Source organism: Gracilinanus agilis, chromosome 1, assembly GCF_016433145.1.
Source record: "Gracilinanus agilis isolate LMUSP501 chromosome 1, AgileGrace, whole genome shotgun sequence".
Taxonomy (NCBI): domain Eukaryota; kingdom Metazoa; phylum Chordata; class Mammalia; order Didelphimorphia; family Didelphidae; genus Gracilinanus; species Gracilinanus agilis.
This window is the reverse complement of record NC_058130.1, coordinates 91,413,316-91,485,404: the sequence shown is the minus strand read 5'-3', so window position 1 is coordinate 91,485,404 and position 72,089 is coordinate 91,413,316. Positions and strand designations below refer to the sequence as shown.

General features: G+C 37.9%; 1 protein-coding gene across 1 annotated transcript; it reads left to right on the top strand.

The window, feature by feature from the left end:
* The first annotated feature begins 26,791 nt into the window (after window positions 1-26,791).
* On the top strand, window positions 26,792-58,050 carry DAG1 (dystroglycan 1). The gene is made up of 2 exons (XM_044656950.1): window positions 26,792-27,079; window positions 55,135-58,050. The coding sequence occupies exons 1-2, from the start codon at window positions 26,792-26,794 to the stop codon at window positions 57,535-57,537; spliced, it is 2,691 nt and encodes an 896-aa protein (XP_044512885.1). The 3' UTR covers window positions 57,538-58,050.
* The last annotated feature ends 14,039 nt before the right edge of the window (window positions 58,051-72,089 follow it).

Here is a 72,089-nt window from a genome sequence, read left to right as displayed (position 1 = left end):
TTTTCTTTCTTTCCCCTCTGTTTCTTATTTACCTTTTCATGTTTCTCTTTATTTTTGTGATTGGATATCAAACTCTCCATTTAGTCCTGGTCTCTTTTGTGCAAAAACTTGGAAATCTTCAATTTTTTGAATGCCCATACTTTCCCCTGGAAGTATATAGTTAGTTTTGATGAGTAGTTGATCCGTGGCTGAAGGCCCAGCTCTCTTGCCTTTCTGAATATCATATTCCAAGCCTTGCGGACTTTTAGCGTGGAGGCTGCCAGATCCTGTGTGATCCTGATTGGTGCTCCTTGATATTTGAATTGTCTCTTTCTGGCTTCTTGTAAGATTTTTTTCTTTTACTTGAAAGCTCTTGAATTTGGCTATTATATTCCTGGGTGTTGACTTTTCTGGGTCCAGAGTAGAGGGTGATCTATGGATCCTTTCAATGTCTATATTGCCCTCTTGTTGTAGGACTTTCAGGGCAATTTTGCTGAATAATTTCTTTAAGTATGGAGTCCAAGTTTCTATTAATTTCTGCTTTTTCTGGAAGACCAATGATTCTCAAATTGTCTCTTCTAGATCGGTTTTCTTGGTCTGTCACTTTCTCATTGAGATATTTCATTTTTCCTTCTATTTTATCAGTGTTTTTTTGACTGTGTTTTATTTGTTCTTGTTGTCTTGAGAGATCATTGGCTTCTAATTGCTCAATTCTAGCCTTTAGGGACTGGTTTTCCTTTTCAATCTGGTCATTTCTGGTCTTCAGTTGGCTTGCCTCACTTTCCAATTGTGAAATTCTGCCTTTTAAACTGTTATTTTCTTGCCAGATTTCTTCCATCTTCCTCAACATCTCATTTTTGAACTCTTCAATAGCTTGTGACCAGTTTTCATTGTTTTGGAAAGGTTTGGATACTTGTTTGTCCTCCTCTGTTGTCTGGATTTTCTCTGTGTAAAAGTTGGCTAGTGTTCCAGAGTTTTTCTTGATAATCTTTTTCTTCTGGGGTTCTTGGCTTGCCATTGTTAGCCCTGCCCCTTTTCAGCTTTGTCTTCATACTCAGGGTCTGCCTGCACTTTCTAAGCTCCCGAGGGCTCCGATCTCCTTGTCCTCGGGGTCAAGCCTCCTGGTCATCCCCAGTCTGCCCCTCTGCCCGAGGCTCCTTCAGCAATCTCAGGGGCTGCTTCCACAGCCACGCTCCTGTCTGCACCGGTTCCCCACTCAAGGTCCAAGCCTGCACTGCTTTGTCTACTCCTAGGGCACTGCCTTCACCCGCGCAGAAGCTTGGGAAAGTCCATGTGCTGGAGATCTTTTTCCGCGCCTAGGGCAATGTCTTCACCCGTGCAGATGCTGGGGAAAGTCCATGCACGTTCTTTAGCCACTTGTGGTCCTACGTCCTGCAGCTCTCAGGTACAAGCCCTGAAGCTGCCAGTGACTCACTGGTTGCCCCAATCCCGCTTTCACTCTTGTGCATTGGCCTTGGCACTGTGCGTGGTGTGGGGGGTGGTGGAGGTGCTTCTTCCTCTCGCGTTTTAGTGAGAGCTGTTTCACTCCTTCACAGCATGGAAATGCCCCAGTTCCGCGTACCTTCAATGCTGCGCCCTGTTGTGGGGTCCCTTTGTTCGTCTGGATTCGTTTTTATGTCCCCTTGAGGAGTCCTGTATGCTTCGGTTAGGAGAAATTGAGCAGCTGTTCCTTACTCTGCTGCCATCTTAACCAGAAGAGCTTTACAACTCTTAATGGATAATTCCATTTTGTTTTCTCCTAGCCTATTTCTTGATTTTAAGTGGGCTCTGTTCACATTGGGATGAGGAGGCACTGTTGGGGATGGAGAAGCACTGTACCAAGTTTTGGGCTTTTTTCTGCTACTGTTTTTCTATCTTGTTCTGGGGATCTGCAAGTTTTTGGTACTTCCAAAGTGGTGTAATCCTGGGAGAGGTGCAGTCACTGTTGTCCTGGTCTGTACTCTGGTCTTTACTCAGGAATGGCCCCTGCTGTCTTATAGCTATAAGCACTAGTATTCCTTAGGGATCTGTGCTTCTGCTCTCTTGTGACTGATCATAAGCACCTCTCTCTAACCTGAAACTTTGTTCCAGAATTCTCTGAGTAGAGAGCTTCTGAGGCTGTTGCTGTTGCTGTTTCCACTGTTGTTTGCAGCTGCCTCTCAACACCCAACACTGGTGCTCTTTCCATGTGGGGTTAGGACCCACCTCAGTGTCATTGAACTCTCCTGTTCATTTCCTAAATTGTCTTTGACTGGAAAAATATCTCACCCTGACCTTTTGTTGGCTCTGCTGCTTCAAGATTTGATTTGAGGTGTTATTTTAAAGTTATTTAGAGAGAGGAATGTTGAGAGAATTCAGCTGGGTTCTGGCTTATGGTCCACCATCTTGGCTCTACCCCACATGCAATATATATTAAAACTAAAGTCACTATACTAGATATGGAAGATACAAAGACAAAGAACAAAACATCCTAACATAATTTGGATAAGTCCTTGTATTCTTTGTTTCTCATTCTTTTTTTTTTGCATTTTAAATTGAAATTGAAATTTTTAATATTTTTTCATGTTTACATGATTCATTTTCTTTCCCTTCCCTCATCCCTCCTCACTCCCAGAGCTGACAAGCAATTCCATTGCATTATACAAATGTTATCACTTGATACCTAGTTCTATATTATTCATTTTTGCAATAGAGCAGTCTTTTGTTTCTCATTCTTACTTGGTTTTTTTTTTTTTTTAACCCTTAACTTCTGTGTATTGACTTATAGGTGGAAGAGTGGTAAGGGTAGGCAATGGGGGTCAAGTGACTTGCCCAGGGTCACACAGCTGGGAAGTGTCTGAGGCCAGATTTGAACCTAGGACCTCCCGTCTCTAGGCCTGGCTCTCAATCCACTGAGCTACCCAGCTGCCCTTCTTACTTGGTTTTTAATCTTCTGTCATAAAAAAAGTCAATTAAAGTTTTCGTGTTGCTCATTAATGGTGTGGATACAATCTTTGATTCTTTAAAAAAAATTTTTTTTTTTAAACTTCTATCTTCTGTCTTAGAATCAATACTATGTATTGGTTTCAAGGCAGAAGAACTGTAAGGGTTAGACAATGGGGTTAAGTGACTTGCCCAGGGTCACACAGCTAGGAGAGTCTGAGGCCAGATTTGAACCTAGGACCTTCCGTCTGTAGGCCTGGTTCTTAATCCACTGAGCCACCCAGTCGCCCCCACAATCTTTGATTCTTGAAGCCTATATTAGTGTAGTCTGGGTTAAGTTCTGAGGAACTTGTCACCAGAAGATTGTCTTTTGGGAAGGACTTTTCTCTGCCATGGCAGCGCTTAAAGTCTTTCTGCTAAGACTTATCAGAACCCTGAATAATTGAAATATAAGAAAACTAAAAATTAGGAATTGACTTTCAAATGAATTAGTCTAGTTAGAGAAATCCACTTTCATTTTGAGCTGTAAAGACATGGTAACAGAAGGTGTGAAGTACTTCAGAAGGAGGCAAGGAGCAACATGTTTTAGATTTCTTTATTCTTTTTGGCAAAGTGGTCAAATGTTGAGAAACTTGAAAACTTTGCTAAAGCAGCACAATATTTTATCAGTCTTTCTTTTAGTTTTAAATGAAAATAGAGTTGCTTTATTTTGTAGAAACTGGACATGTTTTTAAAAAATCTCTACCAGTTCTTGATAAACAACTTCTACTATTAGAGAGAATGCTGTCGAAAAATTCTAAGAATGTTGATAACAGGTGGGGACTGGCAGATGTGGTTAGCAGCCATGAAAGGATGAATTTACTGTGTGGTTCATTTCTTTTAGTGCCTATTGTTTTAGGTAAGTTTTCATAGAACCAGGCAAACCCCCTTTTTGGGGAAAATGGATTTCCCTGGTTCTCTGATGCTAGCACCTGTTTTTTTGGGATTTTTCCCAGTAGAGCATTTCCCTCAGATTTTCATATTTACTTCAGAATTCAGTGTGGTCTTAAGAGACCTTTGTGGATTACCTCTTGTTTCTTTGGCTCAGCCTGTGGCAGCAGCCTTTTGAGATCTGCTGGAGAAGTGTTTGTAACTATTCATTCTTGGTAGGTCAGAGGAATGTGGGAAGGGCTAACTTTCCCAAGGTTCTGCGTGGGAAGCAAGAAATCTGCTGGGAAGCATATTACTGCAAAGTCACTTAGTCTATAACAGTGTCTTGTCTTTTTATAAATGGGTATGTTGATCTAGCAATTTCTGCCCCTCCCCCGGTTTTAAAATATAAATCAGTGGTATGTTTTAAAAAACAAACTGTGTTGAATATTATAAATATTGACTGCAGTAATTGTCTACTATCAGGGGTTTCTCTTTTGCATTAGATGAATTACTAGTTAATAGTGTAGTAAGAATTTTATTTTGATGGGGTGTTGGCTGCTGACTTTCATGACACTAGATAAGTCATTTTTACTCATATTCGCCATTTTAATAGGACTTTCTTACTGATCTGTTGAACAATTTTCTTCCTTTAAGACCTGCCTTTCCCTCCATGAATCCATCCTAGTTTTTTTAACTGTGATCTCTTCTTTTTCAAATATTTAATGCCATTCTATATTGATCTTCCCTTTGAATTTATCATTATCACTTGTATTAAAGCTATTTGTGCATTTGTTTTATTTCAATTCAAATTGACATTTATAAAAATCCTACTATTTGCAAGGCACTTAGTGCTGTTGCATTAGGCCTTGTAGATAGATATAAAGAATAAATGGAATTGCTTCTATTGTTAAGAAACTTACATTGTTCTTAGAGGAGTATGTGTGTGTCTATAGTATGTATACAAGGAAGTAAAATAAAAATAAGTTCAGGAGACCAAGAGTGCTAATAACTTAGGGTGAGGGAAGGAATCAATAAAGACCTTATACATGAGGTGGCTTGTGAGGAGGAATGCATTCCAGACATGGAGAGGAACCACTTGTGCCAAAGCATGTAGAAGGGATGTGTGAAGTATTTATTATAGAGAGGAGTTATCAATCCAGTTTGATTGGAAGGGAGAGTAAAACTTGATTGTGGAGGGCTTGAAATACTCAGCAGAAGAGTATATGTTTATGCTTTATTCTGGAGGCAATAGGACTCATTGAAGGTTTTTGAATGAGAGAGTTAACATGGTTAGATCTTTTAAGATTTTCAGTCTAGAAAATAGTTTAGGTGTGGGGAAAAATGGAGATAGGAAGGCAATTTAAAGTATATATTGTAGTAGTCCTGGTGAGAAATGGTAAAGGTTCCAAATTATGAAAGTGTCTGTAACTGGAGAGAAAGGACTAATAGAGCAAAATTAGGCATCTCTAGAGAAAGTTCTTAGCGTGGGGTTGCAAACTTAAAAAGAAATTAGAATTATATTTCAATATAATTTTCTGTGTAATTTTACATATTTTATGCATGTAAAAATATTCTGAGAAAGGCTCCATAGATTTCACCTATCTGCCAGAAGCATTGGTGAAACAAAAAAAGGTTAGGGACCCCTGGTCTAGCATGTAAGCTCCTTGAAAGTACTATCTTATTTCCTATTTATATCTATCAGAATATTGAGGAGGCCAAATGTTAGTTGAATTGAATTTTAAGATTGGTTGCTGCTTGTGCAAGAGAGGTAGTATAGTAATTCCTAGACTTAAAATGAGGAAATTTGGGTTCAAATCTTGGCTGACATTTAGTAGTTGATCTTAGGCAAACCTCTTTACTTTCTGAGGGTTTTTTTTTTCTGTAAAATGAGGTTATATATATTCTACCTACTTTAAAGGGGGTGAGGAAACCAGTTAGTAAGTCTTAAAGCACTATATAAAGCAAGTTATTTAGTCAGCCTGAAATGTCTGTGTTTAGGAGGTCATGGAGGGTGAAGTTTAAGAATGGAATTGGTATCTCCCTCTTCCACAAGTACATGCTAGGGCAGGGGTTGGTAACATATGGCTCTTTCTGCAGGAGCCATAAAGTCAATTTTTTTTCAGGCACTGTTACAGGAGCGTGCACTGTGAGCACTGTACGGCTCATGAAATTACATTTTAAAAAATGTGGCGTTTATGGCTCTCACGGCCAAAAAGGTTGCCGACCCCTGTGCTAGAGAGTGCCAGGGCTGCCTTGGGGAAGGCAGATAGTGGCTCAAGTTTTGGCTTCCTTTTAAGTGGTGGGCTGCTGCTACTACATATCTTCTTTAGTCCTGGACCACTGGATCCATACTTCTTTTGGGCTTGAGAACTGTGTCGGTGTGGATCTTTTAGCTTGGGAATGGAACCCAGAGAACATGGTGGCTGAATAATGAAAATCTTTTGGAAAGTTACTTAGACAACTGGAATAGAAATGGCTTGGATTCAAAGTTCAAGAAAAAATAATACCTACATTATATTATATAGCAAAGGTCTTTGGATACTAATTCTGGTTTTGTTGCTAACTTTATGTGACTTTGGGCAAGTCACATACCACACTGCCTCAGCTTCTTAAGTAAAATGAAAGGATTTAATTAAATGATCACTGAAGTCCCTTGCACCTCTAAAAGTAACTGGAAAAGTAAGGCTAAGAGGGAGTTTGTTTCAGAGTCTCTCTCTCTAGGATTCTCTCAGAAGAAACATGCCTATTGTTATAATTCACAGACATTGTTAGGATGTTCTAGGTTTTCAAGGTTTGTTCACATTGAAGGAATAGTAATCAAAGTAATTACAACTTCACAAATTAAAATTTTAAGTATTTGAGCTTGAGAAAAATACATGATTTCATAACTAATATAGTATATCTATGTACAAGTTGTGACAGTTTCAGAATGTAAAAAAGTGAAAATTGCTGTTTGAACAATACTTGTTTAAAGTTGTTAAAGTAGTATATAATCCATCTAGATTAGAAAAGGTACTCAAATAGCATAAAGATGCAGTCTTTCTGACAGTCAGTAAACATTTATTAAGCTTCTACACTGTGCCAGGCATTGTGCTAAGTGCTAGGATACAAAAAGAGGGAAAAGACAGTTTGTGCCTTCAAGAAGCTCACAACCAAATGGGGGAGACAACAGTCAAGCAAATATGTACAAACAAGCTATGAACAGAATAAATAGGAAATAATTGAGAGAAATCACTAGAATTAAGTGGGGTTGGGAAAGGTTTCTTGTAAAAGATGGGATTTTATTTGGGACTTTAAAGGAAACCAAAAGGCAAAGATGAGGAGGGAGTACATTTCAGGCATGGAGGAGAGCCAGAGAAAATACCTGGAGCCAAGAGATGGAGTATCTTGTCATGAAATAACTAGGCCAATGTTAATGGATTGAAGAGTACAGGGTGGGGTGGAAGTGTGGGGGCTAAGATATAAGAAGATGGGAATAGTTGGAAGGGACCAGGTTATGAAAGACTTAATGTTAAACAGAGGATTTTAGATTTGATCCTGGAGGTAATAGGGAACTCTGGAGTTTATTAAATAAGGGAGTGATATAATTGGACCTGTATTTTAAGAAAATCACTTTAGTGGCTAAGTGAAGGATAGATTAGAATGGGGAGATACGTGAAGTGGCCAGACCCACTAGCAGGCTATTACTGTAATTCAGGTATGTATGAAATAACAAGGACCTGCCCTAGAGTGGTGGCAGTGTCAGAGGAGATACAGGGGTATATTTGAGAGATGTTGCAGAGATGATATCTATAGATCTTGGCACTAGATTGGATGGGTGTGGTGGGGTGGTGTTGAGAAATAGTGAGGAGTAAAAGCTTATAGGGTGATATGTAGGTTGTGAGTGAGCCTGGGGGATTAGGAGGAAGGTAGAGAGGGAAAAGTTTTAGGGAGAAAGCTTGTAGTCAGGTTCATTGCTATTCAGGAACTATGGGAAGTAAAGAATAGAGATATCCACCCAAAAAAAGTCACTCTAGGACAGTGATGGTGAATCTTTTAGAGACCTGGGTGTTGCTCCACCCTTGTGCCCTGCCCCCCTCCCCCCATTTACCACCTCCACCTCCCACAGAGGAGGGAGAAAGCATTCCCACTGGGCTGCTGGATGGAAGGGTGGGTAAAGTGAGGAATGTCCTCAGCTAGCATAGAGAGGGGGAAGGGAGTGGCCTGAACACTCTGCTTCCCTCCAGTTCTCTGCCTATGAGCTGCCCATCTTATCCTCTGTGAGCTCCCATTGGACTACAGGGCAGAGGGGCAGTGATGTGAAAAAATGTCCTCATCCACAGTGGAGGGGGGGTGGGTAGCAGCTCTGTCTGAGTCCCCCTGCCTTTCTTGTGACAATCTGGGGGGAGAGGGCAGCATGTCCCCACAGAGTGCTCTGTGTGCCATCTTTGGCACCCGTGCCATAGATTCTCCATCACTGCTCTAGGGGAAGTGAAATGCTCTAGGGGAAGGCGAATAGCATTTGAGACTGGCTTGAGGTCATAGGAAATTATATGATTAACTAGTAGACTTGAATTTGGTAGGGTTGAAAGGAAAGAGAGGATAGGAAATGTTTTACTGTAATTAACTTTGCCAATTCTCATTCTTAAATCAGTGAAACCAGCTGGTTTTGAATTTTATCATGATATGTGGCATCTGTTACATAATCTCTTGAGCTGTAAAGGAAAAAATATAAAATTAAGGCACTTAAGTTTTTTCCCTCCCCTAGCAGCTTTTAGTTGGTTTATTAAACTGTTTCCTACCCTCACCCTTGTCCTCATTTTCTCCTCTCTTATCCCTGGTTAGCTCCCTGATAGACAAAACTGTTTGGCATATAATAAATGTTTAATAAATGTTTTTATCTCTCATCTGTGTATTATTTTTTTGGTCTCATTTTGGCTTTTGTTCATTTGTCTTTTAAAACCTGTATTCTACAACCACTTTCCTGGTCCTCTTAACTCCTGTAACATCCGTTTATAGTTGGGATATAAAAGACTATTGGATTGAGAGTCAGTAGACCTAGGTACAAATTTTGGCTCTGCCCCTTAACCTGTGTCACCCCTAGATTAGTTGCTTGATATCTTTGGGTTTGTTTCCTTGTTTCTCAAATGAGGAGACTGGATTATTATATGTGACTTGTTAATGTTTGCTCCAGCTCTGAATTCATGATCCTATTAAATAATTCCCCTTTGCTTCAGGAAAAGTGATTACGGTTTTCCAAGGAGTCAGACCTTTTTTTGCCTTTGAATCTCCATCAAATTTTGCACAGTTCTTGCCAAATAGTAATTTGTTGAATTGTTGAATTCTATGAGGGTAGCAATGGGAACCACTCTTGGCCACTTAATTATCTACTGTATCTCTAACTTGGGCTTAGCCTTTTTTATATAGGAGTAGAGGAGATGTTCTGGTCACAGGTGGGGCTCCTAGCACTCAGAGTTTCCATTAAACCTTTATACATGGATCAGAAAATACTGAATGAATGTACTTGGCTCCTTTGGGGCTATTCACCTGAATCTTCAAGATCATTCTGTGTACTTAGTGACTAACTGGGATCTCTTAAAGTCTGAGTTATTTTCTACAGTAGCATTATTTTTCCCCTTTTGCTTTTATTTCCCTGAAAGCTGAAAATCTGACTCCTAACGGTAAGAGGATTTGCTTTTTAGAGCCAAAGAAAATTTGTTGAACCCTGGGTTTATATGCAAATTTGGTTCATTACTTCAGGTTTTTGTGGCCCTTATCAGTGATCCTATAGAGTTTGTTTTGACACTTGTTCATTTGGTTTAGAAATGATATTTAGAAATGACAAGTTGTGCATAGTACCTGGAACAAGTTATACATAGTAGGTGCTTAATCAATATATGTTAAGTGAATAATTGTTGGAATAATTTGAGAATTTCAGTGAGATTTAATTCTTGTTTGTACCTAGAGTACCTTGATATAGTAATTTATTTCATCTTGGGTTCCTGTTGTGTGAGTATGCATAAAAAAAGTGTGAAATGGAAGTAAAAGTTTCTCAAGGTGGTTAATTTCTGACTGGTATTGTTTATTAAATACTGAGTATTTTAGGAAAGAACAAATGCAGAAAAAGGTTTCATCTGCCCTTTGAACTTTTTAAATCTTTACTTCTATGCTTTATATATCTTCTAGTATTAGTCAATCAATATCATGGGCCTTGGTATCATTTAAATAAAACTTTTAAAACCTCCAGAATTGCATTTGTAAAGCCAATTTGGTTTGTCTTTGGTCATATTTCAGTCCAAGTGGCCAAGGGTAATGTTTAAACCACATGGTATTAAATTCATTGAAGTGTTAAAAGGATTGTGCTTTTTTAGCAGGTCCCAAAACACAAGTTTAAAACTGACCCTGATTAAGATCCATGGTCTAGTGAACTGAGCACTAGACTGGAAACTAAGATACTTGGGTTCTAAGCAGAGCTTGAATAATTATAAACTTGAATAAGCATCAACAACAACAAAAAATAATAATTTGACTCACCAAACATTAAGCACCTACAAATGTACAAGGCATTATGCTAGGAGCTGAGAGTTCAAAACAAAACAAAAATAAGAAGCATACAAAGTAAGAAATAAAGTCACAAAAAAACTATATATTTTACTCAACATTTAATGTAGTAGAACCAAATAAATTAACCAACAAACTAGCTCTGTCTCACCTTGGCTTTGCATTGTTTTTTGTTTTTTTTTTTAAACCCTTGTACTTCGGTGTATTGTCTCATAGGTGGAAGATTGGTAAGGGTGGGCAATGGGGGTCAAGTGACTTGCCCAGGGTCACACAGCTGGGAATTTGCATTGTTTTTAATATTTTGTTTGTGTATATATTCTGGTTTATGACTGTGTATTTTTCTCTTCATATTTTACTTTTTATAGCACTATATTATTCCATTCCATTAATATGCTGTGATTTGATAATTTTTTAATCATTAGGCATATAGATTATTTTCAGTTTTTTCCTATTACAAATATAGCAAGTGTTCTTATACAGACAATTCCTTTTTCCTTTTCATGTTGTCTTTAGACTAAAATCTTAGTGATAAAATTGATAGGTAAAAAGGAATAATCAATTTTGTGACTTATTTTGAATGGTGCCTTATTGCTATTCAAAAAGTTGCACCAGTCTACAATCTCAGCAACAATATAATCGTTTCCCATAATAGATCTAGCCTTTTCAGTTATATGCTTTGGGGCCTTGCTTTTCTGCTTCATAGCCTGCTTATTAGGGGGATAATCACTGAGATGGCTCTATAAACATTCCAGGGCAACCCCATCCATCCCCTTCCTTTTCTTAACCTCATTAGTGAAAGGGGAGAGAAGTATTTTTTCATCTCCTTCCTAGCTTGGGCATGATTATACATTGCTAGTTTTGGCTTTTTTCTTCTCTCCATGGTTCTATTTGTTTCACTTTTATTTCACTTAAATCTCCTATGAATCTTTGTATTTTTCATATTCATCTCTCTTGTTTCTAGTTCTTTGCTTTGACAAGTGCTGCTACTATAACTATTTTGGTTATAATGGACTTTACTTTTCTGTTTGATCACTGGGATATTAATGTACCTCTTGTCCTACAGCCTCTTCTACCTTGACTTACCTTTTTGTTATCTTTGTCAGTACTCTGGATGGGAGGTACTAAGAGTTGTTTTAATTTTTATTCCTCATTCGCATTCCTCTTATAGTTCCAAATCAGAGTGTTTCGTCTATATCTTAGTTTCTTTTACATACATTAATCAATTTTTTTCCTCCTTTTTTTTGGTAAACATCTAATTTGTATTCTTTGCTAACTTTCATTAGGACCACCAGAACCTACCCGAACCATTCTGCTTCCCTGAGATTTTAGAATTTGGAGAGGCTAAATGAGAGCTTTCCCATAAATGTTCAGAGAAAATAAAAATAGTATTTCATTTGAATTTGTACTATTCATTTAAAATTATGTTGGTGAAGAAAAGGAATTAGCTGCCTCGTGATTTTCTTCTAATTTCTTTAGAAACTGGTGATTTGGAGGAACATGTGTGAAACTATTGGCTTTGGTGATTTAGCAGAACCTTTCTATACAAGTACTCCGTTTATGGTTAATAAAGAAAGTCATAGGTCTGTGTAAGTACAAACACCTGTATAGTATATGGAGCTAAATTGGTCTGGGCAGAAATTTTCCAAATAACAGTTACTTTCCTAGTGTGCATTTGGGATGACATTTGCAGTTGAGGAGTCCAAGTGACTTTGCCTAGTATTGCTGCTGGTATTCCAAATACTCTTAGTTTTGATGAAGAAATTTTTAGAGCCCCAATTTAGGTCTAAAGAAGATGGAGATGCAGTTTCTTAGCATTTGGAAACCATTATAGATATCAGCTGCCATTTTCCTATTTTACTGATTATACATTTCAAAATTTATTAATTTGTCTATTCTCCATTTAGCATGAATCATATTAAACATTTTAAAATCAGTATGTCAGGGGCAGCTGGGTGACTCAGTGGATGGAGAGCCAGGCCTGTGGATGGGAGATCCTAGATTCAAATCTGGCCTCAGACATTCCTAGCTGTGTGACCCTGGGCAAGTCACTTAACCCCTATTACCTAGCCCTTCTCTTTTGCCTTCGAATGAATATACTGTATTGATTGAGGTAAGGGTTAAAAAAAAAATAAAATTGGTATGTCTTAGTACAATCTTTAAAAGTTCAATTAATTAATTAATTAAGAATATTTTCCCATGGTTACACGAATCATGTTCTTTCCTTCCCCTCCTCTCAATCTCCTCCCCCCCCCCCCAACTATTCCACTGGGTTTTACGTGTGTCTTAGTACTATTTAACAATTAGGAAGAAGCCAAACTTTGAGTAACTGAAAAATCAGTAACAATCCTAGATAACAGACATCACTCTCCTCTTTGTTAGGGGACAGGCAGGGAGCTAATAGGGCAGAATGCTATATACTTTATCAGAGGAGTTCACTGTATCTGCAGTTTTTAGTTGAGCTGTTTTTTTTCTTTTTGAGGAAGAAGTTCATTTCTTGAGAGAGGAAGAGATACAGTCATTCCTCACTATAGCGGGGTACTTGTCCCAGCTTCACTGTATTGTGGGTTGGGAGTTTTTGCTATATTGCGGGATTTTGTGTCTGAATACCGTACTGTACACAATGGAATGCAGTACACCACTACCGCTTGTGCAAGTTTATGAACTTGAGATTGTGCCCGGCACACTATTGGCTTATGAAATGAAAGGCGACCAACCACAGTGCTGTGTTCTGTTTTCTGGGTGCTGATTGGCTCAGTGACTGTACTTCAGGGATTTTCACCTATCACAGAGGTCTCAGGAATGTAACTCCCCTGATAGGTGAGGGATCACTGAATTTCTAAAAGTGATATAAAAACAAATCTTTGAATAGTGAAGAAAATGCTACCTATGTAAACGTAAGCTATTGAATAATCAAAATTAGCCATAACTTTGAGATTATTTAAAATTTCTTTGTTGCTTTTTTACTTATTCAAAAAACTTCAAACAAAAGAAGTTTTTATTATTGTATGATTTTAAATAAAATTCTACTAACCTTTTAAGAGGCAGTAGTGAATATAAAGTTGGTCTCAATGGCTAAGAAGATCTGTGTTTAAGCCCCTTCCCTAATACAAATTGGTTATGTGAACCTGTACAAATTACTTAATCATTCAGTGCCTTAGGGTATTCTTAAATTCTTAGAGGAAATTGCCAAACTACCTTGGTAGAGGGCACTTCATTATATAAGAGTTGTCCATACCAATGAAATCACAGGTCCAGTTCCCTTTTCCTTTAATGTTAGCTAAATGCCAATATTACTTTTAAATATAGACTAGAGATGATCTGGACTATAGACTCCATCAGACTGGGCTGTTGTTTCTTCCTTGGTCCCATTTTACATGGTTGAAAATTTATTAAATCTCTGATTCATAGATATTTAGAGGCTGGAAAGAGATATTAGGGATCATTTAATACCCTCTACTGTATTTCATTTTCATCAAGAGTGAAGGAAGAGTAGTAAGTTGAAATGATTTTAGTATTTATTATTCAAACTGTTCTTATTTTAAATTGTAAAACCCAATTTTTTGGGTAAGGAGTCCTATTTTGTGGAATATTGAACAAAGGAATACCATATTACTTTCAAATTATGTGAGTGCTAGATTATTGGATTAGATTTCTGAGATTCATTGCAGTTTTGATCCCTGTTTGAGATCTGTGTATGTCTCCTGGCTGTCTAGTGGAAACATTAGAGGCATACCCTATCTATTTTTGAGTAAACATTTGTATTGGTTATGACCATTGGAGTTGGGAACAGAATGGGATATTATCTATCTCTGCCTTTGTGCCTTTAACAGTTACTGCCCAAGGAAATAGGTTTTGGAATGGGCAAGTGGAGCAATAGGAATTGTATAGGTATGGAAGTTCTTGGCATTAGGATCATCTAGGATCTTATGAAACTACTGGTCAGTACAGCCTTTTCTTTTTATTTTCTGCTTTCTTCATCACTCATAGCTGCTCTTCCTCTTTTTTCACCTTTGCTGTCTCCCCTCTTTCTCTTTTGCTCTCTCCTCTTTTCTTACTCTTGACTCTCCTTTCCTCTCTCCTCCCTTTTCACTCTTCATGTCCTCCTTCATACTGATCTCTTAATTCCTGTTTCCTTTTTGAGGATCAAATGAGATAATACATGTTTAACGTTATTGTTTACTTTTTCAGGACTTCGGCACTATATAAATGCCAGCTAGTTCATGTTCTCCCCTCTTTCCAGTTCTGTCCCTCTACTCCATCTTCTCTCTCCACTCATTATGTGGTTTGTATTTTCAAAATGGAATTTATGTCTTGTCAACTGTGACTTGATAATGTTCTATTTAGGAACATCAAAAATAATGTGGTATAGTGTAAAGAGCCTTCCCTGTACTTGGAATCAGAAAAGACTTGAGTTCAAATGTGGGCTATAATACTGTGTTGCCTTAGACACAATTTCCCCTTAAGATTCAATTTCTTCAACTGTGAAATGGGAATAATACACTTAATGGAATTCTTGTATCATTAATAGTGCAGTGCTTAGTACATAGTTAGGACTTTGTTCACTGACTCCATGATACAAATGAGGAGACTGAGTCTCAGAGAGGATAAATAGTTTTATCTAAGAGATGTGTATTTTCCTAAGTCCAGGGCTCTTTTATACTATGTCAGACTTCTGTGAGAGCCAGAGGCTGTTTCTTTTGTTCTTTCATCTAATCTAGAGATTCTTGATCTTTTTTTGTGTCATGGACTCCTTTAGCATTCTGGTGAAACCATAGACCTCCCCTCTCAGAGTTTTTTTTTGTATACATAAAATAAAGAAATATGTATAATTAGAAAAAACTAATTATATTGAATCATAGTTATCAGAATACTTAAACAAATTCACAGGCTCCAGATTAAGAACCCCTATCTAAATGTTTAAGATAGTAAACAATTTAAATGTCTACTATATGAATTGATATTTTAAAAATTTGTTCTCATCACTGAGAATTAAGTCCAGAAGAGCTGTATTTACTAATACTGTGTTATTGTAGAATGAGCCCTGGATTATGATGGCAGGAGATTGAGATACTTATCCCATTCTGCCATTTGCTAGTGGAATGACCTTGGTGCATGTCTTCCTCCTCCCTCCCAGCCCTTTAACTTCCTTGAGCTTCAGTTTCCTTACTGTAAGTTAAGGAAACTGTCTTATAAGATAGCCAAAGATATCTTTGATGGTATCTAAGAAGAGAGGCCAAGAATTGCTGTGACCTCAGTACCGTTTGCCTTCCATTTCTTGTTGGATGTAATGTCCCCAGAGGGAAGGTGACAAGGCCCCAAAGCAATGACTTCCATCTATGCCAGAATACTCAGGAAAGGTTCATTAAGGAAGGTCAGCAGATGGGAGCACTCTTACTATTGAATCATTAACTACAAGTCAAATTAACAAGTATTTATTAAATACCTATTTTATACCAGGGCCATTATTATCTTTAAGTACCAAATATGTGCTAATAGGGAAAAGCTAGAGAGATTAAATGAGAATTTCCAGTCATAAGCATGTTTCTAGGCATTAGGGAAGTAGCTAGTAGATGGGGAAGAAACAGAAGGGAAATCAGAGAACAAAGTGATTGAGAAGATGAGATGAAATGAGATCACTTGAGAATGTAGAAGGGTTTGCCTTGGTAAGGAGAAGAGCCATCTATTCTTATGAGACAATGGTGAAGAAGGAAGGAGTTGCAAAAGGCTTGATATGGAAGAGGGAAAAAGTAGTTTTCAGTGAATATCCTCAACTTTTTCAGTGAAATATGAGACAAGGTTCTCAGCTGAGAGAGAACAGAAAAGTTTGATAAGAGATGGAAAAGTCCTTGTAGTGAATGTAACAGTGAGTCAGGGTGGTATTTAAAAGAAATTGCTGCAATGAGGGCCCAGCTTAGATTACATAACATAAATTGATGATAGATACAATAGATCCAGGAGGAAATAATCAGAAGACTATTAATAATTGATGAAAATCACTTCAACTAGGGTGTTATCAGTGTGAAGAAGAGAAGGCAGAAATACTATAGAAGTAGAACCGACAAGATTTGATAATTAAAAACTGAATTATATACATTCTAGGAGGATTGGGGGGGGATTGCTTCTATGAGGATGGAAGAGTGGTCAGGCACTGAAGCCATTCTGGCTGTCTTCTGAATGGTCCACACCTTAACTGACCTAAATATGGGAGAGGGAGAGGAAGGGTGTCAAATACAAGGCATCTATGCTGTTAAATAGTCCTATAAAGGTTGTAATAGACAGATGAAACTACCTAATTACAGAAATACTTTTAGACCATCTTAGAGAGTGGCATTTTTTGGCATCTGTAAAAAATATTGTTCCCATTGCCAGTGTTGACTCCTTAGGTGACTGACTATCTTAACTCTAGCCCACACTGAAGCTTGTTAAACTTTTATTATTACACCCAAACCTCACAATTTATCACTTAATTGTTCTCTACATTGTGTATTAGTCTTACTTCTCTGGTTAACTGTTAGCTACCAAAATGCACTTTTTGTAGCAAACAAAAATTCTTAATTTCTGGGGTTCATGGATTCCCACTGAGTCTAATTCAAGATGTCATGAACTTTGATGGGAAAAAAAATTACATCTTTATTTTCACTAACTTCTAAATAAAAATGGAATTTCCTTCAGTTATTAACAAAAAGAATTTTGAGTAGGAATCCCTTGACTAAATGAAAATATTCTTTAACACCAAAAAAGGGGTAAGAACTGTTCTAGAACATGGCTCTTTGGTACTTAGTTTTTTTTAATACTTGTTTTGTTTTTGTTCAGATTGCTAGGAACAAAGGTGCATTTTATTTTTATGCATATAGACCATTGCAATCTTCATAATTTTTTATGATTTTTAGAAAAATCAACTTATCGGACATCTGAAGAAATGTGGTATTTATAGAATATTTATGCTTGGCAGAAATATTAAGTGCTTGAGGGGGGAATTTGAACCTATGTTCAAGTCCTTTACTCTTTCCACTATGCTCTGTATCTTTGATTACTTATAGCCTCTTTTTTAATATCTTAGTGTTGAGAATCCAGTTTGAAAGTCACTACTTTTTGCTTTCTGTTATTTATTGTTCTACTGGCATTATATTTAGTCTTCATATCACAGTCCTTCTTTGTAGTAGCTGCAATTGTTTTCTTGCTGGCTTAAGGCCTGTTGTCCTATATGTGTCAGAGCTTTCCCTGTATACTTAATTTCTTTGACTTTTGACAGTTTGGAGGGGCAGGGAGTGGAAGAAAAGGAAGAAATTTTGTTCCAGTTAGTACCAGAAAAACCTTTTGTTGCCTCTTTTCACTGCTAGTAGTTGTTTCCCTATATTTCCTTTAAAGTTTACACCTTATCTAAGGATCTTGGCATCTCCTTTTTATGTGGCAACTTGCTGAATTTCTTATTTTACTCAAAATTTCCTGTTCTGGGAACCTTTTTTTCTTCTAATACTTTTTAAATATTCTTTTAAAATAGAACATTTTTAGATATCAGAAAGATATTTTGTGAATTGTGGTGACTTGCACAATGCCTTGAATTATAGTTGAACTAGAGTTTCAACTGTTTGGTAGCTCTTAAAAAGAGGTTCTTTATTGATGAACCAGTCTCTTCTTATTTTCACTTGGCACAGCAATCAAGTCTTTTACAAATTTTTTTTTCCTTTTTATTTTTTTCCATGGTTACATGATTACTGTTGTCTCCTTCCCCTCTTCCTTCCCCTATCTCAGAGTTGACAAGCAATTCCACTGGGTTATGCATGTATTATCATTCAAAATCCATTTCCTTATTATTCATTTTTAAGAGTAATCTTTTAAAACTAAAACCCCAAATCATGTACCTTCACAATCAAGTGATAAATCATATATTTTCTTCTGTGTTTCTATTCCAGTACTTTTTTCTCTCAATGAGGATAGCATTCTTTTCATAAGTCCCTCACAATTGTCCTGGATCATTGTATTGCTATTAGTAGCAAAGTCTATTATAGGGGTCGGCAACCTTTTTGGCTGTGAGAGCCATAAACGCCACATTTTTTAAAATGTAATTTCGTGAGAGCCATACAGTGCTCACAGTGTGTGCTCCTTTTCCATATCTCAAAAGAGCCAGATATTGCCGACCCCTGATCTATTATATTTGATTATCCCACAACATTTCAGTTACTGCATATTATGTTCTCCTGATTCTACAGCAATCAAGTCTTAAAGGAATACTAGATGTACAATGCATGGTGTCTGTTCCCTGGGCAAATCAGTTTTCTATTTGAATTGGGAATATTGTCTACATTTGGTCAACACTAGATTAGGAAATACATAAAGACAGTGATTTAAGTTTTGATTTTAGTCACAGTTGACTCTATTTGAAACATGAATTCTTAGTTTAAATGAACCTAAATTTCATCCCCTTCTCATCTTCAAGTGTTCTACCTATAAATAGATTATATTAAAAACATACACTAAACTCTGATGGAAAGACTTCCAATGAGTGGAGACTGGAACAGCAATTATGCTAGTGTCTGTGTATGCTGGTGACTACAGTATGTGCTTACTGTAGGAAGATTCTGTCCTTGCTTACAAGACATTGTTAGTTAAGGCAGATGCAGAAGGACTTGTTTTTTGCCAAGTGTGCAGAAAGTTTATCTCTTCAGAGGACTGTGGAGCTAGCTAAGTTCTGCCCCTCCCTTCTTTGCTTGCTAAATTCAGAATACTTAGTCATTTGTATGAAATAGATACTGAGTTGGTGATTTTCCAGGCAGCAGGCTAAGCTGCTATTGCTTGTAGGTCAGGGTGTGTCTTGTGAGTGTTATTTAGTGAAAGAAAAGCCTTCAGAATAATTGGTTACTTTTTGGTGGGACAATTGTTTGATTATAGGTACAGACTAGATATTATATGGATTTTGTTTGAATTGGGAGAGTAGAATAGAAGACCACATAAACCTTATGTTACATCTTACTGTCATGTGATTTGAGGTTTAGACATGAAAAGGACCTTTGAAGTTATCTAGTCCAGTGATGTTAAACTGAATTAGAAAGGAGGGCTAGCCACCAAACTGTAGTTTTATTTTATTGTATTGTTATTCATTTTGTTAAATATTTCCCAATTACATTTAATTCTGACTAGGACTTCCATGTCGCTGTGTCTTTACCACTGCTCATCTAATCGAATCCCTTCATTTTATAGTTGAGGAAACTGAGGCCCAGAGAAATCAACTTTTCTAAGATCACACAGGTAGATAATGTTGTACTGTCAATTCTTAATTATTTATACTATGGAAGTGGTGAACTGTGGCATAAAAATAAAGGAGTGGATATTTCCTTCCTTGGTGCAGAACACAACTCATGCACACCTTTTTCCTGGGTGATTTGTTCATGTCTTATGTGTACTGCAGAAATCCTCCTGCTGGGGCCATCTGGATAGCTCATAGATTGAGAGCCAGGCCTAGAGACGGGAGGTCCTGGGTTCAAATCTGAACTCAGACTCTCCTAGCTGTGTGACCCTGGGCCTGGGCATGTCACTTAATCTCCATTGCCTAGCCCTTACCACTCTTCTGCCTTGGAGCCAATACACAGTATTGATTCTAAGACAGAAGGTAAGGGTTTAAAAAAAAAAAAAAAAAAAGGAAGAAATCCTCCTACTACATTGGGGCCTTCATCTTTCAGCAGTAGGAGCCAGTGCAACAAAATAGGCTAAATCACACAGGAAAAACCAAGTTGATGAATAATGGCTTTGGCCAATATGCATTTGTACAGAGAGCCAGAAGAGTTGTTCTAGCTGTACACATGAACTGGACATGTACTGCATGTGGGCTATAAACTGAACCCAGGATTGAATAGGAGAGCTCAAGAGCAAGCTGGATTGCATTTGGAAATTTATGTGATACTTTATATTTTATATGACCCCAAATTTCTTCCTAAAACAAAATCCCATCTTTTTAACAAACACTAGTTATTTGACTATAAATCATAAAATAACTTTCCAAAACATCGACATTTAGAGTCACCCTAAAGTCAGTGGAGTGATAGTAAATAATAGACCATAGCATCTTATGATACATGAAGTGGTGTAAAAGAGACACATGACTGGTCATATAGTGAGATAAATGGATAACAGATGAACAGCCTGCATGCCCCATGACTAGTGGTTATAATTGTCAGATACTAAGCCTAAGTTTAGTTTTCTAATTTTAGCATCCTCAGCTTTACCTTCAATATTGAAATTTTCTGTTATTAGAATATTCATTTGCTCCCTTATCCTTATAACTCAGTGGACACACTACTTTGTTGTTATTAATTTCTCTCTTTTATTGAAGCTTTTTTTTTTTTTACATGTGACCCTGGGCAAGTTACTTAACCTTTCTGCTCAGTAGTGATAGTAATATCACCTACCTTACAGGATTGTTGTGAGGATCAAATGAGGTAATATATGCAAAATATTTTACAAACCCTAAAAAATGCTTTATAATTGTTAACTATGATTAGTAGTACTTCCTAGTGATGTCTTCTGTATCTAGTAGAACTTTCCATTTTCTTTCTGTACTGTCTCATTTGGTGAGGTATTCAGCTTTTGCAAATAAAATTATTATCTCTATGTTGATAATTTTTAGATCTGTATATCTAGCTCTAGACATTCTCCTGAGCTCTAGACCTGCATTACCAGTCACCTATGGAGTATCTTGAACTGGATATCCCATAGTCATCTTAGATTCAACATAATCTGAAACAGAATTCATTATCTCGCTTCTCCAAATCCTCCTTTTCTTCTGAACTTCCCTATTACTGTAGAGGATACCGCAATCTTCCCATTTTCATCAAGACTTCCATTTTTGGGGTCATTCTTTATTTCTCATTGTCGGTCACTCCACATAACCAATTGCTAAATTTAGTCATTAATACCTTCACGTCTTCACACAACCATTAAATTAAGGCCATCACCTCTTACCTGAATTATTGTCATAATCTGGTCTTTCTTCTGCATGTCTCTCTCCATTTCAATCCATTCTCTACTTATTTTCCAAAGTGATTTGTCTAAAGCATTAGGTGTTTCCATGTTATCCCCATATTTAATAAACTCCAGTAGCTCCCTCTTATCTTCATAATGTAGTAAAGTAATTTCTTTGGTATTTAAAACTTTAACAGCCCAGATTCTTCCTACCCTTTAAGTTCTTTTATAGTTTACTTACCCTTCATGCACTCTTATGATCCAGCTACACTGGCTTTCTTGTTATTCCTCTCCTACAACATTCTACTTCTTCCCATCTCCCTGCCTTTATGCTGGCTTTCCTCCATGATTGAAATGCTTTTTCTGTTAGCATCCCTTTCTTCCTCCAAGATCTGGCTCAGATCTCAAGACCTTTCCTCATCTTCTCAGCTCCAGGGCCTTCTCTAAGGTTATCTTTTTTATCTACTCTGCATGTATCTTGTGTATACCTATTTCTGACTGTGAATATCCTTCACTAGAAAGTAAGCTCCTTCAAGGGATGGTTTTTTCCTGCCATTCTTTGTCTCCCCAGTACTCCCCAGAGTGCCTGGCAATGAAGTAAGAGCTTAATGAAAGCTTGATTGAACAAAACCTATGTATTCATATTATATCTAAGAATGTGTGCTTCATATCTATGAGAGAAGGGCTTTATATCTTAACATGGAAGTCATCTGGAGTCATGGAATCATGGAATTTTAGACTTGGAAAGAACTTAGCAGCTATTTAGTCCAGCCCATAGTCAAAAGGCAATTACCATGACAATATATTTAAAAAACTATCTTCTGTTTGAAGATCTCCAGTGGGGGAGCACTCATTATCTCCTAGGATAGCCCATACCATCTTGGCATAATGATAATTATTAGGATGTTTTGCCTAACTTCAAGCCTAAATCGGCCTTTTTTGTAGGTGTTGCCCATTGTTTCTGTTTCTGGCTAAGAAAGGATCTACTTCCTTTTTTACATGATGTCTTTCAAATACTTGAAAGCAGGTATCACATCTCTACCCTTGGCTCCTCCCTCCTCCTCTCTCTTAAGGCCTTTCTTCTTCAGGCTAAATAATTTTTACTTCAGCCAACACTTAAATGACATGGTTCCAAGGCCTTTCACCATCTTAGTTATCCTGCCTTTAGATACCCCAGCTTTTTTTTTTTTTTTAAACCCTTACCTTCCGTCTTGGAGTCAATACTGTGTATTGGCTCCAAGGCAGAAGATTGGTAAGGGTAGGCAATGGGGGTCAAGTGACTTGCCCAGAGGCCAGATTTGAACCTAGGACCTCCCATCTCTAGGCCTGGCTCTCAGTACGCTGAGCCACCCAGCTGCCCCCTGACACCCCAGCTTTTTGATGTCCTAAATTATGATACCTAGAATTTAACATAGTACCCCAAATATATAGTGGGAATCTAAAGAAAAGTATAGTGTTACTATCACCTTCCTATTCTTGGAAGTAAGGCTCTCAATTCATTCCAAGATCTCATTATCTATTTTGATTGCTACATGGCATTGCCAGTTTGTCAAGTTTGCTGTAGACTAAAACTCCCAGATTTTTTTCAGTCACATTGCTAACTAATTATGTTTCCTGCATTTTATAGTTTTTGTGTTTGTGAAGTTTTTTTAACCCACATGAAAGGTTAAACATTTATCCCTATTGAATTGGTTTTATTAAATTTAGCTTAATGCTGTATAGCCTTTAAAGACCTTTTTGAATCTTGCTGTCATCCATTGTGTTATATCTCTCTCTCCCTCAACTTTGTGTCATTTGTAGATTTAATGAGCAGGCCATCAGTTCCTTTGTCCAAATTATTCATGAAGTCGTTAAATAGCACAGGCTCAAGTACACATCTAATATATGCTACTCCAAAGAGGAGCTCCTGCCAGATTGATATTGAGCTATCATTGGCTACTTTTTGAGTCATCCATTCAAACAATTCTGAATCTGTCTAATTATACTGTCATGTATTTCCCATCTCTTCATCTTTTCCAAAAGAATAATAAGAGATTTTATCAGGTAACTTTGCCAAAATCTAAGTAAGCTATAGCTACGTTATCCCCATGACCCTTTATAATCACTGTTTTCCTTTTCTACATGGTTACTAACTATCTTTTTTTTTTTTTAAATTTTTTTTTTAAACCCTTGTACTTCGGTGTATTGTCTCATAGGTGGAAGAGTGGTAAGGGTGGGCAATGGGGGTCAAGTGACCTGCCCAGGGTCACACAGCTGGGAAGTGGCTGAGGCCGGGTTTGAACCTAGGACCTCCTGTCTCTAGGCCTGACTCTCACTCCACTGAGCTACCCAGCTGCCCCCACTAACTATCTTTTTAATGATATACTCTAGCACCTTCTCAGTAGAGTCAAACTCAATGGCCTATAGTTTGCAGACCCTATCCTTTTTCAAAACAAAACAAAAACTCAGACAAAATTTGCCCTTCTCCAGATCTTTTGATATCCATCCCTTTCTCCATGATCATTAAGCTTTCTCAGAGTAAACTACTAGCAATCATATCTGCTTGTTCTTTCATTATCTGAGGGTAAAGCTCATCTGGGCCAGGTAATCATTAAGCATAAGTCAGTTATTATATTACTATTTCTTTACTTTTGAATTAGCCATTTTTGTTTAAACTTTTCCAATACAAAGTTAATTTTTCATGGCATGGAAAATAAGCCAAATAAGAAAAGAGCAGCCCTATTCTTCTCTTGTCAGTTGTCTTTGCCTTATCCAGTTCCAGCCCTTATTTGGTCATCTTTCTTGCCCAAATATAGCTTAAAAAATAATTTCTCATTTCTTCATCTTTCTTTGGCAACCTCTGCTTATTCTGAGATGTAGCACTGTTGACATTATTTATGCCACTTAAAAAATTCCATTACTCATTTTTCCATCTTCAGTCATATCCTTTTAAAATCTGTTCTTTCCAGGTAACTCTTTTTTTCTCATCAGAACTGTTGTTTTCAATTTGTGCCATTAGAAATTCATTCTTGAGTTTCCTATGTGTCCTGGGCTGACTTCTGTTATTCTTCTTCTGAACCCTTTGAAATCTACTTCCTTCAGATTTAGGATTCAGTAATACTGAATCCCAACTTTACCTTTCAAGATTCATCATTATAGAGTTGTAATATTTTAAAATGTTATCTTTTACATAAAAAACAAAACAAACCCTGTGTGTTTTGTTTTAGATTGGTGCTAAGGAAGAAGAGTGGTAAAGACTAGGCATTTGGGGTTAAGTGACTTGTCCACGGTCATACAACTAGGAAATGTCTCAGGCCAGATTTGAATATTGTCTTTTTATTTATTAACCATGGTCATTGTATAAATTATTTTCTTTTCCTTATTTTTATCTTTATTAGCCCACTTAAATCTTCTCAAGTTTCTCTGATATTTGTCATTGTGTGTGTGTGTGTGTGTGTGTGTGTGTGTGTGTATCAAGGGACCATGTTTCTAAGTGTTTCAGATTTTTTTCTTTTAAATTGTTGCTTATAGTGTTGTTACAAATTGCATTGCCATAGTTTGAATTTTTCAGTAATATTCCAAATTGTTTTTCGGAATGATTGAGCCAATTATAATTTCTTCAACGTTGCATCCATCAGTGTCCCTGGCTTCTTATATCCTCTTCAGCTTGTATGATTTTTCTTATCTTTGCCCATAATGTATAAGAGATAACAGATCTGTACTTTGTTTTTCTTAGTTACTTGGAGCAGTCTTTCATTTTTTCTTTTGAAAACTTCAAATCCTTTGACTATTTATCATTTGGTGAATGATCCTACTCATTTTCCTTCTTGACACACAATGTGTATTGTAAGGTTACCATTGTTTCCCTTGTCCCAAGGATAAACTTTTGACAGAACTGCCTTTTGCAGGTACTTTCAGAGATTCTAGAGCTTACTTCTAGGGCAGGTGATCTTGACACTTAATAGTTCTCAGGGTATTCCATCTTATACCCATCAGATTGACCAAGTTTACTGAAAAAAGGAAAATGCCAAAGGCTGGAGAGGCTGTGGGAAAGCAGATCTATTAATGCACTGTTGTATCTGTGAACTGGTCCAGCTGTTCTGGATAGCAGTTTGAAACTATGCCCAAAATACAAGCTGTGCATACCCAGTAATACTACTACTTGGTCTCTGCCACAAAGAGATCAGATAAAGAGGAAAAGGACACATATGTACAAAAATATTTATCACAGTTCTTTTTGTAATGGTAAGGAATTAGAAACTGAGGGAAGAATTCATTAATTGTGGAATGGCTGAACAAGTTATATGGTGTGTATGATTAAATACCATTCTGCTATAAGAAATGATGGAAGGTATGGTTTCAGAGAAACCTGGAAAGACTTGTATGAAGTGTGAAGTGAATTTGTATGCAGAGTGAAGTAAACTATGAGAACAACTTATATAACCACAATATTGTAGCTTATATACTTCAGTCATGTATCTATGGAAAACACAAAGGCAAAGTCTCTGTTCTCAGAGTTTATTATTTAATATCTTTTTCATTTGGGTCACATAACTATGGAGAATAAAAAGATAATCCAATCACAATATTGTAAAAATAGTCAAGTTTGAAAATATTGGGAACTCTGATCAACACAATGACCAAATATATAATTACAGAAAACTTGTTCTTAATTTTTCTACAAATGTCCTTAACATGTAGAAAAGTTCTTTTATTTATGGCTAATTACTTGTTTACTGCAATGACTGTTGGATTTGTACTATTGTCCCTTTTTTGGAGAAGACTTTTTATTTTTTCTATTAATGATTATTTTGGTTCAGTTCCCACTGGCCCAGTGAACCCCTTAGAAGTAGTAATGGCCTGGGAAAACCAATTAGAGGATTCATATTCCTCTTTGTGGTCAAAGTGGAAATAAAATTATTCTACTTCACTGTCAATTTGGAAATTCTCCATAGTAGTCTTCCTTTTGAGATCTTGTCTTGGAGTAACTAACTGGATTCTCAAAGGCTTTTGCCAGTGGAATCCAAGCTCAGGCAAATCTTATCAAATTGTAAAGACTTAGAATATGTGATTATCAAAAGATAATTAGTAAAGCTAAATTCAGAAAAGCTTATCACCAGAAAGTTGGCTACCACAGGATACATTTTTTTGGTTACAGAAACTCAAAAATATTTTATCCCTCCATTACTATTTGCATTAGTTAAGAGAAATACTCATACTGATGAAATCAAGGGTATTTGGAAGTTAATCAAAAGTAAGTTTGGAAATGCATGCTCAGTGAATAGAATGATGAGTGCTTATATAGTCATTAGATAATGGCAGTCTTCTTGCTAATGGGAGAAGAAATCTGTATTCTAATATTAATCAAAATTTCTTTTTTTCTTTCAGTTTTTGAAGACCTGCTGGGATGGAACAGGTGTGCCAAAGCTGAGATAAAAGAATCCACTCCACATTTTTGGCCAGTGTCCTACAATTTTTGGCTTTAATATAATTGGAAATTGTAATGAGTATGACTGTTGGATTTGTACTACTGTCCCCTCTTTGGGGGAGGACCTTTTTTATTCTTCTATTAATGATTGCTTCAGCTCAGTCTCACTGGCCCAGTGAACCCTCTGAAGTTGTAAGGGACTGGGAAAACCAGTTAGAAGCATCAATGCATTCAGTGCTTTCTGATCTTCGAGAGACTATCCCAGCTGTTGTGGGCATTCCAGATGGTATAGCTGTAGTAGGTCGCTCATTTCGAGTTGCCATTCCAACAGATTTAATTGCTTCCAATGGAGAAATAATTAAGGTGAGATTGAATTTATGTGGTAAAAATGAGCAAGTTTTTCTGATATTCCTTTCATTTCTTATTTCATTTTTTTTTTTATCTAGCAGCTTTTAAAAGCCCTTCTGATTACTATAAAGCTTCTAAGTTCTTTAAGTCAACAGTTCGCAAAATGTGGTCTGAGGACTCCTGGGCATCCCTAAGACCCTTTTGGGTTCCATAAGGTCAAAACTATTTTCATCAAAATAGTAAGATGTTTTTTATCTGTTATAATAATCCTTCCTTTTCTAATTATGTATTTATAAGACCAGATTTTCTTTATATTTTATTCAAAATCATTCTCAACAGATTGAATGAAGAAACAGGTATGAAAATTCAGCTATCTTCTATTTAGCCAGAAACTAATGAGGTTTTCAAAAATATGGAAACAACTCCTTTTCTCACTAAATTATTTTTGTTTTAGAGAATATGGCTATTTTTATTAAAATATTATGTTAAGTAATGGGTTTATTATTTTAAGTAAATTAGTAAATATTAAAATTTTAGTTTTAAATTTTAGTTTGATAAATATCCATAGATATTAACAAAAGTTCTTCAGATTCCTTAATAATTTTTAAGAGTGTGAGGGGATCCCGAAATCAAAAAGTTTGAGAACTGCTACTTTATATTAACACCAAAAAAAGATAATTCAATAGCATTTTAAGGAGGGGGTAGTTCTTATAAATGTTGGGAATCCAGGATCATTGACTTTTATTATTAGCTTATCAAAATCTGGAAGAAAATTTAATTATACCTGTATTGAAGGTGCTTATCATGGAAAGAATTTTGCATGTTTGGGCATTTGAATTCAGGGTTTGTAGAATGATCAGTTACAGGTCTTTCACTCTAATTGTGTTCTTTTATCACCATGAATTTGCTTATCCTAGATTTAAAGTTAGAAGGTCTATTCTACAAGTATCAACCATGTAATCTATAATACTCTTTTGAGTGCAGCTGAACCAGATTAAAATGTAATTGGGAAATATTTGACAAAATAAATACAAATAACAATGAAGCATAGATAATATTAGTGTGTTTTTCTAAGTTAGTATGTGGCCTCCAGGGATCCTTATATACAATTTAGTGGTCCCCATTTGTATTTGAATCTGACACTACTGATCCGCCTTCATTTTACCAATTAATTAGGAAACAAGGCTAGAAAGGGGAAATGACTTGCGAAGATCATACACACAACAGAATCTAGATCAAAAGAAAAACTGACACGTCCTTATAAAATTATGGCTTAACATAAAAATATAATTTAGATTTAACATTTAAACTAAAGCAGCAGCTAAAAGTCCCTCTTTAAAGACAAACCAGAAGGATTACTTGCAAAGTTAATTAGAAAAGCAGGTTGACAAATCATAGCATAACCTAACCAAAATTTAGAGATGAGCTCTTTTTGTGAGAATATTAGTTTTTCTTTTGTAGGCTTTCTCAGGACCTTAAAAATTTTCTCTTTGTAGCTACTCTTTGTCTGGAGAGTGGTTTATGTACATCTAGAATTATATGTGCCCCATCAAATACTCTCTTCTTATATCCCAAGTTTCAGGATATGCTATAAATATACTAAGCGTAATACTTCATTATATTATTTGTCATTTCAGCTCTGAGTTTAGACTTCCTTGGTATTTCAGGAACAATATTTATAATATTTGATGTGTTTTGGGAGTGGGGATGGGGCAGAAAGGAAGTCTAGATGTGGGATTTGTAGCTGTGGAACAAGGGAACTTTTGGATTTCAGAGCAGAGAAAATTACTATAAACTATTACTGCACAGGTTTTTGCCCATTTTAGTTTTGGGAGAGCTCTTAGAGATAAGGAATTAGTAATAAAAGCTACTTGTGAATGCTCAGACTTCTAATTTTGAATGTCCTAAAGCAAAGAGCTTTGGAACTAGTACGGAAATGAGTTAGTCAAATAGTTATCTGTTAGAGAGATTCTAAGTTGACTAACCTAGATACATATTTTAAAGCCTCTCTTACTAGTAAGTCACCTAAGGAACCTATTAACCCTCACTGCCAGAAAAGCTTTACTTATTTCTAAACCCAGTATTTCTGTCACTATAATGTCAGTCCATTTCTTTATTTTCTATGAAGCTGGAATCCTAAAGTTTTCATAATAAAGAACTCTATAGAAGAGGCATCTTATATCCTTTGAGTAAAGAAGGAATACCCATGTACCTTTCCTTTATTTGAGTGTTAATTGGAATTTTTGAAAAATTGAACATTTTTCTATAGGAAAACTAGGTACAGAGTCAGTGACTAGCGATTTAAAATCTTAGAAAGGAGGGGAGAAGGGGAAATAGGATCTTTAGATTTTTTTTTTCTCTGAGGACTTTTTTCCTTTTGGAGAAAAAAACCCCAACAGATTTTGGAATAGTGAGATTTGGGGGCATGATGAATAAAATGTTTCGAGTAACTAAAGTAGCCATTAGTCCTCTAAAGTTATTTCTAAAAGTCTTGGAATAGAAAACTAACTTTTGTCTCAGGTTGTTAATTTTCCCTGAGAATACAGAAAAATCATCAAGGGTTTTTCCTCTCCAGACTTAAATTTGACCCTTAAATTTTTCTCTTTTTCCCCTCTTTAAATACTTGATGTTTGACACATAAGCCATTACTGGTCAGGTTATAAATTATTTAGTAAAATATAACAAGATTTTAGATATAGATTTAGAAGACAGCTTAAAAGATCATCTAGTCTTACTTCTTTGTTTTATATACAAGATATCTAAGGGATTTGCCCAAGACCGTACTGTTAGCAGAGCTAGGTCAAACATCATTCTTTTGGCTCCCAAATCCAATATTCTTTCCTTCCTGAAATGAAAGTAGGAATAACAACTCTAGTAACTTTCAATACAAGCAACAAAAAGACTTTTATATGTAATATGTTCTGTCTAGTGTTATATCTATACTCAGTTCAAACCACAGTGTCCTCAGACCTCAGAATCCTCTGAATCCTGAGGAAGAAGAGCGATTATTTCAGGCTGTATTTATTAGATTTTGCCCCTGAGTTCACAGGGAATAGAACCTGAAGAATCTTTCTGACATCCCTAGTGGAAATAAAGGCGTTTAAGTAAGAATAAGCCATAGGTTGGGGATGCAACAAAAATACAAAAGCCCAGGATTGCCAATTTCTGTTAGCAGTAAGAGGAAATATAGGCCAGTAGAGTGAGATAATAGTATGATATGAAAAAAATGCTTTAGAGTTTGTGGATACTAATGGTCTGCCAATATGTGTTATATTGTTATCAAAAGACTATTTTGCATGGTTTAATGGAAAGAACATTGGACTTGAAGTTAAGAGATTTGCATTCTCATCCTAGGTCTTCCATAAACTCATTGGTTACCAGGGGCAAGGCACTTTTTGGATTTAATTTTCCTCATCTATAACATTGAAGGCATTAGACTAGACATTTGTTGTAAGGTTTCTTCTGGTTCTGTGATTCTAAAAAGTTATGTATTGGCATTTGTGAAAAATACTGACTAATGCCATCAAGAGGTATTCAGTGGGCTTTTGCTGACCACTAGCATTCTTTTCCTATTGTATTTGTTTTATTTTGGTTCAGAAAGTACTGATAGAACACCTGTTAGGTGCAGGGCATTATGTCAGGATCTGGGAATATAAAGACAAAAGAGCCTTTGGGCTCATTATTAAAATATTGGGAGATTTAAAAAAAAAGGTTTAGGAGAACCATGGCAGATGAGAGAGGTGGAATTTTAGGAGGTTGTGATCTTTGAAAAAAATTTCACAGTTCTGGATCACAGAGTGAGATCAAGGGATTTGACCATACCGCCTTGTGTGTGAATGGAGTGGAATGAAAATGCAGGTCATAGGAATTGAGAATGCCAGTGTGCTTGAGGTGTGTCTTAAGTATGAGGACAGGGCTTTGAGTGAGGAAATAGATGTGAACCAGATACTGAACTGCTTGATAAAGGAAGAAAAGATCTGGAGAATTTCAACCAGGATCTGGACCCAATGTTATCAATACTGGGATGAACCTCAAGTGAATCTGACAGAGGAAGAGTCTAAAAGTGACAGGTGCAAGGAATATGTCTAATCCTTAGGGTCTTAATTTTGGGGGGATCAGAGAGTGATCAGTGGAAGAGCCAGTATTGAAGAAGTTTTTCATGGATGCAGTATCTCTTCTACGATTTCAGGTTTCTGTGAGTGCCATATGGAAGAAACGTAAGGTGAAAAGATCCCAGAATAAACAGTAAATATTAAGTGCCTATTATATGCCAGGGAATGTGCTAAGCATTAAGAATATAAAGAAAGTCAAAAAGAGAATCTCTGTTCACATATTGTATAGTTTAATGGGGTGACAATCTGCAAACAATTTAAACAAGTCATACGGGTAGGATAAAGAGATATTCAGAAGAAAAGCACTAGAATTAAGAGAAATTGGGATTTTAATTAGAACTTAAAGGAAGTTAAGGAAACCAGAAAGTGGACATTGGAAGGAAAGGATTTTATGTATGAGGGGCATGGTGAAAGTTTCCCATGTCTGGAAATGAAGTGAAAAATGGCGAGGAAGGGTGGTGGTGGTGGTGGTGGTAGAGGTAGAAGAAGAGGTAAAGGAAGATATGAAAAGATTAGAGAGATGGGGAGCTGCTGTGAAGGATTTTGAATGCTAGAGGGTTTTATATTTGATCCTGGAAGTGATAGGGAGCCACTGGAATTTATTAAATAGAAGGGTGACGAGATCATGCCTGTGCTTTGGAAAGGTCTTTTTTTTTTTTTTAAGGAAGCCCTAATTTATTTTTTGTTTTATTTTTAATTTATTCCAGTAACAAATCTACACATGTTTTCCAAAGTTACACGATTCATGTTGTCTCCCTCTCCTCTTTCCATCCCATTGCTTGGAGTTGACAAGCACTATTCATGTATTATTATCACTCAAAACCTATTTCCATATTATTCATCTTTGTAAGTGAATAATCTTATAAAACCAAAATCCCAAATCATATACATAAACAAGTGATAAATCATGTTTTCATCTGCATTCCTGCTCCAATAGGTTCTCTCTCTGGAGGCGAATAACATTCTTAGTCCCTCAGAATTGTCTTTCTAGTTCTTTCTGAAATCATCCTGTTCATCTTTCCTTGTAACATAATAGTATTCCATCACCATTATATACCGCAATTTGTTCAGCCATTCCTCAGCTGAGAAACATCCCTTTAGTTTTTTGTGTTTTTTTTTTTTTTTTTTTTTTTTATCTCTTTGGGATCCAGACCTAGTGGCGGTATTGCTGGATCAAAAAGTATGCATTCTTTTAAAGCCTTTTGGGCATGATTCCAAATTGCCTTCCAGAATGGTTGGATCAGTTCACAACTCCACCAGCAATGTATTAGTGTCCTAATTTTGCCACATCCCCTCCAACACTTATTATTTTTAGGAAGGTCATTTTTACATTGGAGTAGGGAGAGACTTGAGGCAGGAGACCAGACAGAAGACTGTTGCAGAAGTCCAGACATGAGGTGATGATACCCAGCACCAAGGTGATGACAATCAGAGAAGAGATGGAATATTAACGAAGGTAGATTTGGCAGGACTTGGCCACTGATTGAATATGGGTGATGAGAATGAAGAGGCAAGAATGACACCTATGTTATGAATTTGGGTGACTGGGAGGATTGTAACACCTTTGACATTAATTGAAGAGGGGAAAGTTGAATTCAGTGTTGGACATGTTGAGTTTAAATTGTGTATAGGGAATTCATTCTTTAATAACTGCTCTTGTTATATCTACTTAGTAAATACTCTTTCTTTTTTCTTTTCTTTTTTAAAAAAATCCTTTCTATCTTAGAATGGATACACAGTATTGGTTCCAAGGCAGAAGAGTGTGGTAAGGGCTAGGTAGTTGGGATTAAGTGACTTGCCCAGGGTCACCCAGCTAGGAAGTATCTGAGGCTAGACTTGAACCTAGGACCTCCCATCTCTAGTCCTGGTTCTCTATCCACTGACACCCCCCCCCCCCCAGCTGGCCTTCTCACCCACATTCTTTCTGAAAGCTAAAAAAAATATGTCCAGGATATCTTTTTTAAAGATGTCTAATAGGCTATTGGAAATGTGAGTCTGGAGGTCAGCAGAGAGGTTTTGGGACTGGGATAAGTAGATTTGAGAATCATCAGCATAGAGAGGATCATTTAATCCAGAGGAGTTGATGAAATCACCAAATGAAATAGTATAGTGGGTGAAGATGGTCTACAATAGAGCCCTGTGGAAATACCCACAGTTAGGGCATGACTTGGATAAAGATCCAGCAAAGGAGATGGAGGAGTTGTCAGATAGGTAGGAGAAACAGGAGAGAGTAGTATCAGCAGAATCTCCAGAAATAGAGAATATAGGAGAAGAGAGTGATTGACATTGTTAAAGGCCACATGCACAGAGATCAAGAAGAATGAGAATTGAGAAAAGGCCTTTAAATTTGGCAATTAAGAAAGACTTCGTAGACAACAGTTTCAATTGAATGATGAGGTTAAGAACCATATGAGTAAAGAGTAAGGAAAGGAAATAGAGTCATCTAATGCAGATGACCTTCTCAAGGATTTTTGCCACGAAAAGATCTACAATAGAGTTTTTTTGAGGGTGGAGGAGACATATGCATGTTTTTAGATAGTAGAGAAGCAGCCAGTACACAAGGAAAAAATGAAGACAAGTGAGAGTGAGGATGATAGAGAGGGCACACTGCATCCCAGATGATGGGAAATAATGAGATCACTTGGGCAGACAGTGATTTGCTTTGGAAAGGAGAATAGTTACCTCATAATTGGATAAAGGTGGAGATAGTGGCAAAAGGTATCTGGGAGATTTGAGTGGAGAAAAGGAAGCATGTAATAAATGACAACTATTTTTTTAAGTAAAATATGAGGCACACTTCTCAACTTACATAGTGAAGGAAAAGAGAGGGAGGTTTTTGAGGAGAGATAAAAAGTTTTGGAAAAGTCTGTATGGTGAACAGGATAGTGAGTCAGAGAAGTATAAAACAAATGCCTTGATGCATCCAAAGCCCAGTTGAGATTATGTGGATTTATTTTATGTATATTTATGGTGGATTCATTTAAGCATAATTTCATTATTTTCTCCAACTTCATTTTTGTGTAGAAACAAAGACAGTATATGGTGAGAAAGATCAAGTATTGAAACAAGAGGAAGTTTTATTTTTAAAAAGGGTTCCTGAGGACATAAATGTAAGGAGAAAGCAGAGCAGGATGACTTGAGAGAAATAGAGGTTGTTTTGCAAGTCCACGACTTTGAAGAAGATAAGGTGGAAGTTTGTTATCCATAAGATGTGAAATGATGGGGTTTTCTTTCCCAAGGGTCTTGTGATGATCTTTCTTTGCCCTTTTATTACAGTGAGATAAATTATATCAACACTAATAAAATGATGCAAAAAATTGAAAATTTTAATTAAAATCTCCCCCTGCTTCCTACTAGAATTTTTTCTTTAGCAAATATTTCAAAATTTATTTTTAAAATACATTTAAAATTATAAGTATTTTAAAAGCCTAAGGCAGAGCTAATAATCAGAAAAGGAAGCTGGCTAGTTGTTTTAGTGCAATTCTGGCAACCGCTTTTTTCTTGTCATCAGTGATTTGAATTCTGATTTTTCACATTGGTATAATTTTCAGAGATCCCGTCTTGGATTTTTAGTTCATTAAATATAAAGTGCTACCTGTGTGTAAAGGTATATATTATAGTATGAGATTGAGATTTAAGATGAAGCATTCCTGCCCTTCAAGGAGCTTACATTTTTTGGGGGGTAAAGGACATAAACACAGATGTACTCTCATCTAGCCCCAAATCCAATGGTCTAGATTTGAAGCTATGCCCAAATGTTTCTGTCAGTTAATTAAAAAATATTTACTACATACTTAACAATTTGTGAGCCCTGTACTAGATGCCAGGTTGGTATAAAAATGACTATATGTATCTTTAAAGAATTTGTATTCTGAGGGGGCAGCTGGGTAGCTCAGTGGATTGAGAGCCAGGCCTAGAGATGGGAGGTCCTAGGCTCAAATCTGACCTCAGACACTTTCCAGCTGTGTGACCCTGGGCAAGTCACTTGACCCCCATTGCCTACCCTTACCACTCTTCTGCCTTGGAGCCAATACACAGTATTGACTCCAAGATGGAATGTAAGAGTTTTTTTTGGGGGGGTGGGTGGGATTTGTATTCTGGAAGAGTTTATATGAGCACATAGAAATAATTGAGGAAGAGAGAACTTTTGGCTACCTGGATCAGGAAAGAAGACCAGAAGATAGATGTCACTTTGGACACTTATTAGCCTTTTGACTCTGTAAAGGGTAAAATTATGGTTGGACTGAATATTTAAGAGTATGGTCACCAGGAATTAATTACTTAATTCCAAATGGATGACTCACATCAGAATGACTTTTATGGTGGTTTATTTACAAATATAAAGAGTGAAAGTAATGAAAGTGTGTGTGTATGAGAGAGAGAGAGAGAGAGAGAGAGAGAGAGAGAGAGAGAGAGAGAGAGAGAGAGAGAGAATAAATTATTCCAGCCTGATAGGAAACAGGCAGGGCTTCAGAGGCCCCAGCAAAGGGGGACACAGAGGTTAATTAAACAAAGCTTCTGGCCACAAGGCCTCCTCCAAGAGGAGGGGCCTCTCTGGAGGCTAGTGCCTCCAAAAAAGCCAAGGAAAGGGAGTCAGCCTTTTCACTCACCCACAAGGCAGTCCAAAGGGAAGCAGTCTGAGGTCTCAAGGCCAAGTTTAAGGTGGGGAAAACCTACTCAGAGGAAGTTACCACCATATTTAAAGACAGTTCTTTGCATCACTTCCTGTGTCTTCCTTCCACTTTTACATTGAGCAATGGCAGTTTTAACTTTGCTTCAGTTTGCCCAAGGGACAGTCAATTGTTTTTGATTTGTCTCCTGCTAGCACACATGGGTCATGGACCTCCCCCCCTTAAGGATTAAGTGGAGGTGTATACATTCCTGGTGGCTAAAGTCTAAAGAATAAATAGGGGAGAGTTAATCCCATCTTTATAACCTTTAACAAGTAGTTTATTCTCTCTCAGAATCTATTTCTAGCATATTACAGTGGAAAGAGCACAGGTTCTGGAGTTAGAGAACCTAGTTTCAAATCCCATCTCTGATGAACTTCTTGGTTCTTATTTTCCTTTATTTTAAAAATAAAGGTGGGAAGTGTGTGTGTAAGAGTAAGTGAGTATGTAGGTGTGGAGGGGTGTACGTGGGAGAGGTAATGCCCTTTGAGATCTTCTAGTTCTTCCATGAGATCCACATCTATCTTCAGTGGACCAGAACCAATATTCATCTATAAAATAAAGCTGTATAACAGCACCTATCTTACAAAACCATGATGAAGTACAACTACTGTGCATTCTACTTTGGGAGCAATCTGAAACAAAATTTTTAAATAGGTACTGGAGGTTTATAAAATTTTATTGATGCTTTTAATTTTTCTCCTGTGAGATAAGTAGGTCAGACCTTATCCCTGCTATACACAAAATATATATCTTAACCATAACCTTTCCAATTTCATGCTTTCTAAGTCAATAGCAGAGACTTGAAATCCAAAGGAAGCCTATGTAATCTTAAGATTTTAATTTAATATCTTTATACTGACTCAGTGTTTTCCTATGTTCCAATTGTATATAATTTCGCATTAATATGCTCCTTTGTACTGGTAATTAATGGCTTTGTTCCTAGGCCATTTGTGTTCCTTATTTTAAATTATAAACTCCTTGAGATCCTGTCTTGTCATTCTTTGTATTACTCACTCATTACTTGCCTTATCATAGTGTTGTTACACATACTAAACATTCATACATTTATTAAGTAACTGGAGAATGCAAACCTCTTAACCCTAGCTTAGTTTTCTCTGTTTCCGGGAGACCACTTTTGGGATTTTTGTATAGTTTATATAGTCTTTTAGAGTAGGGTGGAGTATCCTTTTCAGACCTGATTTCCAATTCCTAGCTATTTAAGATGAGTGACAGGGGTACCATTTGTCCCGTATTTTGTAACAGTTTTTCGTGTTGGCATTTCCTTAGCCACAATAAGGAATAGGAAATGCACCCATTATTTTTCTAAGGAAGTTACTTCTTTTTGTGCCAGAATGAGAGAATCATTAATTAAGCATTTGTAAAGCAGCTCTAATTTTGAAATAGATGAGGCAATGAAAGCACCATTTTTTGGGGAAGGTGTCCTGGGTAAGGCTATTGAATTGTTTCATTATTTCAAAGAAGCTTTAATTTGCAATTGGGAAATATATAGAAGTGCGAGATGAGTTAATGGTGTTTTTAGAACTCTGCTGGGTTTCGTATTTGTTGTGTCAAGCACAGATCTATCTTTTGATGAAGTAAGCTGAATCATCTGGAGTGAAAAAAATCCATAAAACTTAAAAAAAATGTATCAAGGAACACAACTTCATAACTGCATGTTAAAGACTCATTTTAACATTACGAAGATGTGCTTTGTAACATGTTAGTATACTGTGTGACTGGTAGGCATCTTAGAATGCAAATACCTGACAGGCAGAGTTTGTGTCTTATGTTTTTTGAAGCATTTCATGCATTAAAATCACTCATAATGTGCTGTATTCCTATAAATTTATGGAAGCCCCTATACCATGGGTAAGCAGGCATACAGCAAGACAAGGTCAGTTACTGTTAGTGCATTTAGGAAATTAAGACCTCTTGGTCTTTTCCTTTCTTCTGATGCTTTGCTTTATTTCTATCTTGGTGCCAAAACCTTGATGCTTTCTGTATGTCTCCTAACCCTGAGTTATGGTAGTCTTATCTTTGGTGTGTTTTTTTCTGACCTCACTGCTTCGTGACTGTGTTTCTATAGTCAAGTCCCATTTGCCATGTTTTTGAGTCAAAACATCAGCAACTTAATATCTCTTAAGTTTTTTAACTCTTAACTTTCTCCTGGTTCCTCTCATACTTGTTTGACCTCTCCTTTTTAGCCTTATTTACTGGGTAATCTTCATCATCACATCCCCTAAGTGTCAGAATTCTTCAAGTATCTTCAGGGTTCTAGAAGCTAGGCCCTCTTATTCTTCCCTTACACCATCTCTCAGTACCCATATCAGTGCTCATGGATTTAAATATCATTTTGTGTAGAGGATTCATAGTTCTATATATTCAGCACAAGTCTCTCTCTTGAACTTCAGTCCAGCATCACCATTCTCTTGGACCTTTCAAACTAGATATTCTAGAGATATCTCAAATTCGACTTGTCCAAAATGGAACTTATTCTTTCTCCTCTCAAATCCTCCCCCTCTTCGTATTTCACTTAAAGGTATCATCTATTTCACTTAAAGGTATCATCATCTTTTTGTATCCCAGGTTCCCAGGCATTTTTCTGGACTTCTTATTCTCCTTCATTCCACATTATCCAATCGTTTTGCCATATTTTGCTATTTTTACCTTCATAGTCCCACTCACAGCTTACCCCTTTCTTATATAGCTGTTATCTTATTTCAAGCCCTCATTATTTCTCACCTAGATGATTGCACTAGCTTCCCAATTGGTTTCTCTGCCTTAAGTCTGTCACCACTCTAGTCCATCCTACTACAAAAGTAGTTTGTTTTTTTAAGCACAGATCTGACAAGTCCAGTGACTTCTTTTTGACTCCAGGATCAATTATAAACAGCTCTGATTAGCTTTCAGAGTTCATAAACCTGGCTTCAGCTTTCCTTTCCAGCCTCATTAGACATTAGCCTTTTTGTACTAACTATTCCACATACCTGGAATGCCCTCCCTCATTTTCTGTGTCATAGGATCTTTTGTCTCCTTTAAGGTGTCCTCAAGCATTATCTTCTATATGAAGCATTTCCTGCTCTCACACCAGCCACCAATGTCCTTTCTCCCAGGTAACCCTGTATTTGACCACTTTGTATATATAATAGGGCTCCTAAGTAACTGTGGAGGATATGTTCCAAGACCTATTATGGATGACTTGAAACCTTAGATAAAAGATAAAATGAATACCTGCTGACCCGTGTGTGTGTGTGTGTGTGTGTGTGTGTGTGTGTGTCTGTGTGTCTGTGTGTGTCTGTGTGTGTCTGTGTGTGTCTGTGTGTCTGTGTCTGTGTGTCTGTGTGCGTGCGCGCGTGTGCTCTAGCATTCTCCTGAGGGGCTCTTTAGCTTTCCTATCCCTTCTTCCTCACCCCCCCCTCAAAAAAAACCCTTTAAAAGTAAAAGTAGAAAAGTGGGAAAAGTGAAAGTAGAATAAACTGCCTGGGGCACTGTTGGACTTCTAGCCCTTTTTTGATTGACCAGGGATAACTGAAACCTTGGGAAAAGAAACCACAGATAAGGGGACCCTACTGTATTTTTTATTTTTTTACTTGTTAATTGATTGTTGTTAAGCTGAGTGTGTGTTGTGTATGTATCCATTAGCACTAGTTACAAGATCAGTATTTTAAAATCCTGTCATGTTAATAAACAAGTCTGTTTTCCTAACAATTAAAAATTGACTTTCTAGTCTCTGTACTTTTCCCTTAAAATCACATGGTGGTTATTTTAATAATTTATCCACAAGCAAAAAAACAGCAGCTTTGTTTAATTTTAAAATGTCTATACATAGTAACATTAAAGTGGTACATCAAATTTCACAGTCTGGAACATAATCTATAAGAAATCAATGGTCTTTTAAGTTGTAGAAACAGGTATCATAATGCCTATTAATGAGAGCCATTCAGATCTTCATTCAGGACTGAGTTAATATTCTCTACATAATTCCAACAAATTTGGTATTGGGTTTCCCACCCTATAAGAAGTTAGAAAAATGAGAGGACAGACCCCTCTAAGAAGGCCTACTGCCAGTAGGTAGATAAAGGTTTTGGTCTTAGGGTTGATCTGATCTAATCTTTTGAAAGGCAGAAATGGAGTCACAGTGTAGTGAGGAGAGAAACCAGGATTTATTTCCATTAACACCACTGACATATTGAGTCCCTGATACTTGTCTTTGCTGTAATAGTAGTAGATAAACTTCCAAATCAGTTTCTAAAGACTTGGGTTAAGATAATCTCACCTGGGAAAGGTTGCTGAGAATAGTGAAGGCCCAAAGATTTTTGATGAATTTATTTGGCTGCTTTTGGAATACTATCATGACAAATTGGCTTTTGTTTTAATCCTGCAAAATAATTGGTTATTTGGTTATCTTCTCTTGGAGAAAAATTTCACTATTCTTTTGGTACCAGAACTTCAGGTATCTGTCTTGGGTAAAGCTTGAGAGTAAATGCTTTTCATTTCTCTCTTTGTCAGAAGGTTTTGTCTGGAAACAGGAGGCATTTCTCCTCATAAAAGCTATTTGTTGGGGTTTGGCCTGCCCATGCAATAACTGCCCTTGGTGGGGCTGAGAGCAGCCTTTGGGCTGGGATCTTGGCCATTTTCACAGGCATACAGATTGTTCTAGTGAGAACAATGAGGATCCTTTTCAGTCTTACAGCAGGAGCAAATGAAAGGAGCATTTCTTTGGCTACTTGGAGTTTTATAGTGCCTTCCCTCTAAGTGAAATGAACTGTAGTTTCCTCCTGCCTTGAGTGGGTATCCCTTTGGACTCTGAATAGATCCCTTGTAAACATAAGCACATCTGGAAACAAGGGTTTGAAATGGAAGGCATCTCCTTGTGGGTGGTGGTTTGTCAGAATGGCATTTGCTTGGGCCCAACTGTTCAAAAATTGTTAAAAACTTGGTTGAAGGACCTGTATACTGATTTGTCTTCTGGATTTGGCACAAAAAAAGAGAAGCAGACTGTAATTTGGTACTTAATGGATATGATACTTTATGAATGTAACTTACTGATGAGAATTAAGTTAAAAATGTGAAGATCCTCAATAGTATAAATGTGGGAATACTTGATTGTTTGGATCATGACTTACCCATTCTAGCAGTTTTCTTTCTATTGACAAGTCTCCAAATAAACTGCTTAATAATTAAGCTTCCATCTCTATAAACAATTATATTTATTTTGGTTCCATTTCTTGTTCATAGAGCAGAAAGATGCCATTCACAAACTAATATAATTTTTGCATATTTATACATTTAAGCAGCTCTGTCATTTTACTCCTTCCTACCTCCTTGTTTCCTTGTGGATTTACACATCTCAAATCAGTTAAGCCAAGGTTGTTTTTCTTCTGTGATTATTAATACAACTTTGTGGTAATAGCCTAGAGCTTGGAAATTTTACATTGTTATCATCTCGACTCTAGAAGACTAATGGCAAAACATACTCTTTATTTGGTATAGATATGGTGAACTATAGGCATTGAATGAAGCCTGTGCTATAAGACCTGATCACGGTGTTGATTTGTTTTTTTTTGCTTAACTTGGACTACTTTATTAAAAAGGAAGGTTCCTTGGGTAGAGAAGATGTTATTGACAAATGATAACAAAGTTTAAAAAACCCTAAAATATTTAAAAAGTAGTTAGATTGGACTTGAGTAGATCCTGGAGATTGATTTGAATTATTAGCTGCCTTGGTAGGTGCATAAAGATCTCTAGGACAGTTTTTGGTCCCACATATCACACATCTACAATTTTCAGTTGACCCAAGGGAAGTGCTTCTATATTGAACTGAGATCCTTTCTTCTGAACTAAAGGATTTTCCCCAAATCTTGGATACCTCATTTTCCTTTTGTGAACAAGTCCATAGAGTAGGGAAGTTAAATACTCCACCGAGGATATATATTAAAGAATTAGGGTTAAAACTTGAAGTTTCAGGTCTATTGCAAGGCAGTTAAAAGAAATTGGCTGAACCATTGGAAAAGTTGCCCCTTTATAACTAGAGATAATCACTATAGGGAAGTGAATGAAGAGTCCAGAATAATTGAGCAGAATATAAGAGATAAAGTAGGTTCATGTAGGGCCTTGGAAACTTAAAGGGGGGGGGAAGTTAAATCCTACATAAACATCCCAGTTAGGGCTTTAGAAGGTCGAAACAGTAAAGAAGATGAAATAGATAGCTGAAACATTTAATAAGGCTTATTATATGCCGAGCATTTTACTAAGTGTTAGGGATATAAATACCCTTAAAGGAAGCAAGATAGTCCTTGACCTCAGAGTTTATAGTCTCATTGGAAAAGACTGCACATTGCTGGGTTTCTGGAAAGGAGAATGGATTGAGAGATGGATGGTTTCAGCAATAGTTAGATTAAGGAAACCTGTATGAAGGACCTAGAAATAGATTATATGGTAAATGTCCCAAAATTTAGGAAAGGGATCCTCTTTTATGCATTATTGACTGCAGCATTCTAGAGGTAGTAAGAGCAAGAAACATGGAGGAGAAAGAGGACTTACTGATGAAGAGTCAAAGGATAACCATTGCTTAATATCTCTGTAACGTTGGCAAATCCCTTAAACAACTGCCTGACCTCATTTTTGAAATCTGTAAAATTAAGCTGTCGGACTCACTGGCCTCTGAGATTTCTTCCACCTTTAGAGCTATAATCCTATATCAGATGTACTGTAGAGGTAACGTTGATGATGGGAAAAACAGAATAGACTACACAAACAAAATTATGGTATTAGTATTATTTGCTTAAATTTCTCAACCTTAACTTTCAAATTGTGTATAAATTCTTAACAAAACTTCTTGATTACACATTGCACTTTATAATATTCTAGCTCTAATGAGCTACAGAAAAGACATGCTGACCCATTTTTTGGAGCTCTAAACCTCCTAGCCATCACTCAAATTCAAATAAATGAAAACCTGATTTTAAATTCCCAATCTAGTCATTCTTCATCCCCATCTACCCACATACAACTACATCCTTACCTTGTAATCCTCTCTGACTGGAGTGAAGAGAAATTAGCATACTATCAGAGAAGGAGTAAAGGCAACCAGAGAGTAGATTTTAGAGGAGTTTAGTAATTGCTGAAACTAGGTGTTCCAGAGGTAGTAAAAAGGGATGAGATTGGATTAAGAGATCTGACATTGAAATTAGGATAGAGCTACCCCTTTCTAAGAGAATGAGTAAAGAATAGGTCTGGAGATGATTTTGCTATCTAGAGCATTGTTTGCCAACACCCCTATTACTAAGCATGCACTGCGGTGAGTGAAAGATGAAATGACCAAAGAAACAAATATTTGAGCTTCTGAGCATTTCAATTTATTGAGCAATAACACCCAATATATGTATATTTATAAATTATGTAATATTTTACTATGTCATAAATATCACAAAACAAAAACATTAAAGTTGAAAAACATTTATTAATGGTTAAAAACTCTTTTGCTCTGAGTAAAATTATTAATATGTTTTAGTGAGATCAATGACTATACTTAATTATCTTGGAAAACTCTTGATTTGCTATTTCATGTTACAGCAAAAATTCTGACCTCCATACGGGTAAACTATTCTTTGTTTCCCTAACTTATAATATCACCCTTTATGTCTAAATTATATACCTATTTTGATTATTTCTTGGTATATAGGATGTAGGATATTGGTCTATACCTAATTTTTGCCATACTGTTTTCTAGTTTTCCCAACAGTTTCTCAAATAATGAGTTCTTATCTCAAAAGTTGGATTATTTGGGTTTATCAAACTAAGATATTTAAACAGAAGGTAAGAGTTTAAAATATGTGTGGGTGTGTGTGCCAGCACACCTCTGTGCATGCAAAACACTGGGAAGTTTTCTTTATATTACTATTGCCAAGGCTAGAATTTGGTTGAACTTTAATGCTAGTGTTTAGGTAGGGATAGTATTCTGCCATGGTTTTTCAGTGAATTTTATAGAATTCTCTTAAATAAAGATTTGAAGTTTAGAAGGTCCAGGAAACATCGAATTCTTCTATAGCTGGTTAACAGATACTGAATTCTATAGCTCTTGTTAGAATAGCATTGATCCTAGTGTGGGAGGTAGGCAGAATAGAGAAATACTGGATCATAAAGAATTTTAATTCTAATTCTACTGTTAATCTCCTGTGTGACTCTGGACAAGATACTTGACAAGATACTGTGACTCTGGACAAGATACTTTACTTCTTTACTTTTAGTCTTTAAAGGAAGATATGAATGAGTACTAGCTGCCTTGTGAAGGAATACATTTTAAAAGGCCCTTCTTTCTTTTCTCCCTCTCTCTCTTCCTCCCTTCCCTCCTCCTTTCCTCTCTTCTCTCCTTCATATTCTGTCACATTTTAACTTGACCTAGGCAATTGTCTCTGGGTGCTTTCCTTGCTTATTAACATGTTATTAATATTATGATTATAATATAATAACAAATACTTTGATCCTGGAAACTGGTTTTCTGAATATATGGAGGAATATAATGTAATAACTATTAATAACAAACAAGTAGTACTATTCTTTTAATATGGAATATTTCGTGATAGCAAACATTTCACAAAGAATGGAAAGTTGACAACCTGGAGGACTGTGCTAAACTGGAAAAAACACAGAACAATTAAATAGTCAGAAAAACCACTCTTTAATTGTGGATAGGAGTTCAGAGCTGTAGCCTTGGGAGTGCACCTCCCCAGTTGACAGCTCCGAGGAACAAAAGAATTTGGGGAACTTAAATACCATTTTAGGGGAGCTAGGGACTGAGGATGGGAGAGTATAGTTGATTGACTTTACAATTGTAACAAAGAAAATGTGGAGTCCCAGACAGGAACAACAGTGAGAAGCTGATGCTTTACAATGGATACAGAAGGGAAAGATCCAGCCAAAGGTCTGTACTACCTTGGTTAAGGATTTTGGCCTAATGGGAGAAACCATTGGAACAAAAAGAGATACTAACACCTGATAGAATTAGCCATCTCTACTTAAACTACTTTAAGGTCTATTGTTAGTCTGAGAGTGTGAAGTTGGGCTTTTCCTTCAGGGGGAAAACTCATGTGACAAGGTTAAACTTGAGGTCTTCATCTTCAAGCTAACTAAACTGGGGGGGGGCCATCAGATCTCACTAGGTTACAAGTTTGAGGGTTTCTAGATTCCACGTGGACAACTGTATAGTCCAAAAACGGGGCATTTTGACAGACTATTACTTCTCTGCTATGTATATTATGAGTTAGTCCAAATGCAATAATTAAAGAGTTTTGTGGTTAACCCTTACCAAGATTGGCTAGACTTTGAGTAATAGCATTTAGAACTGGGAAGAACCATTGAGGACATTACCAGGCCAGTGCCTTTACTTTATAGATAAAGATATAGATCCAGAAAAGGGAGAGTGACTTGTTTAGAGTCTTAAGCGTTAGGATTTGACTGCAAAACCAGCATCTTCACTTATGTGGAGGGAATAGGGGTGAGGTGGGGAGCAGGAAGAATGAAATTCACCTCAATAGGTCTTTTATAACTGGTCTTCAGTATCTTCATCTGTTAAAATGAGGAGATTGGACTAGATGATTTCTGAACAGTAGAACTACTATTAAATTTGGAGTCAGAGGATCTGAGTTGGAAGTCCAGATATTCCACTTGCTGCTTTTATGACTGGGCACTATGTTCTCTGCTCCTCAATTTCCTCATCTATAAAACTGGAGAGTTGAATTAAATAACAGTCTAATACCCTTTCTAGTTTTAAGCCTAAAATTCATAGGGAGTTAACCCCTGAAAACTAAACAGTGAATTGTTTGAGGATCTTGAGTAGAGTGGGGAATTAATTCACTTGTTTTTAATGTTGGAATTGCTTAATAACTGATGCATTTTAGGCATAGTCACCTGGGGTCCTGTTCTCATTGAATGTACTCTAGGTGAAAAGAACCCATTTAGGGGCTTGGTGGATTTAAAGCTTGGAAATTTGGTAGAGGAAGTCTAATTAGTACACTTTGAAGGGATGACAGATATAATGCCTTTGATATTGATCCATGAAATGCTCACTCCAGAGTGAATCATTTGTGAGTTGTCCATGTGGAATTTGGAAGCTCCCAAACTTGAATAGAAAGATTTAATGAACCCCAGTTTACTTAGCTTAAAGGTGACAGCCTCAGGCTTGACCCCCTCACATGAGAGTTCCTCCCTGAGGAAAGCCCAAGCCAAGTGACTCTTCTTGTCTCCAGAAGCCTCTCCCAGTATATCTCACCTTCCTTCTGAGGATTGAACTCGGGACCTTCAGTTTATGAGACTGACAGCTCGGCCTATTGCACTAAAAGAGTCCCAGAGTCTTTGTGACTGGCTTTTTGTGTAACTGCAGTGGGTATGGGAAGGGCATGAATCTCTTCAATGAAGTACATTGATTATCAGGGGTCTTGCTATTTAGAAACTACTCTTGTTTCAAGGTCTTCTCCAAAGTTTAAAAATGTAAAAGATACTTGTCCTCTAGCTTGTGGTTTGGCTTAGTTCCTTTTGTATGAAATTGGTTTTTATCTCATTTCCTGTGGCCTCTCCCATTAAGACAAACCATTCATTCTACAAAGTGCTACCCCTAGGCTTGAAATTCCAGTTGTTGAGACTTAGCTTTTAGGCAGGTACTTTCTAAGTATCTCCATTTACAAACCCTTCTTTTTGTTTATGTTGAAGGAATTTTCACCTGAAACAACCCCAGTCTTCTAATCATCCATCCTCTCTTTAAAAGGGGAAGTTGGCTACTTTTGATGAGATGGGGAATCTAATCCATTTTGTTAGGAGGAGACTGAGTGACAGACTAGGAAAGGAACTGACTTCTATTGTCTGTCAGTCTTTAAGAGTCTACCTTTCAGGCTCTGTTGTCATCTTCTTATGGTAGTGGATACTGTTTATCACAAGATCATAATCCACAGAATTAAAAAATTACCTAGGTTGCATTTATTTGTGGAGAAAAGAGAAAGACAGAGAAAAACAAGACCGTGGTCAGAGAAGATATTGGTGTTCTTTGGATAGGAAGGGGATAACTATCTTTAATAATAGAAAGGAAGTGAATAAATGACTTTTTTTTTAAAAAACGCATACTTACTTTGTTTTAGCAACAGTTCTTAAGACAGAAGGTCAAAGGCTAGGCAATTGGGGTTAAGTGACTTGCTCAGAATCACACAGCTAGGAAGTGTATGAGGCCAAATTTGATCCCAGGTCCTCTCTACTCCAGGCCTGGTGATCTAGCCTTTGCACCACTTAACAGAAAAAAATGATTTGACAGTCTTATATGATTATTTGCTGAAGAGTTCAGTGTAGAGATGGACAACTAAATACTAAGACTCATGGATTAGTTTGGAATAAATGGGCTTGATTTATGAATCTGTGGGCAGCCCTATCCATTATATCCTGTCTATATAGACTCAGAAACAGCATCACATGTCACTTTGGGTGGTAGGGTCATCCCAACTGTGCCTCTAATGAATGACTCTCATGGACAAGATTGACTGAATGCGTCTCTGCAATTCCAATTTATTGAGAAAGATGCAGAATAATTGATATTTGGAGCCACTATCTTTGGGTTTTTGAGTATATTCCTCGTTCATCGTGGTGGAGAGCCAACTGTGTTATAGGAACATGATGAATAGTAATTAGTTGATAAATGTAGAAAGTCTCAGACTCTTTAGAAGTATTATCATTATCCACTTCTATTTTATTTCTGATGAGATTGTTAGAGGTGCTGCCTTTGGAGAGATTTTTTCGTTAAGTAGAATATGAGCTTCTTGAGGACAGAAGGATGTTTAAATTTTTTTTCATTCTCTGGGCCCAGAACAATACATTGTTCAAAGCTACATAATTTTTTAAAAACTTAGCTGTTTATTATCCATATTAGGGAGTGTAAGATTTAAAACTAGGTTTGACTGAATAAGAGAGTTATAAAAGTAAGAATGTGGTCGCTGTTTACAAAATATTAACCCTTAAGTCAGAAAAACTGTTAGCAGCTTTTATTTACAACTGGGTAGATATATAAAATATAGGAAAGAGGTAGGGAAAAAATTGCCTAGCTACAAATACCCTAATCCTAGACCATGAATGCAGATCCGAAAGTGAGTCTCACCAGAATCCCAAGTCCCAATTAGAAAGCTGAAATCCGAAGAGCCAGGAGATGATGAAAACCCCCCAAGAGCCTTCAGTGAACACAGAGGCTAAGGCAGCCGAGAATCTCACCAGAACTTACAGTGAAGAGAGTGTCCCACTGAAGCACCAACAGAGAGGGAATCCTGGCTGAAGGAAGTAAAGAGTGAATCTTGTCCTTCAGTCTCGCCTTTTATAGTCCTTTTTCCATGTCACTTCCTGTTTCTCTCTCCCACTTCACATGGGGAACCAATCACAGCCTCCCAATTTGCCTATGCTTGTGACCTTTGGAGATGGGAACTAGTAAGTGACTTGTGAGCTCTCTTAATGATTAGCTAGGTACTAAGTAGGGGTACTTTTAAGTTCTTGATTAAAGCTTGCTGATTTATATTGTGTTATTAATTTCTGTATCCTTGAACTACAACTTCACTTTCATCCTCATTTTATGTCCTTGTCTTTATGTTTTGGAGATAAGTTTTGGGTAGCTCAGCCCACCTCTCTTGCTCTTCTCCATCCTGTACACTTGTCTTTACTCAGGCTATTCTTTTCTTCTACTTCAAGTTATTATTAATAAATCTTATAAAATATAATACTTGGATATTAATTTTAATCTTACAATTACACATTAAAAATAAACTAAGAGTCTAACTCTCTTTTCACAAGAGGAAAAGTCTTTTGGCCACTACACTTACTATCTGCCCCATATATTGCCCAGTAAGTACCCAGGCCAGAGAGGTTCAGTTCATTTGAGCCTTTCTAGAGGTTCATTCTGCACCCTTCTGAATAATAAAATCACAGGCATTGTCATGTGCCCCCTCTCCATCCAAAAAAAGCTGAATTTTAGTGGTCATCTAGTTGAAATTTGTGCTTCAACATTCTTTAAAATTTCTTTAAAACTTAGTTGTTTCGTATCCATATTAGGGAGTGTAAGATTTAAAACTAGGTTTGACTAAATAAGAGAGTTATAATATAAATGAGTTATTAAAACATTTAAGTGACTTCAGACATTCATAGCAAGACTAAAGGAATACCAGAAGGTGAAGGGAGGGACCAAATATCTCTGAATACTCTTTTAGAAAGATGGAGGACGTATTTCCTCATAGAGTTAGAGTGAAAGAGAGGCATGAGAAGAACTGTAAAAGAAACTTTGGGGGAACAACTGTGAAACATTTGAATTGATCATTTCTTGTGAGTGGGCTTATCTCTTATGGCTTTGTTGGTTTCACATATAACCTGTACAAGACATGTATGTTGGGATGGGGCCACATTTGAAAATTAGGACTCTTTGAGTTATATCTGATTTCCTTTTTTTCAGAAGCTTATTCTATCTCGTAAAATTTTTTATCCTCCTCCTTATAGGATACTGTATGAGCTTTATACAATTGAAGAACTGAAACTGTATGCTCTTATTTAGAAAAGCTTAATTGTAGATTTGTATTAGATTATTGAAACCCTATGTCAGTGTCAGGAGTAAGAAATTAAATTTAGGTTTTATGCTAAATATGAGAATTCTAAAGTAATATTGTGGTCCCCATTTAAAAATATTGTAGCTGAAGTCAAAATGACTTTCAGCAGCTTTTTATTTACAAAGATGGAAAGAGCAAAAGTGGAAAATGTAGATAAAAGAGACAGAAAGTACTGCCTAGCTACAAAATACCTTAAGTTTAATCCTAACCTAATTAGGACCCTGAAATCAGAAGAGAGACACTGAAGGATGGAAGAATCAGCTGAGAACCTTCAGTTCACACTTGAGGCTAAGACTGCCAAGAATATCACCAGAACTCGTGCTGAAGGGAGTGTCCCACTGAAGTGCCAAGGAGCAGAGAGGGTCTCCTCACCAAAGAACCAAGGAAGGAATCACTCCACTCACCACCAACCACTGCAGGATCCAAAAAAAAAAAAAAATCCTCTTCCAGTCCAGCTCACCAACACAAAATGAATTGTAGAGTGAATCACTGAATCCTCGAGCTGGCCTTTTTATTTTTTTTTATTTTTTTTTATTAATTTTTTTTAAACCCTTACCTTCCATCTTGGAGTCAATACTGTGAATTGGCTCCAAGGCAAAAGAGTGGTAAGGGCTAGGCAATGGGGGTCAAGTGACTTACCTAGGGTCACACAAGTGGGAAGTGTCTGAGGCCAGATTTGAACCTAGGACCTCCCATCTCTAGGCTTGGCTCTCAATCCATTGAGCTACCCAGCTGCCCCTCGAGCTGGCCTTTTTAAAGCAGCTTTTTCACTTCCTGTTGTTCTCCCACTTTTCGAGAACCAATTGTAGTCTTTCGGTTTGCCTGGCACTGCCCAGGGGTGGCCTCTGGAGTTGTCACCCACTCTAGCAAGTGACTTGTGAACTCTCATACTTAGTGACTGGTAAGGTACTAAGTAGGGGTACTTAAGTTTTTGATTGATTAACTTAAAAGTTGCTGATTGATAGACAAAGAGAGTTTGATTCACTCTTCACACTGGAGATACTTAAATAAATTTTAAGGGAGTAGGAATCCCAAGATTACAAAGTTTAAATGTTCTATGGAGCAATGCTATGAAAACTTTTCTTTTTTTTTATTATTATTATACTATATTACTTACATAATGTTGAATCATACACATAGAATGTTAGAGTTTAAAGACAACAAAGGGCTCACAGAATTCCATCCTTCCTTTCTCAGATGGCTAACAATTAAAAAAAATTTCTAATTAATTAATCAATTAAACATTTTTCCATGGTTACAATCCATCTTTCCTATCCCTATTCCAGCAATTCCACTGAGTTATACATATATCATTGTTCAAAACCTATTCATGAAAATTTTTTTTCAGAATTCATAAAGATATGTTGTCTGTTCTAGTAAGTTCCCTGAAGTAGAGAGATATGCCATTTACTTTTAGTTTATTAAAGGTTGGTCGAGAAAGCAGATCTTGCCTTTTATGTATATATTTTTTATTTTAAAACCTTATCTTCTATTTTAGAATCAATACTACAAGGCAGAAGAGCAGTAAGGGCTAGGCATTTGGAGTTAAGTGATTTGCCCAGGGTCACCCAGCTATGACTTGTCTTGAGGCCAGATATGAATCCAGAACATGCCACCTATTTGCATCCCTTATACATTTTATTTGGACAAATCACTTAACTTCTCTGGGCCTTAGTTTCTCATTTGTAAAATAAAGGGATTAGATTAGAGAGCCTCTAAACCAAGTCCATTCCTACCCTAAATGCATGATCCTTTGATACACCCCACTTCAGAGTATATAATCTCAAGGTGTTTAGGAGATACCTGGTATTTGTATTCAAAATCAAAGATGCCCTTCATTTCAAAAAGAACCAGTGACATCACAGGGTGATGTCTTGACTATATCTGAATTGGATTTAAGTTAAGTATTATAGGGGTAAAAAAGAGGTTTTATAGGTTCAATATATTAAAGATGGTCGCCAGAGGATTGAACTATTATCAATCCTTAATTAAGAATAATCTCAAAAATTGACTTTTATGGAAATTTATTTACATAAGAAGAGAGAGAGAAAGTACGGAGATAAGAATCTATCCCATTGATTAGTCCAGGTAGATCTTAACCCTCAGCTGAGGGTTAAAGGGCCTGAGGGGAATGGAGCAAACTTCATTCACCAAGTCTGTAAAAGGAAGTTTCTTAATGAATGTGGTGAATGGAGCAAACTTCATTCTCAGTCAGCCAGCAAAGTTCCCTCAGGTCCCCTTCACCAAACCAGAACCAGCCTCACTCACTCAGCTCCCTCTTTTATAGCGGTCACGTATGAGTCACTTCCAGTGCCTTCCCTTAACCTGTGTGTCCAATCACAATAGACGCTTTCTCATAGAAAGGGTAGGGGGCGGTCAGTTGATTCTGATTCATTACTCACTAGCACAAGTGGGTTAGGGCCTCCCAGAATTGGAAGGTGCTCTCACCTTTGGTGATTAAATCTAAAGATGGGCAGTGTAGACTTAATCTAATTATCACAGTATCTGAATTGGATTTGTACAGTCATCAGCCTCAGACTCCCAGAGTCATCAAAGTCCAGTGGCAAGAAAAAAGGCAGGACAACTAGACTTGGGATTCAATGGATAACCCTGGGCACCTTCAGTGTATAACCAAACCCTAAACATTTCAGCCACCTTCTTGGCCATTGGAACAAATTGTTTTCTTTTGCCTATTCCACTGGGAGAAGTCTTCACATGTTTGAGGTATACATACTTACAATTCTCTAAAGAGTTTGAGACTTGTTGGTTCATCTCAACTTGGTTTAGCCCACCTGCTGAGATGGTTTTACCATGGTGTGGCTGCTACACTTCTTGGAACCACAAGTGAGAATTGGGAAGTGTCTGGGGCCATATTTGAACTTGGGAAAGCTCATCTTCTTGATGTTAGGTCTGGCACTCTTATCCATTGTGCTGCCACCTAGCTGTCACTTTAATTATTTTTGAACTATATCATTGCAGTAAATGCTTTTGCTGAAAGCCAGTTAGTTATGTTTACTGGCCTATTGTTATTCAGAAATATACTGGTGGAGGCTCTGGTACTATATATAATAATAGTACTAATAGGAGGAGGAATAAAGGAAATAAAATCTCACAGAATTACCTTTAAAATTCTGCAAACTTCTTGAGAGGAAGAACTACACGGACACTTATGCATATCAGCTTGGTCTGCCATTATTAGCATCCTCATAAGAGTGTTTTTATTTCTGCCTTATCATACTTTCATATGAGATGTGAATGTTGTCTTTTTTGTGAGGGGTTGGGAAGGAGGAAGAAGTAGCCTTTTGATTTCATTAATGTAAGGATCTCCAGGGTACTGGAACTCTGCTATTGTAGATTAATGTTCTATAACCTGTATGGTTTTAAAGAGCTAGCTGCCTGGGACATTTAGAGTTAAGTGAGAGGATACCTGAATTGTGCTCATGACTAGTATGTTTCAAATCAGGGACTTGAACACAGAATACCTTGACTAAGGTTACCTCTCCATCTACTATACCACACTACTTTTTACAGTTGGTGCTTTTTAATAAGTTCCCTTTATTTGGTTTCTAGTGCAGTATCTCGGGGATCTCTCTTTGGTCCTATGCTATTTTGAGTTATTAATTTAAAAACTGAAAAATTAAAAGTAGTATATTTAAACCAACTTAAAACAAAGAGTGGCAAGATAATTCAGTTCATCAAACATTTTTTAGGTACATGTTAGGTACTGGAGATACAAAGATAAAAATTAAATAGTACTTGATTTCAAGGGCTTTGCATTCTTCTGGAAGATATAACATGTACAGATGTAAATACAAAAATATTTCAGAAGAAGGGGAGCATTAATACCTAGGGATCAGGAAAGGTCTTAGACTGGAAAAAATATTGATACTGAGACTTAGAGGAAGCTAAAGACTCTTAAAAGGTAGCCTGATAGAATGAAAAACGAAACAATGCAGGATTCAGAGTCAGAACACCTGGATTTGAATCCTAGCTCAACCACTTACTAGTTAGCTGTGTAACCATGAACAAGAGATTTTCCTTCTTTGACTTTGTAAAGAAGAGAAGCTGAGCAGCTTCTTAAAGTTAGGCAGCTAGGAGATGCAGTGGTAGTGCCAGACCTGGAGTCAGAAAGACTCATCTTCCTGTGTTCAAATCTGGCTTGACATTTATTGCTGTCTGGCCCTGGGCAAGTCACTTAACCCCATTTGCCTTAGTTTCCTCACCTGTAAAATGAGATGGAGAAGGAAATGGAAAACCACTCCAGTATCTTTGCCAAAAAATTTAAAATGGGATTAATACTGAAACAACTATGAAAGACTGAAAAATAATAACACTACTATCCTCTTGCATGTCTTAAAGAAAATGTTTTGTAAACCTGAGGTACTATAAGAATAGAGGTAGTAGTGGTGGTTCTTATTAAAGTAGAGACTTTCCAAAGCTATTTTTCCTAGAAAATAAAGCAAATAATAGCTCACATTTATGTAGCCCCTATGATTTACAAATCATTTTCCTCATCACAATTTCTAGGACTGAAGTTGATATATTCACTCATATTTTAAGATGAGTAAACCCACATATATTTCAGACTGGTACCTGTCACTGTATATAGAGTTTGAGGGGTATCTGACACTAGGTAGTTATAGCACAAATATTTTAGTTTTCAAAAAATAGACTATGGAATCTACAAGTTGCAGGCCAGTGAACTTAATTTTGATCACTGACAAAATTCTAGGATATATTATTAAACATTTGTGAACTTCTTAAAAAGGGAAGTGGTGGTGTCAAAGTTAATATGGCATGTTTCAAGGACATCGTGTATGCAAAAACAACCACAACAACCAAAGATTTTCAGAGATTGACCAGCAAATCATTATGCTAGTAGGAACTGAGGTAGCTTGACAGAAACACATGCAATTTCTTTTTTTAATCCTCTTTCCAAGTGCCTTGTGAAAAGAAGGTTCAGACAGGCTCAGCTAGGTGGCTCAGTGGATAGAGAACCAGGCCTGGAGATGGGAGGTCCTGTGTTCAAATGTGGCCTTAGACACTTCCCAACTGTATAATCCTGGGCCAGTCAATTAACTCCCCTTGCCTAGCTGTTATCACTCTTTTGCCTTGGAAACTATACTTACTATTGATTCTAAGACAGAAGGTAAGGGGTTTTGTTTTGTTTTGTCTTTTAAGAGAAAAAAAGAAAAGATGGCTCAGGGCCTATGCTTTTAATTTTTCTCTCCTGCCTCTGTAGGTGCTTATTCATGATCTAATATTTAGGAAATAAGCAAATGACAGAACTCACCTTCTACTCATACAACTTGTGACTTAAACAAGCCTGATTGTTCCTGCTTTGCCTTTTTAGCTCCAGATATCCCAGATCCAGACATCCATTAGCAACTTAGAATGAAACATTTAAAAATGCAAGTTGAATTGCTCTCCATCCAGGAAGCCCCTCTTGCCTCATGATTGGTGGATGCAGCCATAGTAAAGCTTGGTTTAAACCTTCAATTAGAGGGGGTGTGTGAATTTACCTTCCTGGCCGAAATTTGCATTTCTAGTATAAAGCCTGTTATATTTGAGTCTAAACCTAGATTTAAATTTTGTCAGTTGTTTTTAATCTTTTCCAGTGCAGTTGGGTGGTAAAATTAACTTTCTGTTTAATGTGTCTTTTTTTCTAGATATCAGAAGCTGGGAAAGAAGTTTTGCCCTCTTGGCTACACTGGGACCCAGAGAGCCGTCTGCTAGAAGGTCTTCCCCTTAATACAGACAAAGGTGTACATTACATTTCTGTCAATGCCATGCAGCTGGCAGCCAATGGAAGTTATGTGCCCCAAGCAATGAATGTTTTCTCTATTGAAGTGTATCCTGAAGATCACAGTGAGCCACAGTCAGTAAGAGTTGCATCACAAGATGTTAATGAAGCTGCTCCATTTGTGTGTGGGGCTGATGAACCAGTGACTATCCTGACTGTAATTTTGGATGCCGATCTCACAAAAATGACACCAAAGCAGAGGGTCGAGCTCTTAAATAGAATGAAACGTTTCTCGGAAGTAGAACTGCATAATATGAAATTGGTTCCAGTTGTAAATAACAGACTATTTGACATGTCAGCCTTCATGGCAGGCCCAGGAAACGCAAAAAAAGTAGTAGAAAATGGAGCCTTACTTTCATGGAAGCTAGGTTGTTCTTTGAACCAAAACAGTGTCCCTAACATTAGTAGTGTTGAAACTCCAGCTAAAGAAGGTACAATGTCTGCTCAGCTTGGCTATCCTGTTGTAGGCTGGCATATTGCTAATAAGAAACCCCATTTTCCAAAACGGATAAGGAGACAGATTAATGCAACACCCACACCAGTCACTGCCATTGGACCACCTACAACAGCTCTCCAAGAACCACCATCTAGGATTGTTCCTACACCCACCTCCCCAGCCATTGCACCTCCTACAGAAACTGCAGCTCCTCCAGTACGAGATCCTGTTCCTGGAAAACCAGCAGTTACTATTCGAACACGAGGTGCAATTGTTCAGACCCCAACTCTGGGACCAATACAGCCTACCAGAGTATCCGATATAGGCACTACGGTCCCTGGCCAGATTCGGCCAACAACAATTCCAGGCTACATAGAACCTACTGCTGTTATTACCCCTCCTACCACCACCACTAAGAAACCAAGAATAACTACTTTGAAACCAGCCACGCCTTCAACCACAGACTCCTCAACAGCTACAACCCGAAAGCCTACCAAAAAACCACGAACTTCGAAGCCAGTACCCAGGGTCACAACCAAAGCACCTCTCACCAGATTGGAAACAGCTTCTCCACCAACTCGAATCCGAACCACAACGAGTGGCACAACTCGAGGGGGTGAGCCCAACAAGCCTCCCACACTCAAAAACCACATTGACAGGGTGGATGCATGGGTGGGTACTTACTTTGAAGTGAAAATCCCATTAGATACTTTCTATGATGAGGAGGACACGACTACTGACAAGCTGAAGCTGACTCTGAAGCTCAGGGAGCAGCAGATGGTAGGGGAGAAGTCTTGGGTCCAATTTAATAGCAATAGTCAGCTGATGTATGGGCTTCCTGACAATAGTCACCTGGGCAAGCATGAGTACTTCATGCATGCAACAGATAAAGGTGGCCTCTCAGCTGTGGATGCCTTTGAAATCCATGTACACAAGCGTCCACAGGGAGATAGGTCTCCAGCCAAATTTAAGGCAAAATTCACAGGTGATCCTGCTTCAGTGGTCAATGACATTCATAAAAAAATCACATTGGTAAAGAAACTGGCTCTTGCCTTTGGGGACCGCAATAGCAGTACTATCACCTTACAGAACATCACAAAGGGCTCTATTGTGGTGGAGTGGACAAATAATACTCTGCCTCTGGATCCCTGCCCCAAGGAACAGATCCGAGGGTTGAGCAAAAGAATCTCGGATGATGATGGAAAACCTCGTCCCATTTTCTCTAATACCCTGGAGCCTGATTTTAAGGCTGTGAGCATTTCTGTGACAGGATCAGGCAGCTGTAGACACATTCAGTTTATTCCTGTTACAGCAGACAGAAGGATACCTTCAGAAGCTCCCCCTACAGTCGTGACTGAGAAAGACCCTGAAAAGAGCAGTGAGGATGATGTCTACCTACACACAGTCATTCCTGCTGTGGTGGTAGCTGCTATCCTTCTCATTGCTGGTATCATTGCTATGATCTGTTATCGAAAGAAAAGGAAAGGAAAGCTCACAATTGAAGACCAAGCAACTTTCATCAAAAAAGGCGTGCCAATCATCTTTGCTGACGAACTGGATGACTCTAAGCCACCCCCTTCCTCCAGCATGCCTCTCATCCTACAAGAGGAAAAGGCTCCTCTCCCCCCTCCAGAATATCCAAATCAGAACATGCCAGAGACCACTCCATTGAACCAGGATACCATTGGAGAATATACTCCCTTAAGGGATGAAGACCCTAATGCACCTCCTTATCAGCCCCCCCCACCCTTCACAGCCCCTATGGAGGGAAAAGGCTCACGCCCGAAGAACATGACCCCTTACAGGTCTCCACCTCCATATGTTCCCCCTTAACAGCAAGTCTTGGGCTTTGAGGGAAGGGGCCTGGAGATCCATACCAGTGTTGTTGATAGGGATTGATGGCCCACAGTTCATTGCCAACCAGAAATCAACACTTGACCCCAAACACACACCCATATACAGGGCCTGAAAAAAACCCTCCCTCTCTGGTTCTTTTATACCACCCCAAAGTGGCCTGGTGAACTTTGGGGGAGTTTTTTTCTTTTTTTCTTTTTCTTTTTTCTTTCCTTTTTTTTTTCCCTAATAGCTTTTGTTTGTTCATAGAGAATTCTTCGCTGAGTATTTCTGATGGCCAGCTTCTGAAAGCACCAATGGGCACAGAGCGCAGAATGAATGGATGGACGGACTCGCAGATGGCACTGGGCTGGACATTCCATCCCTGGTGTACTCTGTTTGCCTTTAACACTAACTGTACTGTTTTTGTTTTTTTTCTATTCACGTGTGTCTAGCTGCAGGATGTAACATGGAAAACGTAGCCTAAAGATTAAAATCAAAGGACTTTCAGAAGTTAATGTTACATTTTTACATTTAATCTGCTGTTTACCTAAACTTGTATGTATAGTTTTGGGGTGGGGTTGTGGGGTGGGGGGAGGGGGCCCTGCTTTGCTAAAAATAAGCTCCCAGGGTGTTTCAAAACTAGTTAGAGAAGACCAAGGGACAGTATTTTTTATCAAAGGAATCCTATTTTTTCACACAATGTAAACTTTGTTCCTCGGTTAAGCCAGAGACTGATTTGGGGCATTTTTGTGGATTGTAGGAAGAACTCTGGGTACTTTGTGTGAGTAAGCTCACAGACCTGCTGATCTGGCCCTTCCTGACTCTCCCCTGGTATTGGTGCTGGATGGTCAGAGATTACTTTATGGGGCCAGACAATCCTCCCTATGTGCTCTAGGCAAGCTTTAAGGGGCATTAGTTGTTGGATGGAAATGTAACTATGAGAGGCAAGCAGAGGCGCACTGCTCCTGGTGACCCTGGTGCTTCTAGTGGGCCTGGTGGTGAAAATGGGCCACCAGTAAGGAGGGTAAATCCTAGAAATGATTAGGTAGGGTTTTAGACTGCATTGACTTTTTTCTCTTTTTTTCTTTTCTTTTTTTTTTTAAAAAGGAAAACATGGTTTTTGAAACACTCAGTGGGGGATGTTTTGGTGAAGATGCAATATTTTTATGTAGTGTGATGCTATTTCCTTACTCTCAAATTCTTGGCAGTTGTGTTCTGACGGCATCTCATTCCTTTGTTCTGGCCCTCCCATCCCCAGGTTTCTGGACTCCAACATGCTGAAAGCTGTCTGGTGATTGGGAAGGAAAGTGCCAGCAATATAGTTAATAGTAAAAATCGGTGGACTCTCAAATCTAATTTTTTTACTAAATTTTTGATACAGTCTCAAATTGTTTTATTATAAAAAAGATTAAAAATGGTAATGCTTACAGCAGTTTGTATGAGCTTAGCTTCTTAGGGTTGATTCCATGGGACTGATTGCTTTTCACATTCTTACTTTTTTCTGTCATTGTTTTGATTCTAGAACCATGTCTGGGTTTCTTGCCTTTTTAGAATGAATTTAACTTGTCTCTGTCCTGTGACTAGAGGCACTCTGGAGGTGCCCTGCTCCACCTATTTTTTTTTTCTCTCCTTTGGACTAAATTGTTTAAGCATGACCTTCTTGGCCATTTGAAAGCTATTTTTGGTACATATTAGGGAGGAAAATCCTTTGCAATAATGTTTCCCTTCCTTGATGGGGGGGTGCGCAGACTCCAGCTCACTTTGCACACCCAACAGACACTTTTAAGCCATATTGACTGTTTTGCAAAGTATGTTTGTGGGCTGCCCCTGAAGGATGGCTGGGCAGGTCATTGGCCTTCACCTCTTCATTTGCCTAGGGGACATTTTCTACTGTGCTTTTCCAAAACAAAGATATTTTTTTCTGACTAGAAGCCAGTGATGTTACATCTACATGTTTGAACTGAGCAGTTCCTAATTCTGTGTTTATATGCCTCTTACCAACTTTACCCAGTGGGAGCTGTGAGGTTGTTTCCTTGATCCCCTCACAGGAAAAAAGGCCCTTCTTCCATAGGCATTTGGGAGGCAAGAAAAGAGTCTCAAGAAAAGGGAGCTCAGTAGACCAGGACACATTCTATCTAGTATTGGGTCATATCTTGAGTGAGCTCTATGGACTGGGGATGTTCCCAGTACATGAGTCAGGTGCACACATGTAGGGGCCAGATTTGGCCCAGTTACCCTTTTTTGATTCCAGCACTTTATGTGGCCCCCTGCAAAAATAAATAACATTTCAAAAGCCCCAGAACAAGTTGTTTGAGTGAAAGGCCTTCCAAATAGCCCCGTTGCCCCAGCAACTCCACCATTCCATCCCAGCCATGCGCAGATGGGGGCAGGCCTGGCTCTACCTGTCACCATAGAAACTGGAGGCAAAGGGGCAGTGAACAGAATAATAATAATAATGCTGTTTCAGCCAACCTCCTTCCCATTTGCACCAGGGCTGTCTCTGTCAGCCATCAGGCACTGTAAAGTGGAGAGCAGATCTTATTAAAAAGTGTTCACCAACAACTGATGTGTGTTTTATTTCCTTACATATGATTTTAAGAAGATGTGTTTTCTGCATTCTGTATAGAAACATATCAGACTAAATAAAACAGTGTACTTTACTATAATCCTGTTGGCCTGAGCTGTTCCATCTGGGCACCTCGCCTTGTCAGATCTTCTTTCTCCATTCAACAGTAGAAGCAGCCAAATGCCAAGTCTAATCAGTCACATCAGTTTGATGGGGTGTCCTAGCTCAAATGTGATTTTATAGTACCTCTGGAACTAGGGAAAGGGAGGTATTAATGTTAACCTGGCTGGGGCTGCATTCTTTTAGAATTCATTCTATAGCAGACATGAAGGGGAAGAGAGCAGCTTATACTTGGGTATGGAAAGATTTGATTGTGGTTGGTCAGGCTCTCTCTGCAACCCAAGTTTTTATCTTTGAGGAAAGGGCTATTAGTAGGCAAAGACCCTCTTTTTCTAGAGTCTTAGGGAGACTGCTGGGCTGTGGTAAAGAAAATAGGAAAAGCATAGGTGAAGGATTAATCATGATTATGATATTTCATTACTGCTTTAATGAGGGGAAAGGTGGTTCTACCCATTCCAGAGACTAGCCTGGGATTGACAGCACCCTGGGCCTTCTTTGTAATCCAAAATAGTAACTTTCCAGGAGGTAGATGAGATCTGCAGAACTTGGAGAAAGGCCATATGAATGAATGGCCAGGCAGTTTATAGGATTGAGAATTGCCCAACTCTGTCTTTTACAAATGAAACTTTATTCTGGAAAGAAGGGAAGTGACGCGTATAAAATCATCTAGGCAGAAAATTAGGTAGATTTGGGATTCAGTAGCAAGTCATCTAGATTTAGTCTTTTGGGAAGGCTGCTGGGTCCCCACATTGAGATTGGTTTCAGCTTCAGTTTAAAATTTATCTGAGGACTGGAAAGATTCACTTGTAATTGGTAAGAATTCCTGCAATCAGCTTAGCCAACACTTTGGAGGCTTCAAGATTGTGGGGTACCCGTAACTTGTGTTCATTCAACAAGTTACAAAGTATTCACTCTGCTAGGTTTGATGCATGACATAGTGTCTGCCATCAAGAAGTCCGGCCCATTAGGGAGGATAATACATGAACACATGAAATGAAAAGTGCCAAAGTTGCCAACAAACATTGGTGTATGCCAAGCACTGCTAAGTGCTGGAGGTACCAAAAAAACTTTCCCTGCTCTCTAAGGAAGTGCTCCTTATGGGAGAGACAACATGCAAATAACCACATGTACACAAACTATATATACAGGATAAATGGGGGATGGTTTCAGAGGAAAGGAACTAAGATTAAGGAGGATGAAGGCTTTCAGAAGGTAGAATGTTGAGATTTGAAGCAACCAAAGAAGGAAGGAGTTCCACACATGGGAAAGAAGGAGGGGAGTAGGAATGGCAAGGAAGTCAGAGTTACTGGATTAGAGTACATGAAGGGGCCACGTAAGCCATAAGAAAAGACCAAGTTATGGAGGGCTTTAAAAGTCAAATAGGATTTTTTTCAAATCCTGGAGATAAGGTACTGCTGGAGTTCATTGAGGTCAGATGGTATTTAGGATCAAACTGACGGGGATGGATTAGAGTAGGGAGAGACTAAATGCATAGAGCAAGCCACTTTATGCCAGGTCTGTTTAGAGAAAGAACCCTAGGATGTAATATAAGTACTGCACCATAATCATCTCACTACTAGAAAGTCTGAATGTGATCTAAATAACGAACCAAATATCATAGTATGAGTGCTAAGGGAAGAAACCATAAAAGTTGAAACTAGCCAGAACTTGCACCCTTCCTCCACTGGTTATGTGGCCCAGGGCATATCACGTTTAATCTCAGCCCCAGTTTCCCTTTGTGTAAAATGGGAATTCTCTAAACTTGCCTTCCTCAGAAGAGTAGTAAAACTCAAAGCTTCTTGGGAAGGCCTCCTATAAAGTGTAATCTCTCATTTCTGTAGTTAGGGCAGCGGTGTCAAATATAGAAATAGGAACTGTAGAAATAGAATCCCTGCAGGCACTTAATTTAGAAAACCAAGTATAGACATCTTGTGTTTTATTGTATTTTTATTTATTTTGTTAAATGCTACCCAATTTCATTTGATCTGATTTGGGCAGCACTCTAGGGCCTTGCCATGTGTTTGACACCTCTAAGGAATTGCAAATGACTTTCATTTCAGCTACCCTAGGATATAGGCAGTAAAAGTAGTCATTTCTTTTTGCAGATAGGGCAGCTGATGCTGAGAGATTGTAAATTTCTCATAGTCACCCTGCTATTGTTTGAAGTAAAATATGAATCCAATGATTTTGCCAAAATAACACTCTGAAAGGTTCTTAAATGAAAAAATGTGTTAATTTTCTTCATTGCTTTTCATGATACTCTCCAAAAGCAAATCTGCTTTGGAGTTTGCAGGTGTTTGTATGTTATCTAATTGAATCCCCAAAACATTAAACACCTACCCAAGACTTTTTGCTAAACCATAGAAGTACAGATAGGCATCTATTATCTATCTTTAAGTTGCTTATGATCTAACTGCATTTACCTGATGACAGATGTTTATGATAGACATTTTACAAGACAAACTGTGATACAAAGGGTAGGTCCAGGCTAAATACTCTTAAAAGTCAAGGATCCTTGAAGCTGTGATACCATCCAAAAAGGAAAGGTGAAGATGACCTTAAAAGGGCTTTTGAGGAGTGTTTGGAGGCTATTTTAAAAGCTTAGTTATTAAATATAGATAATAGTACTGGAAGCATGTTGGAGGATGATGTCCCCTCACATCCCCAGGGAGCCAGGCCCTTACCTCCTAAAAGGATCTCTGAGGCTGAAGGCTGTGTCCTTCTCCCGTACAACAGAACTCAAAAGAGCTGTCCCCACCATCTGTAAGCAGAGGTAGGTACTGCTTTGGAGTATTCAGGATTCTGGGTTTTTTCTTATTCTCTGGATGCACTTCATCTAGGCTGTGAAGAGTTGTTGACAGCTCCTTAACAAAGTAGATCTAACCTGGTGAAGAACTGAGGGAGTGAGAGGCTAAGGCTAAGCAAGGACATTGGGACTCTGAAGGTCATTTTTTATCCGCTTTGGGAAACTTTAATATATATATTATGTGTAATATGTACACACACACATATATATATATTTAGCTGTGAAAGGGAAGCTCAGTGGCCTAATATTCCTTACTCTCTTGCTTCTTTTTCTCCTACTATGGGGATCAGAAGACCTGCTCTATTCTCCATTCTTCCATCCTAATGGAGTTCCTGGGGACTCAGTTCTAAAGACCACATTTTAGGAAGTATTTTGCTTTCTATCTGGAGGAGGACAACTAGGATGGAGAAGGAACTGAAGACCAGATCCCTCAATGGAGAGACAGTTGAAGGAACGGACTGTTTAGCCTGGGAAAAAGAAGGCTTTAGGGAAATTTGAAAGCCAATTTCAAGAATTTGAGGAGTTGTGATAAGGAATAGGGCTTAGACTTGTTCTGCTTGGCCTCAGAGGGCAGCATTGGAAGTTATAGATAGAAGTTGTAGTAAGGCAGACTCTAGAAAACTTTGCAACTAAAATTTACAGCTATTCAAAAGTAAAATGGGTGGCTTTAGGTGGAAGTGGGGTTCCTATTATTGTAAGTCTTCAAATTAAGGGTAAACGATAACTTGTCAGAGATATGGAGAAGATTCCATGAATTAGAAGTTGTTAGATGGCTTTGCAGAGGGTAAACTCTTAAAACTACCATACCTGAGGTAAGGGCAGGAAGAAAGTCCTCATCCCTCATAAAGGGGCAGTTTAGGATGTAGATATGATAATGGCCATATGATTTGGGGCCTTTAATACATTTAATGAAAGGGGGGGGATGTTAACTTTTTCTACTACCTAATCCCCTCTCCCCCCCACTGAGGTAAGATGGAATATATATATATATATGTGTGTGTGTACATATATATGTATGTATATGTGTGTGTGTGTGTGTGCGTAAAGGTCAGAGATGGAAATCTAAGGTGACATGATTTGAGTCTTTTTCCAAACTAGAGAATATCTAGGCCAGTTCTGTCTTGTCCCCAACTCTATTATCCTTCAACTATTTGAAGTAGTTGGGGGAAACCTCTGTGATCCAAGAGATAGTCAGTTCTTTTGGAGTAACGTTAATAGCTGGCTCAGTGGCATTACAAAGGCAACAGGCACCTTGGACCTGTTGGACCACGTTTCTCCTTGGGCTATTCTTGGTTGGCAGTCAGCTATATTTACCTCCTGTTCAGGGCTGGGTTGGGTGGCAGGTTAATGACAGGCTGCTAAAAGTAACCTTCCTTCAACACCCTCATTTGCTGCCTTGTTTGGTCTGGTTGCTTGGCTGCTTGGGGACTTCAGGATATTGTTGACCCTTCCCATAGCTGGGCGTTACATCCTCATTTTCCACGTTGGTGCCCACATATAGACCTGTGGGCCCTTTCCTGGGAAAAGAAGCTGTGGCTTGAACCCCTGTATACTTAGCTCTGACCTCCTGGTAATGTTTTGGTTCGGAGTAGACACTGCCTGACTATAAAATCACCTCTGCTAGGCAAGGGAGCCCTCATTATTGGGCACAGGATATGTATGATGAGAGTTGGAGCATAATTAATGAGGAAGAAATAATACAGAGTGGGAGGGGAAGGGTGAAATTTCTGAAATTCAGGCTTGGAGAAGTGCTGTTTGACCCTGGGAACCACCAGAAACCATGTAATATGTTTGGCAGATCTGGTATTCACTGATTAACTTTGGGCAACTGACTGTCTTCTGTTTAGTTTCTTTTCCTATAAAATAAGGAGGTTGGACTAGATGGTCTCTGGTCATTTAGGTCCTTTCCAGCTCTGACATTCTAAAATTTATCTTTTGGATGGAGGTGACAAGGCTATTGCTAGACCTAAACCTTTATAGGCAATAGAAAATCCATTGTACCAAGTGGGAGGCCATTACCAGGAAGGCTTGGGGAGCAGGAATGGAAGTCACCAGTCCTGCAGAGAGTAGATCTGGAGGGTAGTCTGTGTTAGGTAGTGCCAGCTCCAGGCAGCAGGAGCTAGTTTTTAGAAGCACAGATCTAAGCCTGCCTTCCTTTTAGCTGCTGGTTCAGTAGCTTTATGACTGCCCTTTCTACCTTCCTGGGTTTCCTAAGCCATTCCAGGCCTGGGCAGTGCCAAAAGGCACCCAGTTGGACACAACTGAAAGGGACCCCCATGGTCAGAGTGAATGGAGAGAATGAGATCATTCCTGAGAGTCCAGGCTAGTTACAGGCCAATGTAAAGTTCATTTACTCCCTGAAGAACTAGCTCATCTCTATGACTTATTAACTATGGTCAAAACCCTTTGAAAGAGAAGAAACTAGTCCAGGTTATTCTTTTCAGGGTGTTTGTGTACTGGAGTGAGGGAAGCAGGGAAGGATGGCAAAGCAGGAGCAGACAGATTTTGTGTCTAGGGGCACAGAAGGAGCAAACTCAAGCCTTGGTCTTAGTGACTGTTTTGGGGCGCTTCACACAGCATAGTGAGGTAGGGATCAGGTGAGTAGTATAGATGAAGGTGGAAAAGCCCACTCCTACTTCTGTTCATTTCTTGGGTTTGAGCTCAGCACCAGTCTGCCTACGCTACTGTGCATCCCTTCAGCTTGGTGCTGCATGGGATCTTGTGCCTATATCTAGCTGGCCAGTTCCTTGGGGACCCTTGTGGCAAGAGGAAACCCCTGAAAAGGGCTGAGAGCTCAGCTGGCCAAGTTCCAAGAGCCAGAGGAGGAACTTTTGAGGAGGGGGATTGGGGAGGGGGGAAGCAGGCATGAGAATAGATGAATAATTATTGGACTTGGGTTAGGGTGAGTAATCGGAGCTGGGTTCAGACAAATAGAGGTACAATCTACAGGTGAAAGCAAAGGATGTGACCTGCTGTGTTTAATTGGGAAGTCCCTTTTTTGTGTAACAATGGAGGAGGGGGAAGTGGCTGGTGCTCAGTCTTGGAGGGGAATGAGACCTAGCTATCTGAGTCAAATATCCCATGGGTCTGATTTACAAAGTTCAGTAACAATTCTTTCAACCCTCCTCTCTCTTCTCCTCGGGTCTTTCCCTAGCCTGCCCCCCAAAAAAGACAGGAAAAGAGGTCCCTGGAGGAACTTTGAAGAAGAGGCAGGAAGTCTTCAGGGCAACCTTTTCCAGGCTCCAAGGAGGAGGGAGTTAATGGGGAAGCAGGGGAACCGGAAGCCCCACTTAGCGAGGTCAGACTGGAAGGGAGAGGGGGTTTGAGATTTTATTAATGGAAAGAGGAATCACCCCCGCTCAGAGAAATTCTTGTCCTGCCTTCTTCCGCCGTCTTATCCTATGATCTTCTCTGTGGCTTGGATTCTCTTGTTTTTCTAGGTCTGGTTTAGGGGCATTCACATAATGGTAAAGATAAGCTAAGGAAGAGGGAGGGGGATTAAGTATGCATAGGTATTTTTTTTTATCAGTTTTATCTCATGGATTTAGATACAAAGCTTTGAGGTTATCTATTCCAATTCTTTCATTTAAAAAAGCCCTTACGGATGTCTTCTGTTTTTACATTGGTCATGTCTACACAAAATCCCCCCCCCCCCCCCCCCCAAAAAAGGCAAGTAAAAACAATGGGGAGGTTTTGAATGTAGTGAAAAGACAGATTCGGAATCAAAGGACCCAAGTTCAAATCCTGAATTTGCCATTTACTGCCCACTTGCTCTCAGGCAACTCATTTAACCTCATTGAACTTTCTTCAGCTATAAAAGCATGAGGTTGGGCTAAATGGCCTTGAACTTCCATTTCTAAATTGTGACGAGTTTGACTTGTCCCTGGTGGACAAACATAGGCAACATGGTTTTTTCCCTTATAGTTAATTCCCTCCCTCTCTGACAAGAGGAGATACATTTCCTTATCTGTTAAAAACAAACAAACCAACCTTAATAAAATGTTTGAGAAATGTGTTTTGTTTTTACATTATAAACATTTACAGATTATTCCTACTTCATGAGAAGTGTCATAACAAAATAAAAGAGTGATCTTATCTGAAGTGCATGCCATATTTCACAGCTGTAGCATCCCTCCCTCCCACCTCTATTTTTTTTTAAATTAACAAATTTATTTTCTTACTCTCCCACCACCAGTCCCATTGGGGGAAAAAAGGAAATAAAAACAAATTTCATAGAATAAATATACATAGTCAAACAAAAATTCCCTCAATATTTGTATAAAGGTATTTTCATATATAGACAATATATGTATGTGTCTCCTGCACTCTAAATCCATCATTTCTTCATAATGCATTGCATGCTTCATTATCATGCCTCTGTACTCTTGGATGGTCATTGTTTTTATGGCTTCCAAAATTGTTTTTACAATGGCATTGTTAATGTAGAAATTGTTCTCCTGGTTCTGCTCATTTTCTTCTCTATCAGTTTATGAAAGTGCTCAGAATTATTCTTTTTTAGAATACTGGTGTTCTGGTAGAAACTGTTCTTCTGGTCCTACTTACTTTCCTCTGCATCAGACAGAATATGCGGGGATCCAGCAGGCATCAAGGTCTTAGTTAATGGGATAAGGTCTTGCTATTTGACAGAAATGTTGGGAAAATTAAACAGCATTATAAAAGAAATTGGATTTAGACCAACCATCTCACACTTTACACAAAATAAGCTCCAAATAGAGCTATATGTAAAAAAATTACATCATAAATTCAGTTAGAGAAATATGAAAAACATTCTGCAGCAGACCTACAGAGAAAAGTTCATGACCAAACAAGGAATAGAGAAAATCATGAAAAGTAAAGAGGATTAATTTTAATTACATCAAACTTAAAAGTTTCTTGCACAAATCTAATAAATCTAAGATTAAAAGAGAAAATTAATTGGGAAAATATTTGTTAGCAAGTTTTTCTTATAAAGGTTTTGTAATTAAGATATATAAAGGACTGATTCAAATTTATAAGAAAAAAACCCATTTCCCAGTTAATAAGTAGTCTAAGGATATAAATAGGTAGTTTTCAAGGGAAGAAACTCAGGTTATTGATAACCATTTTTAAAAAATGTTCCAAGAGGCAGCTAGGTGGCTCCCTCAGTGGATTGAAAGCCAGGCCTAGAGACGGGAGGTCCTAGGTTCAAATGTAACCTCAGAGACTTTCTAGCTGTGTGACTCTGGGCAAGTCACTTAACCCACATTGCATAGCTCTTACTGCTCTTCTGTCTTAGAATCCAATACATAGTATTGATTCTAAGACAGAAAGTAAGAGGTTTTTTTTTTAATGCTCTAAATTACTAACAATTATAAATTATAAATATGGAAGGGGCTGTAGAAAAACAGGCATATCAGTGAACAGTAGGTGAACCTGTGAATGGGTACAACTATTCTATAAAGAAATTTGGAATTATTTAAAAAAACTATATTCCCTTATCAATAATGTATGTCCTTGGATGCAACTATAATACCTCTAGGCCTATACCCAAAAGAGATCAAAGAAGGGGGGAAATAGTGTTATAGATAAAAATAATTTTAGCAGCTCTTTTTATGGTAGAAAGGAAAAAACTGAAAAATAAAGGGATATCCATCAGTAGTGGATGGTTAAATAAGATGATATGTGAATGTGACAGAATGCTGTAAAAAATGAGGAAATAGATAATTTCAAAAAGATATGGAAAGACTTATATGAACAGATGGCAGAGTGAAGTAAGCAGAACTATTATTGGCTTCTCAATTGCTTTAGGATTCTGGTTCCTTTCAGCATTTTAGTTTATGTTGCCATTTTACATTTATTGTTCTTGGACTTGTTCATTTCACTGTGCATCAATTCATTCTAGTCGTCTCATAATTGTCATTTTCTTATTGCACAGAAATATTCAATTACATTCCTGTTCTGTAGTTTGTCATTCCCCCATTTAATGGGCATCTACTTTGTTTACAATTCTTTCTACCATAGCAAGTAGTACTATAAATATTATAGTTCAAACTTTTCATCTTATAGATGAAGAACTTGAGGCTAAGAGGGAAAGTGGCTTATCGAAGGACAAATAAAAAGTGAGAATGGTAATAATATCTAGATAATAATATCTGTACCTTCCCCAATACCCTCTCTCTCTCTCTCTCTCTTTACATATATATATATATATATACACACACACACACATATATATGTATACATATATATATATATAAAAGCTAGCATTTATATAGTGCTTTAAGGTTTGTAAAACAAATTCACAATATAATATCCCATTTAACAAATAATACCTCATTTGATCCTCATCCTAGGAAGTAGATTTATTATTATTATTATTATCCTCATTCCTATTTTACAAATAAGGAAACTAAGACAGACAGAGATTAAATGACTTGCCAAGATGTACATAGCTTGTAAATATCTGAGATTGGATTTAAACGCAGGTATCCCTTGACTCCAGGTCCAGTGCTTTATTCAGTGTGTTCTTTAGCTAGCCCAAATTGGATTAGAACTCATGTCCTGACTCCCAGGCTAGCTCCTACTTCTTAGTATTTTCATCACAGCAGATGAAAGTTTACTAGTCTAAGTACTGTCTTATTATTGCCACATGTTGATGGTCCATCAGTACTGGCCTCCTTGCTGTTCCATCACCCATCAGTCCATTCCTTTGGACTTACAGTACCCCTTGCCTCCTCATCTTGGCCCCCTGAATCCCTGTTCCCTTCAAGAATAATTTCAAATGCTCTCTATCTTTCACAAGAAGTTTTTCCCAGCCCCTTTTCTCCCCATCTCCAGTTGCTCATGCCATCTTCTCTAAGGCTGTCTTGGGTCTCTTTTGTATGGATTTTGTAGGAAGCTCTTCATGCTTTCATGAGTTCTCACCTGAATGTCAGCTTTCCCAGGGTAGGGATTGCTTTTGTTTTCTTTCCTCTCAAATGCCCAGTGTTAGCCCAATTTGTTGTTGGATGGTCGAAGAAGGTACGGGTCAGAAAAGTAAAGGAACTTGCCTGGGGTGCCATAGCTTTTCAGTGTCCCAGCTGAGATTCAATCTCAAGTCTTTTCTTGACTACAAGTGCCCTGCTCTTTCTCCTGCATCTCCCTCAAGTTACACCCCATTCCCAGGGTGCCCCCCCAACAGATCCCTCAACTTATTGGGGGTCTTCATAAATTTCTGTGCCAGTCAGTGACTGTTAAGACCTAGTGGGATCTGGAGGGTTGGGGGAGGAATGGGTCTAGCCCAGGCCAGGGCCAGATACCTTAGGGCCTCATGGGCTGGCAAACTATTTCCTCTCCAGTGTCCATCCTGCCCTCTGGCTCCCACTTTAATGAGGAACATTGTGGCATGTTGGCGCCACCTGGAGGACTTGGGAGAGAACGTCCTCTTTGCTCAGCATCCCAGATGTCAGAGAGACCTCTTCCTGGGTTTCCTGGAGATTGGGCTGTAGAAAGACAATACTTGTCCTCTAAAGTCCTGAAGGCCTTGTTTTGAAGGAGAAGATAGGCCTGGAGAGTTGACTGGGAGGGTAAAGAGGCAAATGCTTTAGTCTCTGCTTTTTTGAGTCTGAGTCACGTAGGCTTTGCTTAGTGGGTTTTGAGGTTAACCCTTAAAAATGTGGTATTTCCTGAAAAGGGGGGGCCCCCGCCATGTACCATAGAGAAGAGGCCTGTGGTTTTCCCATGGTGTTGTACTGTCCCCATCTCTGATATTTATTTGGTCTGGAGTTTGAGGAACTTGCTGCTCTTCTTCCTTTTCCTTCACTCAATATTTGTGGCCTGATTCTTGAAGCCTGCCGTCTTATTGTGAGTGTTACAGAACAATCCAAGCAGTGCTCATTTGCCCCTGTGTGCTGTGAATTTAAGGGACTCCCTGCCAAAATGTCTTTTCTTTATCCCATAGAAAGAGAATTCCAGGGGCAGCTGGGTAGCTCAGTGGATTGAGAACCAGTTCTAGAAATGGGAAGTCCTAGTTTCAAATCTGACCTTGGACACTTCCCAGCTGTGCGACCGTGGGCAAGTCACCCCCCCCCCCACCTAGCGCTTACCACTCTGATTCCAAGACAGAAGGTAAGAGTTTAATTTTTTTTTTTTAATAAAAAGAATCCCACCATTAGAACTACTTTTCCCTAGGTTGAACATTGCCCTCTCTCAGCTGGCCTTTTATTTATTTTTATTCTAGGAATTCTTTTATTTTAATTTATTTTTCTTATCTTTATTTTATTCCAGTAACAAATTTCCACATACGTTTTCCAAAGCTACATGATTCATGTTGCCTCCCTCCCCTATTCACTCCCCCTTCCTGGAGTCGATAAGCAATTCCACTGGGTTATACATGTATTATCACTCAAAACCCATTTCCATATTATTCATTTTTGTTAAAGAGTAATCTTTTAAAACCAAAAACCCAAATCATGTACCCAACTAAACAATTGATAAATCATGTTTTCATCTGTATTTCTACTCTTATAGTTCTTTCTCTAGATGTGGATAGCATCCTTTTTCATAAGTCCCTCAGAATTGTCCTGAGTCTGTATTACTGTTAGTAGCAAAGTCTATCACATTTGATTGTTCTACAATATTGCAGTTATTGTGTATAACGTTCTCTTGGTTCTGCTCATTTCACTCTACTTCAGTTCATGTAGGTCTTTCCAGCTCTTTCTAAATCATCTTGTTCGTCATTCCTTATAGCACAATAATATTCCAGCACCATCATATGCCACAATTTGTTCCGCCATTCCCTAATGGATGGACATCCCTTTAGTTTTCAATTCTTTGTCACCACAAAAAGTGCATCAGCTGGCCTTTTAAAATGTAAATGATGCTGGGTTTATAGCATTTAGAGGTGGAAGAAATTTTAGGAATCATCTCATTTAACAAACAGAGAAATTAAGATGTGAGAGGGGAAGGGATTTGCCCAATGTTTCACTTGCAATAGAATCAGAATTTGAACCTAGATTTCTTTGACTTCAAATCTAGGGGTCTTTCAACTCCTACTACCTTAAGTGAGTTTATCTGAGACAGATAGCATATGGCATTGGA

Excerpts from the sequence above, each read along its gene's own strand:
- DAG1 (XM_044656950.1), top strand. The coding sequence starts at position 26,792 with ATGAGTATGACTGTTGGATTTGTACTACTGTCCCCTCTTTGGGGGAGG. Across the intron at positions 27,080-55,134 it reads CCAATGGAGAAATAATTAAG|ATATCAGAAGCTGGGAAAGA; the intron begins GTGAGATTGAAT and ends CTTTTTTTCTAG.